Here is a 72,089-nt window from a genome sequence, read left to right on the forward strand (position 1 = left end):
TATATATATATATATATATATATATAATGTTCATGTCCGGCGGTTTGGTGGCCAGCGGAAGTGTTTCAACTCAGAAGAAAGTTCCAGGGGCCACTCTGTAGCATTTCTGGAGGGGTGGGGTGTCTCATTGTCCTGCTGAAACTGCCCAAGTCCGTCGGAATGCACAATGGACATGAATGGATGCACATGATCGTACAGGATGGTTACGTTCTTGTCACCCGTCAGAGTCGTATATAGACGTACCAGGGGTTCCATATCACTCCAATTGCACACGCCCCACACCATTACAGATTTTTAATCTAAATGTTAGTAATGATTCAACTTTGATTTGCTTTCATTCGTTTCCTCACCAAACCAAGTCCTCATACAGTTCTTCCTTCTCTTACTTTCCCTAATATCGAATTATAGTCTACCATCAAAACTCAGCTTCCTGCTCCCTTCACTCAACGTGCTGAATAATTTCTTTTATCTCATCATGCTACATTTCAATCTCTTTATAATGTGCGGTTTTAGCGGCAGATATCTTTGTACCTGCATCGTTGGTCGTGGCACCTTATGTGCCGGCTAAGCTCTTCAGTTTTCAGTGGTCCCTACTGACCACTATGTGTATACCTGTGCACGGTTTTTGTCTGTAATTCTCTGGATTCAACGGGGTATCCGTCGCTTTTACGTTTCTGTGTTTCTCAGTTTGGTCCGTCCATTCCGGTTGACTGTACTAGTAAGTAGCAAGCGTTATAAAATTCCGTCTTTCTCTTCCTGTTATCTGCAACAATCAAGAGCTTCGATTACTTCTTCGCAGAATATAGGTCTTTCTTTTTAAATTAAGTATTTTATTTTAATCACTTTACACTCTTCCTCACTTATCAAATCATTCTTATACTCTGTTGATGTGATGATTGATCGTAATGGTGGCACATTCCTAACACTGGCAAGCGCCTCTCGAAATGAGTGACGTGTAGGGACTGTCAGTCGCTCGAAACAATACAGCACTTAAAGTGATTGCCTGCGGGTGACTCTGGAAATCGTTCGCTTCGTGTCTTGGGAGCTGAAGCACGGATCAAGAAACGAACATTCGCTCTCGCTTGCCGCTGGCGTTGCTGTCCATCCACATCTGTTCTCGTGGAAGCTGTCATCATCTGGAAACAGCGTTCCAGCACAGGAAGGTACGATAATATCTGTGCGATACATGCCTTACATATTTTCAGCATACCTTTCTCTTCCTGTCGTGTAATGTTCTGTCTATGTAACTCTTGGATTTACACATGTACCCTTCACAAAATTCAGGAACGTTGTATTCAATTAGTAAAATATCAGCAAGACAAAACTTGCATCTCTCAACACATACAAATATAAATGACAATTAATTGAAACTCTCAGCTGCCGACAGGTGTTGTTGATTTACCTCGACGGGGTCAGCTGAAAATGTGTGCTCCTACCGGGACTTTTTTCTTCTTCTTTTTCTCTTTTTTTCATTTTCTTCGGTGTTGTTCGTTGTGTTTGGTCTGGGCGGACGTCACAATACATCCGTTCAAGTTGATCCTTGGTTCCTTTTACTCAGTTTTTTATTACAGAGGGCGAGCAGCCCTCTGACCGAACACGCTGAGCTACCATGCGGGCTGTCAATCTGAGCCATCGAGAACACAGATGAATAGCGCGACTGCAGGGACTTATCCCTTGCACGCTTCCCGTGAGACCCACATTCCCAACTGTCCACAATTCTACATATGTAATGTACCTAATAGATATTTGCCCATCCACTCATTACTCGCGCACACTTTGGCGATTCCCGTAAGTGTTTGGGCAGCCTGTGCGCATTCACACAGACGAAGGTCAATGGCTGGGTAGCCTTTAACTATATATACGAAGATAGTAAGTGTTCTCGAAAGAACAGATACCATTGATGACCGTGCAGCTTCTGTAGAATAAATGATAATTAATTGAAACCCTCAGCTGCCGACAGATGTTGTTGATTTACTTTGATGGGGACAGCTGAAAATGTGTCCCCCGACCGGGACTCGAACTCTGGATATTCTGCATACATGGCAGACTCTCTATCCATCTGAGCCACCGAGGATGGTCAGATATCTATTAGGTACATTACATATGTAGAGTTGTGGACAGTTGGGAATGTGGGTCTCACGGGAAGCGTGCAAGGGATAAGTCCCTGCAGTCGCGCTATTCATCTGCGTCCTCGGTGCCTCAGATGGATAGAGCGTCTGGCATTTAAGCAGGAGATCCCCGGTTAGAGTCCCGGTCGGGGCATACATTTTCAGCTGTCCCCCATCGAGGTATATCAACAACACCTGTCGGCAGCTGAGGGTTTCAATTAATTATCATTTATTCAAGAGAAGCTGCACGGTCATCAATGGTATCTGTTCTTTTGAGAACAGTCGCTATCTTCGCATACATACAAATATTTTGATGTAATAATTGGAAAGAATATGAAACAGAATAATGACATAGACTCAGTCGTAGGCAAGTAGGTGCCAGACTTCGGATGATTGGCGGAATACTGGCAAAATGTCGGCATCTCTCAGGAGCAATTCTTGAATCACAATTTCATTTGACCTTTCGTACCGTGTTCTTCAACCCCGCTGTGGAAAGACAATCTCTCCGTATTCCTTTAATGCATCGATACTGGCGAAGAGCAGCAGCGCCACTACTGTTGTTTTGATAAAGCAACTTTACTACTGAAGCCTTGCTCACCTTGTCCAGACCACTGCTTACTATCTGCATCTGTAATGCACGCTGACGTTTGCGTTTCAACTCAACGTCGCCGTACCAGTAGCGGCGCCTAACGGCACGTGTGGACGCTAACAGTACTAGAAACGCAAATCCTGCAGTGGACCGTCTGGACGTGATTCCTATAAAGTTGGTTACCTATATGGTAAATCGTTTTCCGACTATACTGGCTCAAGTAGCAAAACTTTAATTACAACCACCCTGTATTACTCCAGAATGAGATTTTCACTCTGCAGCGGAGTGTGCGCTGATATGAAATTTCCTGGCAGGTTAAAACAGTGTGCCGGACCGAAACTCGAACTCGAGACCTTTGCATTTCGCGGGCAAGTGCTCTACCAACTGAGCTACCCAAGCACGACCCACACCCCGTCCTCACAGCTTTACTTCTGCCAGTACCTCGCCTCCTACCTTCCAAACTTTACAGAAGCTCTCTGCGCACCTGGAGAACTAGCACTCCTGAAAGAAAGGATATGCGGAGACATGGCTTAGCCACAGCCTGGGGGATGTTTCCAGAATGAGATTTTCACTCTGCAGCGGAGTGTGCGCTGATATGAAACTTCCTGGCAGATTAAAACTGTGTACCGGACATTGCAGGTTCGCAGGAGAGCTTCTGTAAAGTTTGGAAGGTAGGAGGCGAGGTACTGGCAGAAGTAAAGCTGTGAGGATGGGGCGTGAGTCGTGCTTGGGTAGCTCGGTTGGTAGAGCACTTGCCCGCGAAAGGAAAAGGTCCCGAGTTCGAGTCTCGGTCCGGCACACAGTTTTAATCTGCCAGGAAGTTTCATATCAGCGCACACTCCGCTGCAGAGTGAAAAGCTCATTCTGGAAACATCCCCCAGGCTGTGGCTAAGCCATGTCTCCGTATATCCTTTCTTTCAGGAGTGCTAGTTCTGCAAGGTTCGCAGGAGAGCTTCTGTAAAGTTTGGAAGGTAGGAGGCGAGGTACTGCCAGAAGCAAAGCTGTGAGGACGGGGCGTGAGTCGTGCTTGGGTAGCTCGGTTGGTAGAGCACTTGCCCGCGAAAGGAAAAGGTCCCGAGTTCGAGTCTCGGTCGGGCACACAGTTTTAATCTGCCAGGAAGTTTCATATCAGCGCACACTCCGCTGCAGAGTGAGAAGCTCATTCTGGAAACATCCCCCAGGCTGTGGCTAAGCCATGTCTCCGTATATCCTTTCTTTCAGGAGTGCTAGTTCTGCAAGGTTCGCAGGAGAGCTTCTGTAAAGTTTGGAAGGTAGGAGGCGAGGTACTGCCAGAAGCAAAGCTGTGAGGACGGGGCGTGAGTCGTGCTTGGGTAGCTTGGTTGGTAGAGCACTTGCCCGCGAAATGAAAAGGTCCCGAGTTCGAGTCTCGGTCCGGCACACAGTTTTAATCTGCCAGGAAATACAAAACGTGCTTCCTTTCTTTGAACTTTTTCGATGTACTCTGTCAGTCCTATCAGGTAAGGATCCCAGATCTCACATCAGTATTCTAAAAGAGGACGGACAAGCGAAGTGTAGGCAGTCTCCTTAGTAGGTCTGTTACATTTTCTTAGTGTCCTGCCAATAAAACGCAGTCTTTGGTTACCTTTCCCCACAACATTTTCTATGTGTTCCTTCCCTCTGACCACTCAAATGTGTTTACCTAGGCACAGATGCTGGCGCCAGATGTTTCCCTAGTGACTCACCCGTGCGGGCACAGCTAAAAGGTTGTCGGTGTTATACTGACGTTCATGTCTATGTAAATAACAGCCAAGTCCCCCTCTGGATGCACAATGGTAATCTTTTGGAATGCTTCCCAGAATAACACAGGATGCATTCTTCCTAGCGATCCTAATGGGAGAGCCCATCCCATGTGAGAGATGCCTCTGCCCACCCATGTGTTTACCTAGCCACTGTGGCTGACGTGGCATTCATAGCTGTGGGTCAAGTGCTCCATATTTTGAAATTTACAGCTGATTTCTTTGGTGACCTCCTTAAATCAGCGCTCAAATTTATGATTGAATGCTGAGATTGGTAGACAGTAAAGCTGCCCACAGAGGTTCATAAACAGTAAGGTGACTGATGTCACTCCCCTAGTGCGATACCGTCAGCACCACTGGCATTGGCTGTTCGGGTGCCAGCTCTGTCAGTGTGCGTAGCATCTCCAGCTCCTCCAGCACCCTGTTGCGCCACCCCAGCCTCAGGCAGCAGCAACGAGACCTGCAGAGACCTACCCCACAACCTTCTGTTCAAATGTGTGTGAATTCCTAAGGGACGTGATATGACGCCTTAAACCACGCGGCCACAACCTTCTGTCCACATGTCCCCAGCCGTCCACTGGAATGATTATCTCTTGTGCGATATGTCGGTTGGTCTCACTACCATCTCCTGCCACTCCACTGAAAGAACTGAATACGGTCGCCATCCCCCCTCCCCCCCAGTTTATGTTGTAGCGAAGCTTTACGGTGAAGTTCACTGTCAGGTGTGGAAAACCAGCTTCCAAGCCCTGCTCTCTGCCTGACAGTGCGAACGAAGTTGGAATGCTGCATTGCTGTTCGAGTTTAGGTGGAATACCAAACGGAATGGCGTGTGAATGGGAATTTGGTTGAAGAGAAAGACATGCTAGCGTGGTCCCTGCAGTCATGCAAAGCTACTGGAGGAGAAGACCTGCGTTAAAATCCCAGCCTCGATACAAATTTTCATTCATCGCTTTAGTCTGCATATATACATCATAGTGGGAAGGTCTAACCTGAAAATCTCTACAGAAGGTCTGGTATCTGCTCTAAGAATAGATTCTCTTGCATTCACCACAGTTGCGGCGTTACACCTTGTCTGCGCGTCACTTCAACTAACAAATGGAAGCCAGTGAAGGTGGGATGCTATACTGTGTGTCCTCTAAGCGTCTGACCCAATCCTACTTGCAAATGTCAATAAATCAGACACTTTGAACATTGATTAATCGAAACGAATCATGGGGATGTAGGCGCACAGGAAGAGCACTACCACAAGCATAACAACTGGAAGATCCCAAATTCGGCTCTTATCTTGGATACATTCTGCATTCAAGACTTACAAAGCAACAGGGAACGAATATTAAGCACTGAAATCTGAAGGAAAGACTGCACTTGTGTTCAATATAAAGTTCTCATACATCAAGCATCAATTAAAATAAGAGTTACAAAAATGTAATCAATGAATCTCTTATAAGGTTAAGGTGAACAAGAGGGAGAAATGCTAGCAATGAGGATCAATAGTGGTGCTAGATGGCGCGTTACCTAGTGGGCATGTAGGCTACAGCATTTCACCGTGTGGTGCCGATGACTAGTGGCACTTGTCCACGAGGTCCTCAGTGATGTGCATGGACGCTACGTGTTGACTGAGGAGGAGCAGATTAATGTTTAACGTCTCGTCGACAACAAGGTCATTAAAGACGAAACGCAAGCTCTCTTTAGGGAAGGATGGAGAAGGAAAGCGGCCGTGCCCTTGCGAAGGAACCATCCCGAGATTTACCTTAAGCGATCTAGGGAAAAAACGTAAATCACGATGGGTGGACGCGGCTTTGAATCGTCGTCTTCACGAATGCGACACCAGTGTGCCAACTACTGCTCTACCCAGCTCGGTCACATGTTGAGTGCTCCAGGAGACCGACAAAAGTGAGGATGCGTGACCCTGCTGGATCCTGCTTAAGCCGGTTCTATGCGCTTCAATCTAGAACCGCGCGACCGCTACGGTCGCACGTTCGAATCCTGCCTCGGGCATGGATGTGTGTGCCGTCCTTAGGTTAGTTAGGTTTAAGTAGTTCTAAGTTCTAGGGGACTGATGACCTCAGAAGCTAAGTTCCATAGTGCTCAGAGCCATTTTTGATCCAGCTTAAAAACTCGGTCGCAGGAAGAAAATAGCAGACTATCGTGATAGGCATTATTTTCTATTGCTACTGTAAAGGGCCCTCCCTGCAGTAATCTGTGTCTGTCTTGCTTACAGTGAGATATGACGGAAATCTCCAAATCTCTTAGGTGCCGTTAGCTGGCTTGTCCGAACCGCCAAACATCTCTGACGAATGTATCCCTGCCTTCGACCATAAACCTATCAAAACACTTCTCCGCGAAGTGCTTCGAGCAAAGGCGCGTATGTGCAGATGGATTAAAGTTTTCCCGTTTCAGGGCCTGTATCCAAAGCTGCCTTCGGTTTTCATCCTTAGGGAACCTATGAGTAGGGACGAGAAACAATTGTACTTACTTCTGTAACCGAATTGTCACAGATACTTTCCAAAATGTAATATGAGTCTGACTTTACAGGCATCACTTTCAACACTTTAATTTACGTGATACTCTATTTCAAGTGTAAAAAACATATAAAAGTCACTTCAGCAGATTTCAATAAACGCATCTGCACTATCATAGAAACACACGTGAAATGTAATGCCATCCCCCCCCCCCTCCCCCCCCCCACCCCCGAAAAAACGTTGAGTACAGCCATAAGCGCAACACGAAACAACCGTGTTTTGCCAACATTCACGTGACTTCAGCCCGGAGATGTTGGAGCCACGAAAATGACGTCAGGGCCAGTCTATTATATTTATGGTCGAAGATCCCTGCGCTTCTGGCATTTGTCTCCAAGCCAAGGAGTTTCTTTAACCATCACCGCCATCTTGGCGACCATCGATAAGTAAGGGTCGAAAGGCGTTGTCTTAAAATTAATGTCTCATAATTTCTCCTGTACAAGCGGAAAAATGTTAAGCAGTTCCCGTCTCGCTCCCCTCTCGGGAACACAGAAAATTGGAAAGCGGGGTGTGTTTATTTTAATCTGTGACATAACTCCATAATGAAAGTGATGTATTATCGCAAGCTTTCAGTTTAAATGCCGACTGCTTCCTTATAGGAGTCGTCTGTGCAGTCCACGTGTGGGTGCTGTTCGTATAATTCGTAGCATCTATGATCATTTCTTAACCACTCAAATAACAATTTTCCTGATACAAATAGGAAACTTTTAATTGAGCATCTCTGCAGAATGACGACTGTACTGCTGCTGTTACCGCCTCTTTCCTCTTAGGCGACTAACCCGGAACTGCTCAGAATCACATAATATAAGGACGATACCAGCAGCGTTGTCGAATGTGCACGGCATTTGTGGGGACTGGTAAAGCTGAACAGGGAAATGGAGTATAGCATCGCCTACTACAAACTGTGTGCTTTCTTAAACAGAAAAACAAAGAAAGTCTCGGAAAAGTTACATGGATACAATATTTGTTAAAAATTTGCTCTATTAGTGAAAATAACTTTTGAAACGTCCCCTTTAAACAATTCTACACGACTGTCCTTAAACTGATACACAATATTTTTTTTAGCGCAACGCAATCTGACTTTCAAAAATCCTACAAAAGAATGGCCCTGACTAACATTAAACTATACCTTTCACAAATCACTTACCTCACAAATATCTTCGCTACTCAAGCTACTGCAACACAGCGAGCGCCACTACTGCCAGCTAAATAAAAGATTCAAACTACTGAAGGCACTAACTACTGATAGGGATAGTTAGCAAATGAAAGATATTAATAGAGAACAAACAATGTATTTACCTTGATATCATCATGTATAAATATAGCAGTTCATGACAAATTACAAATCTCCGCCATCTCTCTCCCCACATCCACCACTGCTGGCGGCTCACCTCCAACTGCGCAATGCTACCCGCTGTTCACAGCCAGCTGCCTAACACTACAATGGCGAGTATTACAACAATGCAAAGCAGCCACAGACTGCACACAGCACAGCCAGTGATTTTCATACAGAGGTGGCGTTACCAATAAAAAAACCTAAACAGCCTACTTACATAGCCCCCATGCTCCCCACAAAAAATTTTACAAATTGGTTTGGGCAGTGCCCAATACAGATTTGAAAAAATTTTTCATAATTACAATAACAAAGATATCAAATGCACACACTTATTGATACAACGTTGGTCAAAAGCTAAAATTTTGTCACAGTCCATAAAGACAGTCCTGATCATTCATTACGGTAAAATATAGTGTTTTTCTCAAAGTCTGAGCAGTAGAAGAAAATGCACACGGAAGTAGTGGATTTCCATGCAGTCTTGAAGAAGTAGTGTTGTCCTTCCAACGGAAAGACAGTGCTGACTCTCGACATGCAGGCAAGTATTGGGTCACAACAGAGCAAACCCACAGCAGAGTCATTCGAAGTTTGGAAGAATATTGGTAGGTAGGTCATCACAGAGCAGACCCACTGTAGTCCTGGTAGAGATTACGGTATTGGTGGGCCACCAGAGGTGCAGACCCACTGCAGTCCTTATAGAAATAATGGTACTGGTGGGTGATCAAAGATGCAGACCCACTGTAGTCCTTGTAGAGATGGCCAGCAGCCATCTGATGTGTCCTTGTAGAGATGGCCAGCAGCCATCTGATGTGTCCTTGTAGAGATGGCCAGCAGCCATCTGATGTGACTGTGCAGGTGCACAATCACCATTGAAGAGTCTTGCGGACAATATAGCAAGTCCATAACCACCACTTGTGCACTCACAAAGTTTTTGGAATTGTCCTTAGAACCAGCAATGCTGTTATCCAGTCCCTTGCTGAATTATTAACACACGTGCAAACACTATCAGTCCCTACTTCTCACATATTGTCCATATACTATGACCAACAGACACGTGTGCAGTGAAATGTAACTTAATTTGAAGAATTGGTGTGTATACAATTATAAATTTACAACATGAAAATACAATTACAAAATACATCATTAAAGAACATAATAGTACAGATAACATTTGTAGTACAGGCTTTACAAAAGAATCGAGCTAACATATACATCAGTGTTACAGGAATTATGACATAAGTAAATACATAAAAGATCAGAATAACTTTTGAAACATCAACTTTACACAGGAGCATAAAAACAAAACAGAATAAATAATGTCTAACATCTTTACAAAGTAAATAACATATTATTAATGCCAATTATATTCGAGGATAACAGTATTCCTCATCATAGTGAATGTAGCTTAATATTAAAAGAAGAAGAAATTCTATGAAACTACACAGAGACAGGAAGAAAACAAATACACAAGGGTACACAAACATATAGTGGGATAACACAAAAGGAAAGGACAGGGTTTATTGTACTGCAGTATTTTGCAAACAAAACTTTCTTTACTTCTTGGAGATCTCCCTTCATTCATCATTATTCCCAAAAAGTCCTATCTATACCTGCTTTCTGTATTCTATTCATATTTCTTTCAATATAATTATTTCTCAGTGTACAATACTCATTTTGGCCCAAATCTTTTTCATATTGTCCATAGTCAGTTTCTTATATAGTCTACCTCCTCTTAAGCTAACTTAAATCTACTGAGCTCAGATGCTAAACTAAGGAACGAGGCAATGCAGCAGCACATAAAACAATTAATATAAACAGCAATAAAAAAATGGAAAATCGCAAAGCAAGCTACAGTAAATCTAAATTACCAAGCAATTCAACATTACAACTAATATGAGGCAATGCGCAGCAAACAAAAAATAAATCTGGCTTAGCAGAGTAACACAAATTAAAGTTCAGTAGCACTATGCCTGGCAAACAGCAGCTTATATCTAAACATGACATAGCTCAAGCAGAAAAAATAGTACACTAAAGATAACAATGCAGATAAGGGAAATGTATAATCACATCTTAAAGTCTAAGTAATTAAAGTGGTGCACCACAACAACTTATTGTAAAAAAAATATTACCATGTACTTGAAAAGAAAATTATGTGTCCAGTTACTGTTACTAGTCCCTTCTTATTGTTCTTTCCTTTCCAAGTGCTTCTTTTTTTAAAGAATGTGGATCACAAAATTATTATTTAATAGATCTGTTGACAGAAAGTGTTCACATTAGCAAATGCATTTTATTTTATAAAAGCAATGCTGCAACACAGCTGGAAACTAGATATCACATGAAATAAGCAATTACGCAAACCAAAGCATAAAAACATCATTCAATAGCTATGTGGCATTTCGTAAGTCAGTAGCTCTCAACTCTCGTAGAAAGACACTTGTCATTATCAGGTTTGCAGATGTAAGAATATTTCCCATCAGTTTATAAGCATTTCAGTAAGTAGCAGAAAGTAGGCGCTCCACAATATAATCATATGTTTCCAAGTAATGAGCGTGTCTTATTTGCGATGCTTTCCACAAAGGAATGTCAATAGCGAGGTTAATGGTCTCTCCTTTTTTTTTCTCCACCTGCGCCTCTGAAAGGCTAATGGCTTTTTTTTTTTTTCGGGCGGCTGTCGCCCAGGTGGGTGCCCGCGACGCATCACGTGCAGGTGGTCACTTAACTTTCTTACGGAAATATTTACGACAGCAGTTTCCGCTACAGTGACAGTCTCACATAAAAATATTTCACAGGTCAAGAATTAGCGTTGCAAATCTGTAGAAAGAAAATCCTATAAATATAAGTGTCCAAATAAAATATTCGTCAGCATTGTGATACAGTCACGAATTTACACACATTTCATAACTCTTAAAGTACGATTCTTGGTTTCCAACATACTTCTTATTCCTCACATACGGTAGCATACGGTAGCATATCTCAACAGCATAGTACACATCGTCGTCGTAATAATAACATCATAACACTTCAGTCAAATCTCAAAAACGTCGTAGCTTTCTGCAATAATTTCAAAACCTAAAAAAAATTCTCTGCTCATTTCAATAGTGTCATCTACCTCAAACGTACTTTAAAATCATGCTCCCTTACCAAATACATCATTCAAAGCTCTCATAGTATCACAATGAGTCCGAAAAAAAAATATGAACAGTTTACAAAGTACAGACAAAATACAGTTTCATAAGTGTGAAGTTACCCAACTGTGTATTGCGTAAACATGTGTCACTGATGTAGTAAAAAAATGTTTATCTCTCAGTTAAATGATCAGATAGCTGTGTAATTTGTGTGTTAGAGAAATATGGTACCGATGTGTAAAGTTGTATAAGCAAATACCATATTAGCTAGGGTTCCTTGTGGTTGCCACACACATGGTACACAAAGTAAGCGTGTACCCCCCTGAGGATTAATGTAATTATACCCTCAGGTGTTATAGATTATTGCAATGGAATTAAACGTATCACGGAAAAACTTCGTATCATTGTACTTCAAATATCTTTAAAAATAAATGTTTTAAGTACAAAATTAATCACTCAAGTGCGTGTCCTGTAGCGCTAAATGTGCGTCTTGCTGTAAGATAATTCTGTTGAAGTGTCGTAGTTATCGTCCTCCGAAAGCTAAGTTCTGCAGAAGTCAATGTACTTACCTCATGATAAATAAAAGTGAAATGCTTTGCGTATAGATATCTTAGTTATTACGCTTATTGCCATGATGAAGAAAGTACTGTGCTGTAACGTATTGTTGTGCTACAGAAAAGGCTGTCTCCTTGTAGCTATACCACAAAAGTTACTACTAAAATATGTTTTACTTTCCAGAAGAATTCAGAAAAACTGTGCAGATATAAAACAGATACACCGCAAAAGCAACAAGGTAAATTGTGTCACACATTAGTAGCGTCGTGATATAGTCGTGTAGCTGTCAAATAAACTAACCACTGTGTCATCTGGTATCTCTCAGAAAGCACCTTGAATCCATAATGTACACTCCTGGAAATGGAAAAAAGAACACATTGACACCGGTGTGTCAGACCCACCATACTTGCTCCGGACACTGCGAGAGGGCTGTACAAGCAATGATCACACGCACGGCACAGCGGACACACCAGGAACCGCGGTGTTGGCCGTCGAATGGCGCTAGCTGCGCAGCATTTGTGCACCACCGCCGTCAGTGTCAGCCAGTTTGCCGTGGCATACGGAGCTCCATCGCAGTCTTTAACACTGGTAGCATGCCGCGACAGCGTGGACGTGAACCGTATGTGCAGTTGACGGACTTTGAGCGAGGGCGTATAGTGGGCATGCAGGAGGCCAGGTGGACGTACCGCCGAATTGCTCAACACGTGGGGCGTGAGGTCTCCACAGTACATCGATGTTGTCGCCAGTGGTCGGCGGAAGGTGCACGTGCCCGTCGACCTGGCACCGGACCGGAGCGACACACGGATGCACGCCAAGACCGTAGGATCCTACGCAGTGCCGTAGGGGACCGCACCGCCACTTCCCAGCAAATTAGGGACACTGTTGCTCCTGGGGTATCGGCGAGGACCATTCGCAACTGTCTCCATGAAGCTGGGCTACGGTCCCGCACACCGTTAGGCCGTCTTCCGCTCACACCCCAACATCGTGCAGTCCGCCTCCAGTGGTGTCGCGACAGGCGTGAATGGAGGGACGAATGGAGACGTGTCGTCTTCAGTGATGAGAGTCGCTTCTGCCTTGGTGCCAATGATGGTCGTATGCGTGTTTGGGGCTGTGCAGGTGAGCGCCACAATCAGGACTGCATACGACCGAGGCACACAGGGCCAACACCCGCCATCATGGTGTGGGGAGCGATCTCCTACACTGGCCATACACCACTGGTGATCGTCGAGGGGACACTGAATAGTGCACGGTACATCCAAACCGTCATCGAACCCATCGTTCTACCATTCCTAGACCGGCAAGGGAACTTGCTGTTCCAACAGGACAATGCACGTCCGCATCTATCCCGTGCCACCCAACGTGCTCTAGAAGGTGTAAGTCAACTACCCTGGCCAGCAAGATCTCCGGATCTGTCCCCCATTGAGCATGTTTGGGACTGGATGGAGCGTCGTCTCACGCGGTCTGCACGTTCAGCACGAACGCTGGTCCAACTGAGGCGCCAGGTGGAAATGGCATGGCAAGTCGTTCCACAGGACTACATCCAGCATCTCTACGATCGTCTCCATGGGAGAATAGCAGCCTGCATTGCTGCGAAAGGTGGATATACACTGTACTAGTGCCGACATTGTGCATGCTCTGTTGCCTGTGTCTTTGTGCCTGTGGTTCTGTCAGTGTGATCATGTGATGTATCTGACCCCAGGAATGTGTCAATAAAGTTTCCCCTTCCTGGGACAATGAATTCACGGTGTTCTTATTTCAATTTCCAGGAGTGTATTTTCAAGTAAACCAAAATGTTGCACTAAAATCTCATTAGCAGTACCAGTACATGTTCTACGTATGTAAGCCTGATAGTCGTTACGTAATCGTGCAACTAACAAACAAGAATGTACAAATAACAACACTGTGTCGTCTGTTCACTATAACAATGCATTCGTAATTTCTGTTTAAATAAGTTCTCTTGGTTCTTGACTGGATATTTAACTTCAAACATTGTTGCATGTTAACAGATTCTAAGTCTGACAAAGCATACTAGAAATGTGAAGAATTTTGTGGCAAAGACTAAGTTAAAAAGCAGATTATCTTTCAATAAACGGTTTTACATGTGAAATGTGGTGTAAACCTTTACTCTTCCTAGTATGCAGAGTTTCAACTTCAACGCAATTATCATGTGGTATACGTCGGTGAGGTATGCTAAATCTTTTCTCAATGTTAGCGTCTGTGTTATTTTTCTCTGAGCCAGCCGGCGCACGCGGCTGCCTGCGGTGCGAGTCATTGTCTGTTCCTTTGTTGGCGTGCGTCGTTATTGGGATTTGGAGGTCTAACTTCTACAAATTCACCTTGCCCAGAGGGCCCAGCCCTGTTTAAATCCCGCCAGTTCTGATGAAATTCAGGTCTGTCGTTATGATTATATCGTCTGTCGTCATGTCGGTAGTTCCTGTAGTTTCTTTCTTGTCGGTCAAGTGGTGGAGAATTTCTCCCTGAATTATCACTGCACGGTGGACCATTGTGTCTGAAGTTATTCTGTCTCCCATGATAATAATTGTTTTGGTTCCCATATTGTCCGTATCTAAGGTAATCTCTGTCATATTTACTACTCCGGAAATGCGATCTTTCTCTGTAACTATTATTACTCTGCCAGTGGTTGTCATATGGGTGGTGTCTGTTTTGGTCACGATTTGCTTTGTAAGAATAGGCTTGTCGTGTCCAGTTATTGTTTCTGTCGTCACGAAATTGTGACGGATGTGACCTGTAGTGATTGTTTTCCTGTTTTCGCATCCCGCGACTGTCTGTGTCAGTTTCTAATTCTTGTAACAGTCCCTGAAAACCTTCAATGTCGTCTTTGCAACGTCCTGCTAAAATAATATGTCGTAAATGTTCAGGCAATTTGAGTAAGCAAATGCGGATGAGTTCTGAGGGGCTGTATGGGTTTGAAAGATACTGATTCTTATGCAACATGTCTTCAAAATATTTGACAAGACTGGAAAATTCAGATTGTTCAAAGTGTTTCATCATCATGATGCTATGTTTTACTCGGTCTTGTGTAGCTTGAGACCAATATGCTGAGAGGAAGGCATGATAAAAATCTCCTTCACTGTGACAATCGTGAATGACTGATCGCATTCTTACAGCTGGTTCATTCTCCAAGTAGCCACACATAAATTCTAACCTGTGCTCCAACGACCAGTTGGGAGGAAAACAATGAGAGAATTGATGGAGCCATGCTTGTGGATGAATGTCGTTGCCAGAATTCTTAAATGTTTTGAATTTACGTGTAGTAATGAACAGCTTATAGTCAAAATCGTCATGTCGGCGAGTCGCATATCGGTCATTGTTAGGTCGTGTCGGCCGTTCCATCTCAAAATTCGGTGCACATTGCCAATTTCTTTCATAACTTCCGAAATGCCCTGTGTTATTATTTTGCGGCTTTTCCGTGTTTCTAAGTCCCTCTTCCCGTGTTGGAGCGCGAGTGTCCTCTGAAATACGTAATTCTTGTATTACCTGTGTCAGCTGATCTTGTACTTCCCAGATTTCTCTTTGGTGTTGTGTATTAATTTGATTCCGATTTTGTTTGAATTTTCTTATTTGTTCATACTCTTCTGTGTCAGTGAAGGCTACGGGTCTTGTGTCATTCAGATCATCATCTACCTTTGTAGATAAGTTAGTGACCTGATCCGAAAGTTCGGCGACTTTCTCCGATAGTGTACTTATTTCTTCAGTGTGTTTTTCTGAACCAAGTTTCAGAGTATCTACTGTGTCCTTAAAGTTTTCCTGAGTTTTTGCAAGTTGCGTAACCGAATCGGTAGATGCAACTGAGTCAAATTTAGCTTGCAAGGTCTCATGATTTTCATGAACAATAATTTGCTGTTCGTTTATGGCTGCTTCGTGATTCTATAATGCATTTTCATGCCGCGACAAAATAGGTTGAAAATGCTCACAAATTTGTGTTTTTACGTCATTACAGACTTTTTGACATTTCGATTCAATGTTATGTAACTCAGTAGTTAAATCTTCACGTGTTTGTTCAAGTGTTTGTTCCAATGAGTCTAACTTTTTAAGATTTTGTTCCACTGTGTCTAACTTTTGAAGCTTTTGCTGTGTTTGTCTCTGATTTTGTTCCATTGTGTCTAACTGTTGCTGTGTTTGTCTCTGATGTTGTTCCATTGTGTCTAACTTTTCAAGCTTTTGTCCCATTTGTTGCATTAATTGTAATAACAATGCACTGGTGTCTGAAACATGTTCCTCAGTGCTTTTCGGCAGTGAAGTTGCACCGGCAACATTCACATTTTGACAAGCGGAAAATGTGTCTTGACTCATTTGAGAAAACGGTGAGGACGCAAAACCTGAATCTACAGTATTTGCAAAACTGTGTCCTGTCATTTCGGATTCCTGAGGCGAGCTGTTGCCGACCGATCGATCGATAATGCTGCCCTCTTCACTAATTGTTTCACTGTCCACGCCATTATTTACCGCCCGCTCCATTTCCCTATGCACAATTACCAAATAACTACTTTGAACATCAGTTAATTCATTACTCGGTGGCGCTAACACACTGCTTTCATTTTCACTGTCATTTCTCAGTTTACTTTGGAGCCTAGTATTACGTTTTTCGCACGCCATTATTGTCACAGTATTTCACACGACAACACAGAAAAGCACAATTTTAAGAGCAAAAATAAGAGAACACATTAACATAGAACTGAAAATAATATCTAGTTAATTGCAGCTGCGAAATACTTGGTGCAAATCTACATGCATGCCACAACTGTTTTACTGTGCAACAATGAAAAACCACAACTACCAAGGAGATTCTCTCTACAATTACGCAGTAGCAATAAACAAAATCTACACTAATTACACAAACTACAACAAAAAATCAGAAGATTCCAGTGAGGTATCCTAGGCTAAGGGTCGACATATGAAACGTCCCCTTTGAACAATTCTACACGACTGTCCTTAAACTGATACACAATATTTCTTTTAGCGCAACGCAATCTGACTTTCAAAAATCCTACAAAAGAATGGCCCTGACTAACATTAAACTATACCTTTCACAAATCACTTACCTCACAAATATCTTCGCTACTCAAGCTACTGCAATACAGCGAGCGCCACTACTGCCAGCTAAATAAAAGATTCAAACTACTGAAGGCACTAACTACTGATAGGGATAGTTAGCAAATGAAAGATATTAATAGAGAACAAACAATGCATTTACCTTGATATCATCATGTATACTACAATGGCGAGTATTACAACAATGCAAAGCAGCCACAGACTGCACACAGCACAGCCAGTGATTTTCATACAGAGGTGGCGTTACCAATAAAAAAACCTAAACCGCCTACTTACACTTTTTACAGTATTAACAAGTCCTCATTTGGTCATTAATCAACACCGAAATCCAAAACAAGTACGAAAACAGGTCACTCTAAGAAAAAGATTTCTAAGTAACAGTTTCTAAGACTCAGACTGACTTGCTACAGATAAAGAGGGAGCATTTAACTGTAGTAAAGGCATGGTTGTCGATGGAATGTGTGGATGCTGAAGATCATATACACACAGAACTCAAACCCGTTCACAAAATCGAAGATCCAGTTACAAGCAGAATGCAAGAGAATAACAAAAGGATTCAGTGTATGTACCTGGGAAATCAGGAATAATAAGCTCATATCAAGTGTTTGAAGCTGAGTATTACTGCAATCCATTCTTTAAACAAAAAGTATGTTGCGATCACATTAGCAATACCCGCAACCTGAGTGCAGACATTGTGGCACCCAACAAAACATTTTCTCAGTCTGCCAAAACCATCGACGGACCAAATGCAGAAATTTAATTGCTGTCAATCGAACTTCCGCGTGTAAAATGTTCGGATTGATGAAAATAACCAACGAGCCCACGTGAGATGTGTCATTCATCAGGCTACCTGCTAGTCCAGAGATTTACGCTAGGTATTTGTGTCACTCCAGTTTGTGTTCATCTAACGATGCTGGTTACATAGTGTGATTTTGGAGTTGACAGCGTAGTGTTCTCTTAATGTGTTAATGAAACGTAGCGTTATTTTGCTTCGAAGTGTACTGTGTGGTCCTTAATTTTGTAAGCTTGTCGTCAGTTTTATTTCTGCTGCTCGTAAAAACTTCCATCTTCCTTTGGTTTACCTTCAGTTCTCTTTAGTGCTCATTACCTTTTCATTCGATTTAACAGGCCCTGCGTTTCTTATTTATTTTCACAAAGGACTCCAATGCCATCAGTTAACCATTGATGTTCTTCCACGCAGAATTTTATTCCTACTTCTGAACGTTTGTTGTATTTTCTTCATTGTTTGTCCGACCTACAAATTGCACGGAACAAAAGAAAGACTGCACCTCTGTTTTATGCCCTTTATAATTCCAGCACTTCTCTCTTAGTCTTTTATTCTTCGCACTTGTACATACCACATACTAGCTTTTGTAGGCTATGGAGTATATCTATTTTTCTGAATATTTGAAACATCTTGTACCACTTTGCATTGTCGGTCACTTTTATAGGTCAATGAAGCCCGTGAAAGTATTCAGATTTTTATTCATAGTGGTATCCTTTATTACGTGTAACGTCACAACTGCATCTCTGGTCCATTTACCGTTTTTAAAGTGAAATTGTTACGTAAGAGAAATCTCAATTTCCTTTTTCATTCTTTTGCATATTGTTCCAGTCAGCGAGTTGTGCATATGAATAGCTAAGAATAGGCATTTTTCTGCCCATTCTTACTTCAGAATTGCATTGTCGATATTCTTCCGAATTCTAATGGCATGTCCCCGCTCTCATAGATCCTATACACTAACTGTAATAATCCATTGGTTGTCACTTTCCACAATGATTATATATCTCTTCTGTCTTTTTTTATCTTTCGAACATGTCCGAAAGAACAGACCCTAGACATTCATGTAACTGATTTGCCTCAATGGGCAAGCTTCGGTGCGGATGCACATTTACGTCAGACCTCAAGTAGGAATCTAATATCAGCGAGCATGGAGGACATGGACGGCCATTGCTGATAGATGGCGCCAGACGAGAATTGGTTTGCCTTTCCTTTCTCCCCCTCTCCCACTGAAAGTTTCCATCAGATTCTTGTAACAGGATGGTTACAAGTACTGATTTGGAGCTATTGATCTAGAGAGTGAATTTATACCGAGCGAGGTGGCGCAGTGGCTAGCACACTGGACTCGCATTCGAGAGCACGACGGTTCAATCCCTCTTCCGTGATTTCTCTATATCGCTCCAGGCGAATGCCGGGATGGTTCCTTTGAAAAGGCACGGCCGACTTCCTTCCCCGTCCTTCCCTAATCCGATGAAACCGATGACTTCGCTGTCTGGTCTCCTCCCCCAGGCAACCCAACCCAATCAATTGTTGCTGAAAATTTGATGTAGCTAACATGGGAGCATTACTGAGTGTCTACTTCAACACATCAAAAGCTGAGAGCTGGTTCTGACCACTGAAGCACCTCTCCCTTAAACGAACTTGATGTAAGGGAGCCGCTATCTAGCTGAAGATTGTAATGAACTCCCTGAAAGTGTTAAGAATTCCAGTTAACTGTGAAACTCCCTTCTTGTTCTTGGAAGTGGGAGGACTGATAATTATAAATGGCTTTGTTGCACTCGTTATCAATTTTAGGCCCATTGGCTGAAACTACATGCTGTTAAAAGAAACGTTACCACTCGCTAAATTAAGCTTAGAAGGATTCACTGTTAATTCCATCTGCCTAAAACAGGACAACGCTTAACTAAGATGTTGAAGGTGCTCTACAAACTTCTTTCTGTATACAATCTCGTCATTAAGGTAACTGCACACGCAACGAAACTTCAATTTGCCCAAGATGAAATGCAGCAGATTTGGAGGGAATACTGCACCAGCTCACAACCTGAGGATTGTTGAACTCAGACAAGTTCCAGTCTGTGCAGAAAGCGATCAATGGCTTGGATTATTCGGTTGGAGTTACCTGGTGGCAGGCGTTTTTGTCTTTCAGATCCAAAATGATGAAGTAGGGCGCTTGTAAAGCATATGTGAAGATCGGGCAAGGATCGGTAAGGAGTGTGACACTCCACAACCTGGTCGGTGAGTTGGAACTAATACTTGATTTTGTTGGTTACGTCCATGTGTCAGTCAAAAGATTCAGAAATTCACAAAAAGAGTTTAATAACTGTTGGGCTTCACCTTCCCCTAAATGTCAGACACCAAACTGAAAATCACTGGAATCAACACTAAAACTGAAGAAAGATGACTTTGGTTACGCAATTGATAATCCTTACCCAGATGAAATTTAAAGGAAAACACGTTTCCACAGTAGTCTAAAACACAAATTATTTTTGTATGAAATCATACTCCAAAAATAAGTCAGTATACCAAAAATATTTGGCAACAAAGACTTTAAAGGCTCCCTCCATTTTTTAATTAACTTGTATCTCCACCAGAAATGATAGTGACTGACAATTAGCAGTTCGAACCCGTTTATCCACTCAATTTGACCCTAGCAAAATCAACTCATTTTCCACAACAGTTCATTCTGGGGAGTGGCATACTTTATGCCCAACCTAAAAAAAGTTTAAAATAGAATTTCATTAAATGTTGCTGATTTATATTAATAACATATTTATAAGTAGGTACTCTTGTGTAAGTAGGAACCAGAACCTGAAATGTTCCGTTAGCACACTCTTAGCAACGTCAATGCATTTTCAACAACAGAAAAATTAAAAATGTAAATCTCATTAATTGTTATTGCCTTTTATTCACGACATACAATTTAAAGAAATATTTATGAGTAAGCAAGACCCTGAACAAGAAAATATTGAATATGATATTTATTGCGGAAAGTGACATGTGTTATTAAGTCTTAAATTTAAAAGTTTAACCGAAAACAAACAATAAATTTTTTGAAAATTTTAAAAATAGAGTAATTGAGTAGATTACAATATTTTGAAATGTGGGGAAAAAAGTACCCCTCCCCCCTCGGTACTGCAAGCATTAAAGAGGAAAATTTACAAATCTTACTGTTCTTGAGATACCACGCATAATTAAGCAAGGAAATATTGCTGCCAGAATTCTAAAGTGACTCCATTTCGGTAGCACAGATAAAGGGTAGCAAGTCCTTGGTAATTCCATTGAATTGGTTACACCCCTTGGGTGACCATCCTGTTCATTTACCCCATCCAATTTCCGAGAAATGTCATATGTAATTACCTTTCTCTCGTCTGACTAGACACTCCTGAGCAAAAGACCACAATTTTTAGCACGTAAGTCAATTTCTACTATCTAGTCCACGTTGGTCACTCCTGTGATATCGAGGGGAAGAGATTCCAGAATAGTTGCTCTGATGCTCAGCAAACCCTCTTTCTCTGATCAGCAAAACTAATGCCCATTCTATTTCACACAACTTGATTAAAGTCAAAGAAACTATCAGGTTTACTAGCAGAAACCACCCGCAAATTGTCTTCCAGCCACATCCCTTCTGTCAATAACAACCTGATTTTTACTGCCCTAAACACATAATAATAATTGAGCCCATCTAAGATTCTCAATATAATTTACGAAGATTTCTCGTTGACCTTGTATTCAAAAATAATGTTTGTTAATTAATTCATTTCTGACAAGCCTTGGTTAACATTGTACCACGCAAACCACTCAACGCACATTTTTTCTCGAATGATCTTGTTAACAATACTAGCGAAGAGCCCATTAGTTTACGGGTAAATAATTTGAAGAATTACAACGTCAGGAATTTGAAGGACATTGGCCTGCTGTTGTAATTTAACGAAAAAATCGTACCATTTAGTCACTAGCATCCATTGACAATTTAGTAATTCCTTGTCCAATAGCCATAACTTGGTTCGATAAACGATTAATATATCTTCATACCAGCATCATTCCCCAAAACACACACTCACAATTATCCTCTGTCGCTATCTGATCGTCAGAAATTAGTTTCCTTTGAAATAGAGCAGCTTGATGCTGTATTTCACAACCTTTTCTTGCAACTCTTGAATTTCTGCACCCTGCTTTACATCAGCGTTAATTTTACGTCAATCCTTTACCGGATTACTTGATCCAAAATAACTGTGATCGTGATGGGTATTATACTGAAACATGTCAGTACTATGTTGCACGCTGGCGAGACACTTGAGACAATCAACAACAGCTTGACTCACGTTGTTGAGGGTAGGGAGCTCAGCTCTAGCAGGCAGTCCAACACGTGATGAAGATGCTGCGCCAACTCACTAACATTGCTTCGACCACCTTGTTCCAGATTTGTAAATCATATACTAAGTGGTCTTTCTTAAACGGCCCAATCCCAACCACATCTTTTAGAGCTATGATTGAGAACAGAGTCACGTAAAAATAAAGACACCTGAACAGTATCCAGTATACAAGGAAAAAACTACGAAATAAATTTTGTATTTTCATGGATTCTCTGGTCTGATAACTCATTCAGACCCACAACCACACTCTTCTGCCATTATAATACTTTCGCAACTGAAGATCTGGTAGAGGTAAGGAACAAGCAACAGAAATCATAACACTTCACCCACAAAGGGAAATATTTATTTAAGAAGTTGTAAAATTTAGCAAACTCTAATAAATGTAATAAAATGAACAATTAATATTTAATAACTGAAATTCGATGAATTTTGTGTTGAGGTTTGACACATCCTGTGTCAAAATAATTTCAACGGATCACAGTATAAATTCAGGTACTCGTAAAACAAACAGAAAAGATTTCAGTTAACAGATGTAATAAAAAATATACCAACTGTCACTAAATATCTAGTTAACACATGAATAAGCACAGCAGATAGATAAAAAACAATTTAAAATATAACCTTTATAAAAATCAGGGAAGTGTTATTTGAACTCTTCAAATACGATGAAAGTAAGACAGGCTAGTTCTATAAAATATTGTATGAATAAAACTTGAACAAGAACACCCACGTGGCTTCAGCTAAAACAAAAAAGAAGCTCGTCTTGCTAGCCTGGAAGGCCTGAGGGATGTCGACCAGCCGCTGTGTCATCTCCTGCCACGTGGCAGCATACTGATGCAGTGTGGAAAGGCATGTGGTGAGCACACCGCTCTCCCGACCGTTTAATCGACTTTCAAGACCTTGGAGCCGCTATTTCTCAGACAGTTAGCTCCTCATTTGGCATCATGAGGCAGTGTGCATCCCGTATCACCCTCGCACCACGTCAACATCCTTAGAAGTACCAGGAATCGAACCAGCTCCTCCCCATGGCAGCCATCTACACAGGCCATTCAGCTGTGGAGGCCGAATCAACTCGAACAGCAGGTAGTATAACTGAACTTACATTAGCCCTGAAAACAAAATAAATTAAAGAAAACCAGCACAAATAATGCTGCTAAATTACCAACGGGGTACAAACACTCTAAAAAATTTCGGTAGTGTCAGTTAACTAAATGGAAACCGGTAACCCCTTGAAATGAAATGGAGGTTAGCTCAAACCTAAGTATACAGGTTAAAGGACCCTGCAGTACTGCGGATAGCTCCAAGTAACTATTCACATAGTCTACACACAAAGGTGCTCATCAAACAAGTCCAACAAGCATAGTTGACCACGGCTCAATAATACACTTTTCCCATGAACTCTGTAGATATCAAATAGCAGACCAACTTCCCAGGCTGTGTTCTTCTAAATCCGAGCAACGTGCGTTACTGGCGTGTAAATTTGTAGAATCAAGAGTCACACACACACCCTCAAGGTGATGTTCAACTGATAGCGTTCATGTCTCATTTAACTGGAAGCACTTGTCCTTGGATGGCCAACCTGCTTTTACTGGTGGTAAACGACAGGGTGAGCTCACACACATCGTCATTAAGAGGCTGCGCTTGCTCCGTCATGGGATGTAAAGTATGTGATCGCTAAGCTACACAGGCAAAGAGATTATATAACACTTTCGATTTGATACCAGAGCGTATATGGGTCATTCACCCCCTTCCTGAAAAAAGTCAAGCATGAGGGGAGAGGAGGATGACCTGAGCTCCTTCCCCTCCCTTTTTACTGAGCTCTGCTGACCTCATAATCATTAAAAACACTAGAAGGAACGCTCACCTTGACACAACTACAATGAGCTCTATGGATTTACCAGTAGGAAAATTTTTAACTAGAGACTAAGCAGGGTAGACGTCTTCAGAATCTCACAGTCCAACAAAACGCAGCAATAGCTTGGCAGTAATTTTGTCTGACCCCTTGCTGTGGCCCCAAAAATTCTTTACGATAGCGAGATCCCAATCCTTAATGATGTGGGCTTCCTAGGCCGTTACGTCTGATGTGGTTGACAGTAACTGACTGCCTCGCCAATCTGTGACTGGCTTTAAGGCACACACTCTGCTTCTTACTCTTCTAGCGCCGCCACCGAGCCAACATAACAAGACGCCAGCCCAGTCAGATGGTGGAGTTGACTCAGTGCATTCGAAGCCTATTAGTTAGCATTATCTCTCTGTGTTGTTACCTACGACGAACTTTTTTGTGTCAATATATTACTTGTGTTAATATATTACTTGTGTTTGTCATTATTTTGCTCTCTGTCTCAGCACCTATCTAGTCCTCAGCATCCACCTCTGGACCGACCCAATACCTAGAGACCAAGTGTGAGGAAATAACTTCTGAGTGAGGGAGGGAGGGAAAGGGGGGCTGCCAGATGATATGTTGGTTGTATTAACAAGTGGAGGGGGAGGGCGCCAAATGATACGTAACTTGTGTGGAAAAATGTTCTCGAACAGGCCCTATAGACAGGTATGCCAGTCCATTGTGCTTCAGCTCTATTCCAGAGTCCATCTGTCGTAATGGCGGTGAATGGTGGAATCCTTGTCTCTTGGCAACCCATGAAGGGAAGTTTACAATGAGCGAGAGGTCTGGAGAACCCGCCGGTCTGACAGCACTGGCAACATACAGTCTTTTGTTATCTTGTTGAAGCGTAACGTCACTGTGACCTCAAAGATAGGCCACAGTCATTGGCTTTAACATCTCAGAAATGTGACAGTTGTTTCTCAGATTACCAACTATAGGAACCAAACATGTGATAGGCCCTTGTGACAATGACGTTCATTATTCTCGGACCATTCACATAGAGCAGTGGTTCCCAACCTTTCTGTGATCATTACCCCTGGGTAAAATAAGATATTAGTTAGTATCAAGGCCCCCCCCCCCCCCCCCCCGTTGCAACTGCGACTCCCACCATCAACATAAGCGCATAAATAAACTTTAAAATAAAAAAGTAATTCTCTCTGAACACTTTTATATTTAAAATGGCAAAGATAAATTATACTAGTTTTTGTATGTACCTTATTACATCATGAAGTAATGACTCAATGAGACAATTGGTACTGCTTACTCCTAACAATTCTTTTTATATGTAATGATGAAACAGTTCTCATTGGATTGCGAGTGCTGCCTACTAATGCTCGTCAGACAAGAAAGCTACGCATCCACATTGGAGGCAGACAGTTGTTAAAAAACATGCTTCCTCTGCACTACTCTCGTCCCTAGCGACACTCGATCACCCACACCCCTGAGCCTCCCCTTAAGAGCAACCAAATTGAAAAGTATGTACTTTTACTTACGTTTAGAAAATCACTTTTCTGCTGGACACTTTATTTCTGAACAGGCAGGAATTGGAAGAGTTCAGGCTGCTAATACTTTGTGTATGTCCATTGTCACTAATAACAATTAGTTTGTTCATCTGTTCGAAAGTAAATAATGATGCAGCTTCTGGCCAATGGTAGGAACTACCTAAAAATCAGAGAAAGCATTTTCAGGAAATATTCAAATATACGTGGTGCAAGTGCCTCAATTTTACAGTCATAGCACAAGGTACAATGTATATGTGCAGGGGTGAATTTTGTGAGGAAGAAGTTGTTCATATATTCATTAACAAGTGGAGGGGGAAGAATAAGAAACTAGTTTTATAAGCTTTCCATCTATACGGAATGTAGGTCTGTAACTCCTACTTACATTTCCCAAGCTGTAACTGCCACCACACTGTGTCATGATTTAATGCTAGTATTTAAAAAATGAAATTATTGATAACTCATTAAATGAATACGATGCTCTAACAAAATATTGGTAATAGTAATGACCTTTTAATAATAACTTCATTTCGTGACTTTAAATTCAATCAAACTTTTTTCTTTTTACCCCTCAGAAAATTTCGTTTTACCCTCAGGAGGTAATTACCCACAGGTTGGGAGCCACTGACATAGGTGTGCATCCATTGTCATGCTGTACACAGCACCGGAAATCACCTGAAAAGAAGATGTAGTGCCACACTCTAAGCTGGGTGCACTGCTGTTGACCGGCCTCTCTCTGCTGTCATGTCAAGGAAAGCCGCCGCAATGCTCACTGTTGTGACAATCTGTTGGGCTCCAGATGTTGTTCACTGACTGTGGCAGTACTTACCTTAGTCAGACAGCACCATTCTCTGACTCAACATACGTTACGTCACCATATGCTCCTGCACGGCCAACTGTAGAAACTCGCGAGCGCTAGTCGTGTGCAGCTGTCAACATACTGTATAGTACTAAGTCGGTCGCTACCGTAAGGGTCTTCATCGCCTGTTTGGACAGAGCCTAGTTTCGTTATTTTGTAGTACTGAGTACGATCCACTTGAACCAATCGATTCGGATGACAGTTGTGGAATCCTGAACAGCTCATAAAACGATATTGTGTAACGGTAAACCACGCTCTCTATAGGCCAATATCCCACCATTGTCGAATTCCAACACCTCCTTGTATATGTTTCTGCTTCTTGCAGGAAGCGTAGCACAGTCTTATCATTAACAACCAACACTCAGATGCGATGTCTGAATAAGAAACCAGTTTTATAAGCTTTCCATCTATACGGAATGTAGGTCTGTAACTCCTACTTACATTTTGCGGTTCCGCTGAAATTCTAATCATTTGCACAGCCTACCTTGCTCATAGTACCCTTCATTCCAGTTTGCCACCTTTATACTGTTGCATTTTCAATAGCCACAGTAAATTATATATTGCTACTGAAGTGCGCACCATCGGAACTAAGTATCAAACCAAAATTTAAACCATCTTAAATTATCAACACAGTTTATGTTTTACATAAATGACGTTTTTTCAACAAATGTGCTTCATTTGTGTTATTCTAATACACCTATACGGAGTGTAATGAGTATAAGGGGAGATATTTCTGTTGATGATGAGGACAGTGTACTGAACAACATTATATCACTATTTACATCATTTACAGACTAGTAATCATAGCTATTAAAGTTGTATATTTTTAGTTTGGGTAGTACCTCCAAGCAGATGTGGCAATAGCAACCCATCAATGCTTGTTTTCCCCTGGGCAGCAGGTCAGTTGCTGCAGTGTGAATGTGTGGAACCAAAATAGTTAAAACTATACTGACAGGTGTAGTCCACTTGGTGGTGCAGTTATAACTGTGCAGTAAACATTAGATTGTAGAGTTTGTGATGTGTTTGTGGGAAGACTGCTGGATGAGTAAAAGAACCAGCCAACACACTTATGTGTGTATATATTAATGTACCACATATAAAAATATCAGCACTTACATCCGTTGCACACTGTGTATGAGTAATTTTGCGGTGTTTTTCCATCCACAGTGTATAAAATTTTGGCCTCCTTAACTATGGGAAATTTTCTCTCATGCGTTGATTCTGTCTTAACATTTTCACTGATAATTTACTGATAAACCCAAGATATTTATTTCATCATCAGGAACCATTTCTGTCATGAGGTTATATTTGAGCTTTTAGCAGATTTCTATGACTAGCTTTACCTCTGCCAGGTAATTATAACAGTGCTCCAGATGTCTTGGACTATTGTTCCTGCCCTAGACCTTCATTTATCCTGGCAGACATGGTCTTGTGAAATCGGATTAATCGTTCTGAAATACTCTGTGTATGATTCAGGTAATGGATATAAGTAAGATATTCAAAAAAGGCTCGAATTCGTCGATCTGTGATTTCATCGTGGCTATGAATACACTAACAGAAAAAAAATCCAACATCAATAAAAGCAGTTTCGGGAATACAGATGGAACTGAATGGCCGCATGGTTTGAGGTGCCATGTCACGGACTGTGCGGCCTCTGCCGCTGGAGGTTCGTGTCCTCTCTCGGGCATGGGTGTCTGTGTTGCTCTTAGCATAAGTTATTTTAAGTAGTGTGTAAGTCTAGGGAGCGTGATCTCATCAGTTTGGTCACTTCGGAATTCACACACACAATATTGCAAAATCACAGATTAATGTAAGCGCAAGGGAAACGATTGCAAATGTGAAATGCAGGTACGTTAATAATCATTTTAACCGCCAGAATGTTGAATGCAAGTATGCAAACATGCATATATTGTATCGTGCAGGTGCCGGACGTCAGTTGGTGGATGGAGCTCCATGGCTGTTGCACTTGGTCGGCCAATACATGGATGGTAACACTTTTTGTGGATGACAGTGGAGTTCTTGTTTAATGGTGTCCCATACATCCTCGATTAGAGACACATCTGGTGATCAAAGAGGCCAAGGCGACATTTCGACGCTCTGTAGAGCATGTTGGGTTACTACAGCGGTCAGTGGACGAGCGTTATCCCGTTGGAAAACATCCCTTTGAATGCTGTTAATGAACGGCAGCACAACACACTGAAGTACACTGGCATCACTGTCACTGAGGCAGAACCAGCTGTCATCAGATAACACAACAGGCCTCCCCTTCTCCCTCTAATGAGTTTTCACTTGACACCATTGAAGTCGCAAAGAGCTGTGGCTTAGGGTCAGTGGAATGTACGCTACAGGATGTCTCATTCATAGCTAACCATTACATAACCAATTTTTAACAGGTCGTTGTGTCATTTTAGTGCCAACTGCTGCTCGAATTCGTCCTGCAGATGCAGTACAGGCATAGACTGAACACGATGATCTTCCCCCTCTCGGAAATGCCATGTGGTCATCTGGAGCCCGGTCTTCTTGTGACAGTGCATCCTCGTGACCAGCGAATTATTGATCATGCGTCTTTGACGTCTTAAATTCATACTTGACTAACATCCACTATGTACAATGTCAAAGGTAACTAACGCTCATGACCGTTACAGCGCGTATTTAAAGGAAACATGAAGTGCATTTTTACTGTGGTGCTACTAGTGGCATCATTATGCAACTGGTGCGAAATATGAATAGAAATTATCTTTAAGATGCAGAAACAGGCCTGCCATCTTTCGTTTATCTCGCAGAACTGCTTGTTGATGCTGGGACCTTTTTTTTTCAGTGTAATTACTGAAACTGTTAGGTAGATCTTAAGCTTCATTACTATTAAGAGGAGATTACTTCAGAGCTATAATGTTATTCATGTCCTTGATCCGTTACTTATGTTTCAGCATAGCAGTAACGGGGAACAATGAACCAGATTGAGGAGCTCCAAGAAAGCCGAGACTTGTTAACAAATGCAAGGTTACTTTTCGTGGCCTGTAAGATCATCGGGCTGACTGCGTTCAGGATAGATGTGGCAACTATGACAGTGCAGAGGAGCAAGTGCTGCACGGCTCACGTGGCGGCTGTGGTCGCCTTGCAACTGATCGGCATGGTGGCAATGCCACTCAGCTTGCTGTCGGTCAACGTGAGTGCTGTTCAGGTGGCCATAAACTTGCACATTGCTGCTTCGGTGGCTTCTTTTGGCATCAACACAGTAACGGTACTAGCAGAATTCTTCTGTAACTTCAGCAAGTACAGCAGAATGCTGCGTATGCTACAGGAGTACGGATGCCAGCAGAATGATCTGGGACTGAGTGTTAAATCGAGCATTGGCTTTGGCTGGAAGATAGCACCTTTTGTAAGCACCACAGTTGTGCTCTTAATATTTATAAATATACTGTCCTTTCAGGACAAAGTATACTCGTTTGTTATTATGGCAGCTCAGTTAGTCAATGCTTGTGTGACCACGACGAATATGTACAAGTTTTATTTTCTGCTCCTGTTCGTAAGAAGCAAAATGTGTGATCTGAAGCGGTGTGTGTCTGAGATGGAAGTAGCACATCCGTCCAGAATCTTCCCCACTGACCGAGCAGTGTCGCACTTTGGTACTAATTACGAGAACGGCCAGCTGGACTCTTGTTGCCAGCGAGTGAGGTGCGCCCGACTGGCGTTCGAGACGCTTTGCGAGCTCGCAAAGGAGGTGTGGCGCGCGCACCAGCTGTTCCTGGCGCTGCAGGTGCCACTGATGCTGCTGCGATCGACGGCGTACATGTACATCGCTGTGGCGTCGCTGGCGGCTGGCTGGGCTCAGTTTCTGGACGCGTGCCACCTGCAGCTGTGGCTGGCCTTGCTGCACGAGCTGGCAACGCTGCTCACGGTTCTGGTGCCGGCGCACGTGGCCGCCCGCGAGGCGCTCGGCACAGCCGACGTGGCATCACGGCTGCTGCTGCAGGCGCCACCTGGCAGCTGCCTCGAGCGCGAACTTCTCCTCTTCCTGCGACAGGTCGAGCGCCGCACTCCCAAGTTCAGTGTCTACGGCATCGTGCAGCTCGACCTAAAGTTCCTCGCCGCCTTCGTCTCAATTCTCACCACGTACACTGTCATCCTCCGTTCGGTCAAGTGACTGTTCAGCAATACTGTCGTTCCTGAGCAGCGGAACGGCTGAATTTACCATCAAGTCACTATCTGAGAAGGCTCGAATCTAGTGATGAGGCGTGAGGTACAGGGTGGCGCACGTAATGTGTTACCAATTGTTTCTTTCACAATTTACGACGCACATTAGATATCCCGCAGAGATCTCTACAGCAGTACCAGCAGAGCTTGGAAAAACCAATGAGTTACTAAATGACGCGAAATACACGATACTGCCGCTACGAGACTAGTAAGCAGCAATGGCTGACAATGGAAGACTGATGACACAGCAACGATCGGCAATTGTGTTACTTTTTCATGAAACGAAAAGCCTTGTTGTGTCTTAGAGGCGTTTTCGACAACAGTTTAACACACAATGGGTCCGTTGTAAGAAGACCATCCACAGGTTGTTCGATAAATGTGTACAGCAAGGAACAGTATTGGAAGCGAAGCGACCTTGGCCTAAGCCTGTTTGTTCGCCAGAGAATATTGAAGCGGTACGAGTTGCTGTACAGAGAAGTGCCGGGAAATCGTGTAAAAGGCAGCAGTGCAACTGGGAATATCCAGACGCTCCATTCAACGCATTCTTAAAAGTGAACTCCATATGTACCCATACAAAATGACCTGTCCACAGAAGCTCACTGAAGAACACAAGCAGCAGAGATTACTGTTTGCTCATTGGGTGGAGGATAGGGAAGAAACTCTCAACAACATTTGGTTTTCAGATGAGGCGCATTTTCATTTAGACGCTGTGGTTTGGGGGTACCAAAAGGAAAAAAATTTCCTGAAACGTCCACGTGATTTAATGGAGCTCAGAAGACTTATTCTTCAAGTTTGCAGTGAAATTACGGAAAACATGTGCCATAGGGTAGTCACTAACTTCAGTGTTCGTTTGAAGGAAGTTAGGAAACGAAATGGTGGACATATTAAGCATGTGCTGAGTTAGAACAAATCTCCATGGACGGCTCTTCATTATTGTATATGTTCCTTTCAGATTGTATTGACAATAAAGTTTATATTCAAAAACAAAATGGTAACACATTTCGTGCGCCACCCTGTATTTGTAACTGTAATTGCTTTTAAAAGACTGTTAACAGTAACAGTATTGTTGTTGTAACTGAAGGGTGGCTGAAAAACAACGATGGTTTTGAAACAGTTGGTGACATTCAAAACAAATTTTATACCAAGGAATATTCTGATTGTTGACTCAGTTTGAATTTCTCGCATTCGGTACCCCACCATGAAGCAGTTCACTTGTGCACAGCATGTGCTAATCGTGAAAACGTTTTATCAGAATGGCGAAAGCTGTGCAGCTACTGTCAGGAGACTTCACGCGATTCTAGTGCGTAATAAGGCACCGACAGAATCAACAGTTCACAGATGTATGAAAAAGTTCTTTGAGATCCGTTCAATACTAAAGCTTAAAAGTCCTTGGCATTGTCGTTCTGGCCGAAATGAGTAAAATATTGCGGTGGTTCGTGAAAGTATGGCTCTTAGCACAATGAAATCAGTTCGTCATCGTTCCCAACAATTAGGCTTCAGCTGTTCTTCTAGGGTATAATCTCCATTACCACACCAATAAAATTCAGTTGACGCAGCAGCTAAAAGTGACGGATCACCAGAAGAGATGACAGTCTGTTGACTGGTTCTGTGAGGATGACAAGAGGACGACAACTTCGCAAAATAAGCTCATCTTCAATGATGAAGCACTTTTCCAGTTAAATGGTTTTCGGAATAAGCAGAAGTCAGAAAAATCCTTGTATGAGCCAAGAAAGGGAAACACATCCACAACGAGTGACAGTGCGGCTTTTGGTCGAGTGGTACCATCAGCCCTTACTTTTTTGAAGATGAGGCAGGATAAGCTGTGATACTCAGTGGAGATAGAAAGTTTATGTGGCCTCATTTGGATAGAATGGACATTGAAGAATTCTGATTTAAGTAGGATGGTGCCAGTTGCCATACTTCTCACGCAACTATATAGTTGTTTCATGAGCAGTTCCCAGATCGTCTCATTTCGTGCAGTGCTGATCATCAGTGGCCACCAAGGTCATGTGACTTAACTCCTTGTGACTTATTTCTTTGCAGTCATTTTAAGTTAAAAGTGTATGTCAATAAACCCGAAAACATCCATGACTTGATGGAAGATATTACATGAGTTGTCAACGAAACGGGTGTTGGAACTTGCGTGCAGTCATAGTGAATTTCATGGACAGAGGTCTTGTATGCCAGCGCAGTAGAGGTCATACATCACACATTTTTCGTACATGAAATGGGAAGGTTAGATGAACATGTTGCTTGTGTTTTTTTAATAAAATTCTTACTTTGATATATCAAAACTGACGCTTTTTTAAATCATCCTGTATTACTGTTACTGTCATTGTTTGTGATTATCTAAGTAACAATACTTTTGTTGCAATTATTATTATTACTGTCATTGTTATTATTATTATGTTGTGGTTTACGATTACCCAGTATTGTGTCGCATCATGCCCTAGCATTACACTGAATAATGTCGTGTGCCATCTATCATAGTACAAGACCAAACCTCGTAAAGATTACACCTACTGAGCGATACCGGATACACGCAAAATACCCGTTATTGTGTCTACATTAAGAAGGATGACATCAAAAGTTCCGATACTCGCCGTTTTTTTTTGTGTTTGAAGACAATGCTGCGATCCTTCATCTCAAAAACTTTAATTGCGTAGTCGTAGAATGACTCTTGTTGCTTCACAGATTTGAGCAATTGTTCTTCAGTGTACAACAAAGCAAAGTGAGAAAGTCTGATATGCGACTGTGTGTTTTGAACATAAATTTTGATTCTATTCAACGTTTAAAATGAAAGCACTGGTGCAGGAATTGTTAAAGTTAATTTCATTAGTTTTGATGTTTCAGGTACTGCTTCACAGAACCATATGAGGTGAGATGTTGACAGTGTTTAAACGCAAAACACATAGCCAACAATACTGTTTTCGTGTCTCTCTACAGCCAAGTAACTATTTGTAAGAAGAGTACCAAGATTGGTGAAAATGTCAGATATAATTTTTAGTTACTTTATTTAAATAAGGAAGATTTGATGTACACCGTTCTTGTTTGATCAAGTCATTTTTCCCCTCTAAACTAAGTCTTGCAGTGGAAGTTTCTACAGACTTTCCAAATACATTTACAATCTGATATGTCTGTATATTTTGAGGAGCCCGTTACTTCGTACATACTGCTTCAGCAAGGCGAAAACTAATTTAAAAACATTAAAAAATATACCTGTTCACTAAAAATATAGCCGGCCGAAGTGGCCGTGCGGTTAAAGGCGCTGCAGTCTGGAACCGCAAGACCGCTACGGTCGCAGGTTCGAATCCTGCCTCGGGCATGGATGTTTGTGATGTCCTTAGGTTAGTTAGGTTTAACTAGTTCTAAGTTCTAGGGGACTAATGACCTCAGCAGTTGAGTCCCATAGTGCTCAGAGCCATTTGAACCATTTGAACTAAAACTATAATGAATACACAATGATATCAACTAAAACACTATGAAGCGCTAAAATATACGTATGTACCCTGATTTATATCTGAGCACTGTAGCGCACGAAAGAATAACGCAGGTGTCTGTAGAAGAGCTCGAGAGTCGTACGCGCTACACGAGTATCATGCCGTTAACAGCTGTCAGCCCTCCTTTTCTTTGTCTAGCGGAAACGAGAGAGAAGATGGACCTGGCAATGGGATGCGTGCGCACCGTTATCACTGTTGCTGGGAAGTTACGGAAGTATAGCATGTATAGCAGGCACTGTATAAGGTGGCCGATGTGCAGTGACGCATTTACACCCAAAGCGCTGGCCGTGTTCATTCACTTGTTCTTAATGGGAGGCCACATCAGTCCACTGCCGTCAACCCAGCGCACATCTAGTGATTGTACCACTATACACAGCATGGCATCACAGTCTCCAAGTGCCGTAAGTGCAGCAAGAGTTCTGCAGAGCCAGACACGAGAGACTGTGTATAATGTAACTAAATTCATGTTGGGAGAGGCAAGAGGGGGGATCAAAATCCCATTAAAAAGTATTCTAGAAAGAGTTTCTCTTCAAACGATAAGAAGAGTAAAGAAAATGGGAGAAAAAGTAGTTGCTGGTAATTCTGAGGGTTTCTCTACTCCAGGAAAAAAAAAGGAATAAAGAGACAAAAATTTTACATGTAGAAGATTTTGATGAACAAGTTATGGGGAGACTAGTACACTATTTTCATGTTATAAACAGACAGCGTCACATGGAAAGTCGCTTTTTCCCAGATTAAGAGAAAATATCTCTTTAAGGGTAGTATTTCTTCATTAAGATTCCTACTTCACAAGTTAGGCTTCAACTGTGTCAGTATTTTATGTCCTTGTATTGCTTACATATTTTTTGTGTAATAGACATGTCTACTATTTTCCAGGTGACGCAAAACAAACGACAAAAATGGTGCAAATGGCTCTGAGCACTATGGGACTTAACTGCTGTGGTCATCAGTCCCCTAGAACTTAGAACTACTTAAACCTAACTAACCTAAGGACATCACACACATCCATGCCCGAGGCAGGATTCGAACCTGTGACCGTAGCGGTCACGCGGCTCCAGACTGTTGCGCCTAGAACCGCACGGCGACTCCGGCCGGCAAACAAACGACAACTGGTAGTTGCTTGTGGAACGCTTAGAAATACGCTGTAAATGTATTGAATATTTAAATAAAATAAAAAAGCACCGTGAAGAGTGTATATGTCGATGAAACATACATTCATAGTTCACATACTATAATATTGTGAAACAGAAGAAAGTGAGAATTTCCTTTAAATTTAAACATGTTCTACCAAGCAGCGGCTGGAAATTCCAAACTTTAACGCGTTTATGAAATGTAACAGATCGTAGGAGGAAAGTTTGATTTGTGCCAAATTCACTTTTAATTTTCAAATCCAGAACTAAAACAGGAGATTACCACGAATAAATGAATACTGCAAATTTTTCAAGTTAATTGATTTACCTTTTACTATGTGAGTGAAGTACATGCCTAAAACAGGGTCATACTTGACTGAACGAATATATTTTTATCAGGTGGCTGGAACATAAGATGATGCCGAAAAATTCGGTTATTGTCCTTGACAATGCTAGCTATCCTAATGTTCTGCATTAAAAACCACCTTCAACGCATAGCAAGAAAGCTGAGATGGCATATTGGCTATATTCTCGTAACATTCTATTTGACCAGGAAAGCACAAAGATTGAGTTGCTTGCCTTAATAGAAAGCAACAAACCTGCAAAGGTTTTCACTCCATTTACCACCTTACTATCCTAAGCTAAACGCTGTAGAAATGGTATAGGCACAGATAACGAACTGGGTGGCTGCTAAGAACGTAACTTTCAAGCTGGAGGACATGTGGAAGCTAGCTGAGGATAAAGTTCCCTCCATTACTGAACAAGAATGGGCAGTAATTTGCAGACATGTGGAAGGTGTTGTGAAAACTTATGCAGACCAGGAAAAATTGACAGGCGAAGTGGAAGAAATGGTTATTGTGTTGTGTGCCAACGATATTGAGGACACTAGTGATGACGTTGGTGAATTCCGATCTTTCAATTCTACAGACACCAGATAAATGAACGGTCAGTGGACAAAAGAATCGACGTTCTACATGCTCTTTATTTTACATTTTGACCATTGTAGTATGTAATATCGTCCGCTGCATTTTTTATTGTTTTAACAGTGAAGGATGTATTTTGTGATATCTCCTTCACACTGCTTCCAACTGACTCCTTGTTTAAACCCATAATGAAGATTGTCTAGTTGCAGGTTCACCAGAAACATCATACTTACTGTATGCACATTAACGGTACTAACAAATCAGTCCTTATCCTGAAACCCAAAACCGTCACCACAGCCACGAAATTTCTGCTAGCTGCCCTATTTCTCAGTGAATACTGTTGCGGAGGTTTTTTTTCCCCCACGACTCTTCAAGCTGTGGTACTTTTTTCCCCTCTGCCCTACTCTTCTGTAGGATCGGTTCTTTTCGACTATCTCCCTTTATGGGACCATGTAAATAGGTGATTGGGCCAAGATGTAAGGATCACATCACAGCTACTCACCTGCAACGAATATTTTTAGATACTAAACAAAGCAGAGGTCACACTAGTGTAGGCTTCAGCTTAGAACGGCACTTCACCTCCAGTGCTGGGCATTTCCCCTACAGAGCTCTGAGCGACCCCCACCACTTTCCCAGCCGACTGCACTTCTAGCGGCCATGGCATTTTGCGTGGACTGTGGCCTCCAAACTGGCGCCTATCTCACTGACAGCCGTTAATATCTTAAATGCGCCGGGTCAACAGTGCGTTCTACAAGTATGAAGTATGCATGCAACTGCAATGGTAGAAAAATATATACCAAGAGTGTGTAAATGTAAAAAAAATGCGTTTAATTTGTAACTGTACTTGGCGATTACAGATGTTATTAGCACCCATCACCCCTTCTCAACTCTATACAGAGTGGTCAGAGACAGTCTGAAAAGCTTGTATGTGTGTTCCATGGTACAATGTGCTGAGAAATAAGTGTTAAGAAAAAAATTTGATACATTGGGATGTCTGAGAGTTAATTAACATTGATGTTAGCCAATCAGGCCGTTACATGCACAAATTCAAGCATCTCTTTAGACAAAATTAGTCTCAGTCGTTCTAATGGCATATATGATAGCGCACACAACACTGCTCAACCTTTGGTTTGGGCTTGGTAATGTGTAATTCTTGTATCACTTTCTTGTTTGGTTTTTGGAAACCAAACGAAGAACGTGTTTGGCGACACAGTCTCTGGTGAGACGGTTGAATTTGCACATGAAATGACCTGACTGGCCAACTTCAGTGCCATTTAACCCAAAAGCGGCGCAAAGTTTCGATTTTTTCCTTAAAAATTATTTCTCAGGACAACCTATCCTACAAAACCCTTGCAAACGTTTCAGACTGTTTCTGACCACCCTGTAAAGAGATAGCTATACCACCTAAGGCGAAAACCATGACAGTCGTGAAACGAAATTCTTTCATAGTATTTCTCAGCTTGGAGTCACATAAACAGCATCATGACATGCTACAATTTATTAGCAAGTGATCATCAGATCTTTTCAATCATTTTCATAATATGTCACCAACTTGTAGCGGTTCCTACCCCTCCCTATCCAATTAACTTGTTAGGTTGATATATGGAATGTACATGCTGTGGCACATTACACTGTCGTACATGCTAACAGTGCAAGTTGTTCTTTGCAAATTGTTGCCTGTGGAGGGCTGTGTTGTCTATTTCGCAAGGAAACACTCCAACATACAAGATGCGACAATAAGGTAATGACACTGATGTGAAAGAAAAATGTTGCTTACCGTTTTAGCCTAGTTTAGTGTTATCTCCTTCAAAGTAGTTCCCTTCTGATTGCACACAGTTTTTCCAGCGCTTCTGCCATTGATGGAAACATTTCTGGAACTCATCTTCTGCAATATCCTCCAAGACCCTCGTCACAGCTTTTTGGGCATCTTTTGTTGTTTGAAAATGGAGTCCCTTGACCGCCGTTTTGACTCTCGGAAAAAGAAACAGTTCGCACGGAGTGATATCTGCTGAATAAGGTGGCTGTGGTAGTACTGAAATTTGTTTCGAGGTTAAAATTTGCTGTACTGACAGAGCAGTATGGGATGGCGCATTATCGTGATGCAGAAACCAGTTATCAACAATGTTGGCATGGGCACAAAGAACTCTTTTACGAAGTCTTTCTAAAATTTCTTTGTAGTAATATTTGTTAACTGTTTGTCCAGGCGCTACAGTCTGGAACCGAGCGACCGCTACGGTCGCAGGTTCGAATCCTGCCTCGGGCATGGATGTGTGTTATGTCATTAGGTTAGTTAGGTTTAATTAGTTCTATGTTCTAGGGGACCGATGACCTTAGAAGTTAAGTCCATAGTGCTCAGAGCCATTTTTTTTTTGTTTGTCCAGGAGGCACCCACTCTTTATGAACAATTACCTTGGAATCAAAGAAGCACACAAGAATACATTTCACTTTTGACTCTGACATGCGAGCTTTTTTTGGTCCGGGTGATCCCTTTGAGCACCATTGCGAACTTTAGTGTTTTGTCACTGGATCGTACTGAAAAAAAAAACAATATTCATCACCATTGATAACACAGCTGAACAATTCTGGATTGATTTCTGTTTGCTCTAACACATCGGCTGCCACATTTTTCCGTGTTTCTCGCTGTGGTGGTGTGAGATTTTTGGGGACCATTTTTGCACAAATCTTTCTCATACCAAGATCCTGTAGTCATTATTAGACAAACCATTTCTCGATTGATGTTCAGGTCTTCTGCAATCATTTTCATGGATAATCTTCGATCAGATCATATAAGTTCGCACACCCTGGCCAGGTTGGCAGCCATCTGTGAGGTTGATGGTCGTCCACTACAGTCTTCAACATTCGTTCTGCCTTCACTAAACATTTTATGCCAATGAAAAACTTGAGCTCTTGACATAACCTCCTCTCCTAAAGCCTTCTGAAGCTTATCGTAAATTGTCGTTGCGTTTTCACCCAATTTAATGCAAAAAGAAATGGCATACTGTTGCGCAATATTATGCGGTTCCTTTTCTGTGACAAGAGACACAACTCACGACTGAGCAGTTGCATCGATGTGCTGCTTGGACTAGAAGCAGCTTACAGACGGAGGTCAAAGATATTGTGCCTATGCAAGTCTGCAGGGTTGCCACATATTGCAAAGAAAACCAGCCTCATTACTTTATTGTTGCACCTTGTATTCCCCACATCATCTCATTGCATATCTTGCATTGTCTATAGCTGTCTTGTGTCACCATTACATTTCTTCTCTGTCAGTTGCGGATCCTATAAGGGGTGACAAAGTTTGCGTTTGAGGCATAGCTGCACAATGTATGCACCATATCACAACTCTGATGTGGGTATACAGGGTGGTTCATCTGTCCCTGCCGATAGGTTTTATGTAACCTGCAATGCCTTTAGAAACCGTGTGTGAGATTTTCATACTTCTTTGCTTGCTACCTGCAAACTGTTAGACCTACAGAAGAAATGAACAGGACTTTTGGTAGGAAATTTAATGTAGTTGAATATTGAACTGGGAACATTTTCACTGGAAGCTACAGTTTTCTAGTTACTCAAGAAAAATACGTTTTATGGTCACTTTTCTGCGATTTTCTTGAACAATTCGAAAACTACAACCTCTAGTGGAAACATATCCCAGTAAGAAATTTCAGTACATTAAGTTTGCTGCAAAGATGTCCTGTTCATAATTTATTTGGGACTAACAATTTCCACACAGCCAGCGACAGAATATGAAGATCTTGCAGATGGTATTTGAAGGTGTTGTGGGTTGTATGAAATCCATATGTAGGGGCACCTGTATTACCCTGTATAAGCATCGACATGCAGGCAAGTTATTAGTGTGGCATTCGTGTCTTCCTGAAGTGTGTGCGGTAAACGTGAAAACATGAATTATGGCGACATTGTTAACAAACACGTTCAAAGAGGATCAACATGATGTAATTCTTTTCTTGGCTGCAAAAGGAAAAACACTTGTACACATCCACTGGACCATGAAGAATGTGTATGGGGCAGTACATCTGTTGAAAACCACCATTATGGAATGCTGCGATGATGGATGCTGCTACCTTGTGACAATGCACGTCCACATATTGCAAATGTCGTAACACAGAAGTTAACGCCAACTCTAGTGGGAGCCGCTCGAGCACTTGCCAAATTGTCCTAATCCCTTCCTACGTGATTATCACGCTTTCAGTTCTTCAAAAAGGGCCTGTAAAGGCCACGATTGCTGTCGGATGAGGATGTGCAGCAGGTATTTACGGACTTCTTCACCCAAAAGGTCACCATATTTTACCAAAGGGTATCTCCAACCTGGTATATCGGTCGGATGATTGCCTCAATGCTCAAGACGATTTTGCCTGATTGGCATATCGATTCTGGACATGGGTCCATCAAACACTGAATGTTTGTAGTAATGTGTGGGAATATTTCACACCACAACAATGAAAATGCAAATTATTTGAATACCACCTCTTTTTTTGTTACTTCAGTCTCAAAATCATGAAACGATGTCTAATAATGAAAACTTTCGAGAAGCCAGTCTAGTATAATGGCTTGCATTGAAGATCGCGGGAATCCATCACTCATTGAGCACTATAATAATGTGTAAAACTTGTCTTCACGCTAGTTCGTTGACAAATAGAAACCCCACATAAATATTCCCAAGGTAATTTTAAATAACAATTCACTTTTACAATAAATAACGTAATATCGACTGTACTAACGTGTTGCTTCTCAGAAAACTAGTCACAGACTATGTTTAAAACTTTTTCCTGAGGCTTCAATCTAATTTGAATGAGACAAAATATCCACTAGCATCACAAAAGGTTGCTGGAGTAAAAGATCTAGACTGCATAAGTAAACTTTTCGAAAGTTTCTTCTAAATCTCGCGATGAGCTAGTCCGGCAGTTTTGCGCCTGTCCACTCAGCACAGGTTCGTGACTGGTCTGTTCAGGCCGTCAGTGATATACGAGGTGCAACAATAAAGTAATGAGACTGATTTTATTTGCAAGATGTGGCAACCCTGCAGACTTGCATAGGCGCAACGTCTTTGATCTTGGACTATAAGCTGCTTCTAGTCCAAGCAGCACATCGATGCAACTGTTCATTCATGAGTTGTGTTTGTGCGCCCTAAAACACTAATCATCATAAGCATCATGAGTTGTGCTGTAATAAGTTAACACGTGTTTGTGTCTCTCATCACGGAAATGGAACCGCATAATATTGTGCAACAGTATGCCATTTCTTTTTGCGTTAAATTGGGTGAAAACGCGACGACAACTTACAATAAGCTTCAGAAGGCTTTTGGAGAGGAGGTTATGTCAAGAGCTGAAGTTTTTCGTTGGCATAAAATGTTTTGTGAAGGCAGAACAAACCATCAACCTCACGGCAATTGTTCTTAAAGAGTGGGTGCCTCCTGGACAAACAGTTAACCAATATTACTACAAACAAATTTTAGAAAGACTTCGTAAATTAGTTCTTTGTGTCCGTGCCAACATTGCTGATAATTGGATTCTGCATCACAATAATGCACCATCCCATACTGCTCTGTCAGTACAGCAATTTTTAACCTCAAAACAAATGTCAGTACTACCACAGCCACCTTATTCAGCAGATATCACTCCGTGCGACTTTTTTCTATTTCCGAGAGTCAAAACGGCGGTCAAGGGACACCATTTTCAAACAACTCAAGATGTCCAAAAAGCTGTGACGAGGGTCTTGGAGAATATTACAGGATATTATGTAGAGTTCCAGAAATGTTACCATTAATGGCAGAAGTGCTGGAAAAAATATGTGCAATCAGAAGGGAACTGATTTGAAGGAGACAACACTAAACTTGACTAAAACGGTAAGCAACATTTTTTTCACATCAGTCTTGTTACTTTATTATCGCACCTCGTATACTCTATAATGAAAGCTTTAACTAAGATTGAAGTGTGAAAGTGGAGTTACTGAAATCATAATTAGGAAGCTGTCATGTGAATATCACCATTAGCTCAGTTGGAACTCTACACAAACATTTAAACAATAAATATAAATAATCAAAGTTATGTGCTTGGCGCCAATACTAACCTGTGAAAACACAGCTTAATACGCTCGCTTCAGCTACGACATGGCTTCATCCTCACGCTCTCCAGCCATCTTGCGTTCGCAATGTGGTGTATTATATTGATCTTGCCTGCTCACTAACTTGCTGCAGTGTGAGTCTTCATACACTGTATGATAAAAGATGAGCTGAAATGAGGCATTGCTGACATAAACTGAGCAGGACAAGAGAGGTGTCTTTCTCGACCTGTTGGGTTTGTAAGCTGCTCCCTATCTTCTTGCGAAATACCGCTTGCATATACATACAAGATTAGAATAATTATTAGTGGCCTGGAGGACATACCCAAATAAAAACAACTTAAGAAGATAATCCTATCTGATTAGCATAGTGATAGGGGAACAAGCTTGCGCAATAACGCAACAAAGAAGGGACAACATGATTTAACAATGAATTTCTAAATGTTAAACGTCACTTGTGAATTATGAGCTCCTAGTTTCATTATTTCAAAGCGTAGCAGAAACACCTAATCTGATTATGTAAAATCCGAAAAATACTTTAAAAGTAGTTTTTCAGTACTGTTTAATGACCCACAGGTCTGTGTAAGATGTTCGTCTCCCTCGTCAGAAGATCTCGAAGAAAAACTGCATTTGCGTCAAACTTGTTACGATCTGAAAAATCGTTTGCGGTAGGTAACTTCCATGTAAGAACTATAGTGCAACACGTCCCCTGGAATATCACATTATACGAATCATCTGAACTCGCTGAACGCTATTATTCAAAATTCTAACGTGGTTGCCATACCACATGTAAAATGTGTTTATTATTCATTGCTTGTAGGTAAATTAAATTGCCTGAAGCTGGAATTTAAAAAAATAATATCAAGTTTGCAGTTCAGCCCTGTGGCTGTACTGACACATATGAATGGACTAACATTATGTATTCTATGGACAATATCTTAAAGCACATCAAGAAAATTATGTGCCACAAGGTATAAGGCAAGATAAACTGCATGACAATCACTTGTAGTATACGACACCTCTTATTTTAATAGCTTACTGATCAACATGCTAGATGTTAGTGCCGAGTCGAACAAAGACCCACATTAAGCACATGAAATGACTACCCGATAATCCAACAAACATAAGCTCCTTTGAAATGAAAATAAAACGCAAGGCGCGCTGCAGTATGGATTCCCACCAAAGTATATCAGAGTTGGAACACTTGTATTGGTGGAGGACAATGGTTCAAACCCACGTCCGGCCATGGCTCAGGCAACTGCTGGGATGGTTCCTTCGAAACGTCAAGGCCGATTTCTTTCCCTATCTTTCACACAATCTTTCCTATGAAAGGCCAAGGCCGATTTCTTTCCCCATCCTTCACACAATGCGAGCTTGTGCTCTGTCTCTAATTACCTTGATGTCGACGGGACGCTAAACCCAAACTTCTTTGCTTCCTTCAGAGTAGGCACCTCAAAAGCTCCCATCTTGTGCACCATACAGATAGTCTGAATAACTGCTTAGATGTGGCATGCTACAAGTCAGGGCGTTTACCCTACCCGACGACCAGCATGTTGCAGGTGGAATGAAAGAGGTGCGTGTCGTTAAGTAGCCATCTCTCAAATTGACGACTTACTACGGCACATAAAGCCTTCAGAACATCTCTTCTATGCATCTCTTTCCATGATCTGAGTCAGTCCTCTTCTTCTATTTCTCTCTCTCTCTCTCTCTCTCCCTCTCTCTCTCACACACACACACACACACACACACACACACACACACACACACACAACAATGTACTTCCATTGTTGTTCATTATTACCAGTGGAAGGGTTAATAGTAAGCCAGGAACACATTAATGTCTCTATATGACACAGTTAATTAATAATAGGTGCGAAGCACTTGATCGTCCGTATTGTAATGAAAAAAAATCGTTGACTACGGATTTGGAGAGACAGCAGTCGCTCAATCACGAAACACAGACAGTACGAATTAGTTTATCGCCACTATGGTTACCATTTACTACTAATTGTACGTGGTTGTGATAGTAGATATTCTTAGAATAGTGATTCCAAATTGATTCATATCTTAGCACTGTTCCCAGAAACTGTAAAACAGCATCAGATTTTGCCGTGTCAATCAGATAATAAGCAATGCAGAAGATGCACAGAAATCCAGTTAACTAAAAAATGTAGGAGGCTGGTGTATTTTTCGAAAACAATGGTATTTAGCAGAAGACACTTTTTAATTCTGAGCAATATCTACGTTAAGGTACAGCTAAAATTGTAATTGTATTATGTGTATTATTATGCATAGAAATCAAACTACATACATACTGTGGGTAGTCATAAACCCAAACAGTCAGGTTACGAGCATGAAACTTGTTTATGTTGTTGATCATGCTCCACTGCTGATGATTTGGTGATTAGCGGCTAAAGAAGTCATCTGGACTGTCCAGACACAACAGAAACGTCTGCTCCACCTGAACACCGTTTATAAGATGGCACATATTTCCAAACCGTATCACTGCACTGCACTCCACTACACCAATATGCTTTGTCATTTTGTTTTACGTCCTCTAGCGACATGTTATGATGCTATGGCGGAAAGTGTATCAGGAATTCAGACATATATTTGAAAACTCATAAAATATCTTATGTAAATTTATATTTCCAAAGTGATAACTAAAGCGTTGCAGTTGTCCCTCATATTCCTGTGTTATGTGCATCTTTTATTTAAGAACTGTTATAGTCATCAGATCAGATGAACACAAAAAACGAATTCTGGTAATCAATTTCCAGGCCTGAATAAAGGTGATATAATTGCAAAATAAATTTATAGCCTCACTAATAATCAATTTTAAGTCATACGTATGACACTCATTCCTCAGATTGATAACATTGACATCCACAAAATAGACCAATGTTACCTCATTACCAACACATCAAAGTTATAAGTGAGTACTTTACTGAGGTAAAGACATGCAGCCAAATACATGCTCACTTTTTCAAATGTGCTGGCAATACTTTGCTACTTTTATCACTTTAAGATTAACAGTTTCTATTCAGACAAATGCCATGTGTATTTTGATAATATATAATAGGTCATTTTATAGGAAATGAACAAATCTGATATGTTAATGTCTTTACATCAATTCGTATTACAACAGCTACTCTCCTATCTAACAGTTCTTCTTCTGACTTTTATTTACTTTTGTAAATACAGATAACAAAATAATAATTATATTTGCAACAAATTTCACATAACAAAGAATCATATGGTAATATGAAAACTAGTACAGAAAAAAGACAGTACAATTTATATCAGAATATTTCATCTAATTTGTTATCAATCTGTAATTAATCCTGTAACAATCACTCCACTTTTGTACGGATAAGATCAAGTCAAGGGCACCATAGTACTATTTTATAATTGATACTCATCACCACTTTGCAAGGTAATTATGACACTATGTATTGTAAATATTAGGTGCACTATATAGAGCTATAAAAAGAGATGGTGCACAAAACTGTAGTGTATCAAACTTTTAAAAAAGCATGTAAAATATTTACTTGTTCATAATGATTTTTGTAACAAAGAACAATAAATAATTCTTCAGTTCTAATTGAAATTTACTTATCCAATTTCTACACTTCTTGATGTTTTACGTAATATGTGATGTATCCCCCAGTTTTATCTCAGACATAAGGTTTGACAATCTTTATTATTGTTATGCCTGCCTTGGCAGTGATAACTTTTGTTCTAGCCTAACAACTGATTATAATAGCTATTCTTCACAGGTGTTTACTTGCACAATATTGTTTGTGCTGACATTAGTCAGTTGTTCTTCTCTGGTGATTCCCCACTAAGCCAAAAAGACTTTGAGAATGGAAATAAATACAACAGAAGATTCACAATTTGTGATACTAATTTCTAAGTAATCATTAGCCATTAACTGCAATTCCATGAATTTTTATGCAGTCGCTAACAATAAATACACTCCTGGAAATTGAAATAAGAACACCGTGAATTCATTGTCCCAGGAGGGGGAAACTTTATTGACACATTCCTGGGGTCAGATACATCACATGATCACACTGACAGAACCACAGGCACATGGACACAGGCAACAGAGCATGCACAATGTCGGCACTAGTACAGTGTATATCCACCTTTCGCAGCAATGCAGGCTGCTATTCTCCCATGGAGACGATCGTAGAGATGCTGGATGTAGTCCTGTGGAACGGTTTGCCATGCCATTTCCAACTGGCGCCTCAGTTGGACCACCGTTCGTGCTGGACGTGCAGACCGCATGAGACGACGCTTCATCCAGTCCCAAACATGCTCAATGGGGGACAGATCCGGAGATCTTGCTGGCCAGGGTAGTTGACTTACACCTTCTAGAGCACGTTGGGTGGCACGGGATACATGCGGACGTGCATTGTCCTGTTGGAACAGCAAGTTCCCTTGCCGGTCTAGGAATGGTAGAACGATGGGTTCGATGACGGTTTGGATGTACCGTGCACTATTCAGTGTCCCCTCGACGATCACCAGTGGTGTACGGCCAGTGTAGGAGATCGCTCCCCACACCATGATGCCGGGTGTTGGCCCTGTGTGCCTCGGTCGTATGCAGTCCTGATTGTGGCGCTCACCTGCACGGCGCCAAACACGCATACGACCATCATTGGCACCAAGGCAGAAGCGACTCTCACCGCTGAAGACGACACGTCTCCATTCGTCCCTCCATTCACGCCTGTCGCGACACCACTGGAGGCGGGCTGCACGATGTTGGGGCGTGAGCGGAAGACGGCCTAACGGTGTGCGGGACCGTAGCCCAGCTTCATGGAGACGGTTGCGAATGGTCCTCGCCGATACCCCAGGAGCAACAGTGTCCCTAATTTGCTGGGAAGTGGCGGTGCGGTCCCCTACGGCACTGCGTAGGATCCTACGGTCTTGGCGTGCATCCGTGCGTCGCTGCGGTCCGGTCCCAGGTCGACGGGCACGTGGACCTTCCGCCGACCACTGGCGACAACATCGATGTACTGTGGAGACCTCACGCCCCACGTGTTGAGCAATTCGGCGGTACGTCCACCCGGCCTCCCGCATGTCCACTATACGCCCTCGCTCAAAGTCCGTCAACTGCACATAAGGTTCACGTCCACGCTGTCGCGGCATGCTACCAGTGTTAAAGACTGCGATGGAGCTCCGTATGCCACGGCAAACTGGCTGACACTGACGGCGGCGGTGCACAAATGCTGCGCAGCTAGCGCCATTCGACGGCCAACACCGCGGTTCCTGGTGTGTCCGCTGTGCCGTGCTTGTGATCATTGCTTGTACAGCCCTCTCGCAGTGTCCGGAGCAAGTATGGTGGGTCTGACACACCGGTGTCAATGTGTTCTTTTTTCCATTTCCAGGAGTGTAGTATTGTTAAGAGAAATCAGATTCCATTTATAAGAGTCAACGGATATTAAAGGGGAAAAGTAGCTGAGGGGGATAAGACAGATTTGTAGCCTATCACCAATGTCATTCAATCTACACATTAAGTAAACAGTAAAGAAAACCAGGGAGAAATCTGGAAAGGTATTTAAAATTCAGGGAGAACAAATAAACACTTTAAATGGTACACATTAACTTTCAGACGCAAATGAACACCCAGGCTAACAAATATACTGAAGCAACAATGATAACAAGTTGTGTACAGAACCCAAAGCACACTCTGGTCATGGACTCACGTTCGGGAGGATGATGGTTCAATCCCGCGTCCGGCCATCCTGATTTAGGTTTTCCATTATTTCCCTAAATCGCTCCAGGCAAATGCCAGGATGGTTCCTTTGAAAGGGCATGGCCGACTTCCTTCCCCATCCTTAGCTAATCCAATGAGACCGATGACCTCACTGTTTTGTCTCTTCCTCCAAATAACCCAACGCAACCCCAACACTCTGGTCATATTTCCACAATCAATAAAAACCAGTCAAATATGAAGAAGAAGGAATGTCAAGATTGCATATCGGAATATCTGTGGTTGACACACAGAAATTTCAAACATAGGTACATCGAACGCATAAGAAGCTGGAAATGTAAAAATCGCCATTTTGCCTTTGCTGCACCCCTGATAACGCTTGGGAATGAACTATTCAAAGTTGAATAGGATATTATAATTATTAGAATGATCTAAACAGAAAGCTTCTAATATTATATGAAAATTTTCACTTACAAAGAGAAAGTAATAAATGACCATGTTATTGTAAGTGACAATGTTATTCACTAAAACAATGACAAACCAACATGTAAAACATAACCAGATTAAATGAGAATTTACTCAGTCTTCTCTCTTGAGACATTTGTATAAAAATGAGAACCCCTCCACTCAAATTCCACCCTTTGCATATAAAACGCCACTGCAAACAGTGGGGTGCACAAGTAGCGTTACATAACGAATATCAAACGTCAAATAGACATAATACCACAAACAAAAGACAACTGAAAAACACACAGCGACAGTTTGCAACACTACAAACGCTAAATACACGAAATCAGCACACATTTTTAAAAAAACACATAGTGACAGTGAAGTGTTTAATGGAGATATGCTCAGAAACGCGAAATACAGGATGTCTTGGTGCATGCAGGACAACATCAAGTCCTATGCTGATGAAAGGATCCCACACCATGTAATAAAAAATAATTAACCTAACAAACTATACACTCCAAAAAGTTTCTTATTCCATAACAATAAAAGTAACAAAAAAGTGTAATGTAGAAATATATCTGGCGACATAATACAACACATCTTTATATACATGTAACAAACATGCACTACAGGCCAATAAGGACACTCCAAAAATAAAAGGAAACAAAAACCATGTGACATAAAACCAAACCATCTTTTATTTTGTTGCACAGATGGACCAAATCTCATCAAAGATTGTAATAGTAATAATAATAATAATAACAATAATAATAATCATTTCCTCTCCTTTCCATAAACAGCAACTAAGTAATACTGATCATAGTAAACTAATCATTTTAATAGCCCAAATACGAAATGTGAACATAGAACATGGTAAAAGAAAATGATAGCAAAGGCTGCACACAGAGAAGAAAATTCGTTCCATTTCAAAACTGACTTTAGTATGTATTAAAATATGTAAAAGGTGTTCGCATTTCGATTGTAGTCCTATTTGAGGCCTATATTTGTCATGTTACAAAGATCTAACTATGATCAGCTGATGTTTTTACAAGTTGGTCGGTAAGGTATCATGTCACCAAGAATCATTTTTCTGTGGAAGAAGATTGTGCATCATGATCTACATTAGAAAAATATGATCGATGATACTGACAACTTAATATCGCTTTTTATTACATTTGCTATAGGCCTACCTGAGGTTGTGTATAAAAATGAACTTTCAAGGAAGGCTGCAACAGTTATTAATTGTACCTATGGTACCAAGGCTCTCTAAATCGTTTACTAACTGTCTTTCCTTTCCTTTCCATTATCAACTACTAAATAATACCAAAACTCGTTGTAATGCTCAAATACAAGACATGAACATAAATAATGTCCAAAGACAAATAGACTGACCTAGCACCAATTTAGGGGAAAGAAAGTGTTTTGATGAAATCTTTAACTCGTTGCATCACTAAAAATTGCGTATTTTCGTAATACACAAATATAGCTTCATAATGTTCTGAATACGAGATGTAAGCACACAACACTGCCAAAGAAAAAAGGTGGACAAGGTTTTATACACAGAAGGAAAATTCGATATCCCTAAAATACGATCCTTGTATCAAAATAAAACTATTCCACAAATAAGTAGATATTTCGATGTTCAAAACAAATGCAGCTTACGTTTCATAATATGAAAGCATAATTACAGATCTCTGAACGAAAATTCGATCCTACACCAAAATAAAATTATTTCTCAAAATACTTGGCTTTCAAATTCAAAACACTTGTGCCGCTACTGTAGTAATTTAATTGTTCTACAACAGTTTTAAAATTGCGTATGGTTCACATAATGACGACTGAAAACTTACAGCTTTAGAAGGACTTGTCGAGGAGTGAAGTTTCATGTCTGTACCATACTCTGAAAGTTACAACGGACCTTCAAATTACATTTCCCTACATATAAAATGTCAGTATTCCACATCAAAGTATACGTCACTCCATTATTAGCACTATTTATTTGTCCTACAGATTAGTCGATGAGCTTAGTTCTTCTCTGTACCAAACATTAAAAAGCAAAAATAAATAAATATTTCTTCAATAAAACTTCCTGGTAGATATAAACTGTGTGCTGGGCCGAGACTCGAACTTAGGACCTTTACCTTTCGCAGGCATGTGCTCTACCGACTGAGCTGCAAGCACAACTCAGCACCTGTCCCTACAGCTTTACTTGCGCCATTATCTCGCCTCCTACCTTCCGAATTTCACAGCAGGTCTTCTGTGAAACTTGCAAGACGCACTCCTGAATAAAGGGTATTGTGGAGACATGGCTTGGCCACAGCCTGGGGGATGTTTCCAGAACGACCAAGGTTCTAAGTTCGAGGCTCAGTCTGACACCCAGTTTTAATCTTCCAGGAAGTTTCATATCGACGCACACTCGACTGCAGAGTGACAATCTCATTCTGTAATGTTATTCCTATGTCTAAATTTGGCGACAATTAGCGTTAGTTAGTGAACAACCAATATTAAATCCAGCCAGACATTATAGTGATCCCTATGTTAGGGTATTAACCGTATCTGTATTTAAAGTAGATATACATGATTTGCGTAATAGCACTGAAAACTTACAAGTTATAGTCAGTTGTTGAAAACTGAAGTTTGACATCTTTACTACACTTTGAAAGGCACAATAGACCCTCAGATTAAATATACTGACATCTACATTGCCAGCATTACTTACCGAAATACATATGAATTGCTTATTGGCTCTACTGATATAACTCACGAGTTAGTCAATGATCATCGTTCTATCTCTCTACCATTCGTTAAAGAAACCGAAATGTGTGAAGATTTGTTCTATAACATCACAACAGACACTTGACACTACTGCTGGTGTACCTTAGAGTTTGAAGTCTTCTTCTTGAAGAGAATATTTCGAGCAGTGTACCAAAGTAAACAATGTTACTCTCAGGTCCAAATCAGTCAAAAACGCTTCTTAGTTTGATTAAAACCAATATCAAGACCAGACAGCTATAGTGATTCGCGCTAGAGTATTTACTTTATCTTGCAGTACAAACCATTTGTAACCTGCTTTTGTACAATGGAGACCACATGACACTGTGCCTCCCACATGTCATTTTACAAGAAAATTTTAACAAATCTTCCCATACATGGTGATGTTATAGTAATATTGTGCAAATTGCTTCTTATATCTTATTGTTACAGAAAAACTGTAACAAATTACTCCATACATCAATGTGTAACCATAAATTGGAACTAATGTCCATATATCATGTTATACCAAAATTGTAACATGTTGCGCTATACATCGCCAAGTTACTGGAAATTGCAACAAATTGCCCCACACATCATACATTACAGCTAAATTGTAACAAATTGTCCTCTGTTATAGTGAAATTGTAACAAATTGCTCTATACATCACAAAACTGTCGTGGCTACTATCAAGGCAATAATGGTCAGTTGGTATGACGATTGCCATTACCCAAACGAAATTCTGGCAATGATGGTTCAGATGTGTGTGAATTCCTAAGGGGCCAAACTGTTGAGGTCATCGGTCCATAGACTTACACACTACTTAATCTAACTTATGTTAAGAACAACACATATACCTATGCCCGAAGGAGGACTTGAACCTCCGGTGGGATGGGCCGCACATTCCGTGACATGGTGCCTTAAACTACGAGGCCACTCCGCGTGGCGCAATGATGGTCATTTGACATATGGTGGCTACCATTACTCTGAATGCGAATGTAGCAGTGATATAAGCAGTTGACTTATAGTGAATACCATTACTCTGAATGCAGCTGGGCCAATGATGGTCAGCTGACAAGGTGACTGTGGTAGTTACGGGCAGTTGAGATATACTGACTACCATTACCTTGAACACAATTGGAGCAGTTGACATGTGGTGACTATCATTATCTTGAACACAAATGGGGCAATGATAGTCAGTTGACTAGATGAGTACCATTACCTTAAATTCAATTGGGACAATGATGATCAGTTTAACAGGTGGGGCAGTGATGATCAGTTCACAGGATGACTGCCATTAGCCTTGGATACTATGGAGTGGAGCTGTCACGGTCAGTTTACTGGGTGACTACAATTACCACCAGGTAATGATGATCAGTTTACGACTACTATTGCCCTAGGTAATAGGGTTGGGAAACGAGCTCACTCTACAGGGTGACTACCATTACTCCAGGTACTATTGTGGCAATGATTGTCAGTTAACTTGTTGATTCTCATTACACTGCCTGTACGGTTTTATTCAACAATTAAGAAATATGTGGTGTTTACAGTGGATGTCAGGTACTAAACCTCTAGTAGTTTTCTAGCACTAGAAGCTGGTAGTCCATGCGCTATAACCTGACAGTGGCTGTCAGGTACTGGATCTAAAATAGTATCCCAAGCATCAAACAAAATTGTAATAAATTGACCCATACATCAGCATTATTGCGCAAAATTGTAACGAATAGCCCCACATATCACCAGTGTTATACAAAATTCTAGCAATTTTCCATATATGTTACCGACTAAGCAAGCTGAGACTTATTTTGATAAGTTGCGACTTGTTCCAATACACAAAAGTGATTAGTCAGCAAGGAGAGACTTATCGATGCTAGGAAGTCAAGACTTGTTCCAAAACGCAAAACATTTAGTCAGATTCATAATGTTACAATCACAGGTCAGTGTGCTACCTAAAACATCACTACTTCCCTTTTCGAATGATGACATCATGTACATGTCACTGAGTTGACCACATGCCATTACAATATGAGATGCCACTATGATGTCGTGGTGGTGTTATAGTGGTCATGAAAATGAAGCAACTGGTCACAGCACAGCATATTTCGGATCCTTAAAACGAACACCATCATGACATTATGGATTTCACTATCTAGGTTTCTGACATCATGCAGTCAAACTGATAAGAGGTGGAAATACTGTATTACATATTTTAGAACGTGATGTAAAGAAATTCGAATGAATCATATACTTATGAACAAGGTAGTTACATTGTGAGTGGCTGTTTTATTTTAATGGCTGGTAAATATTGGGCTGTGTTTAAGGTATGTAAATACGTATGTATCTTCTTAAAAGCTCTCTGCTTGGCCAAGAGGAGTGATATAATACCTTTTAAGAATGCGTAAAATATCTCTAATTAGACTATTTCCCAGAAAGAGTTGTGTCTTGACGACATCATAGAAAGGGCGCGTGGCTTATAACGTCATGATGATGACGTTATATGTAAGACAGTGTGGCTTTTGGCATCATGAATTTGACCCATGGTGCTGCATTACTTTCAGCCAACAACTGAAGATCAAAGTTTACTGGAAATAACATCATTATACTACTGATCAGTTTTGATATTTGGGCAGCAAAATGACTGCAGAAGGCAGTAGGGTATCCATGAGAGAACAGGTGCAAATAACATTCTTACCTCAGGGTCACTGATAAGGACTTCTGGTGTCAGATTACACACTTGGGCGACTTTTAATGATGGTCACCCCCAATCCCCCCCTCCCCCAGGGAATCTATGGCAACTAATCAAAGTCACCAAGGGGAAGCACCACGCCCTTTTAGTCTATTCCCTTCTTCCCTCCTCGACCAAAAGGAAGGCTGAACCAATTGGAAGCGAGATCCCCTCATTCATGGTCTGATTATCACAGTGAGAGGATGATGAAATGTAGCGAGATCCCCTCATTCTTGGCCTGAGTATCGTAGTGAGGGGATGGTGAAATGTCAGCAGCAGGTACCAGCCAGTGTCCTCAGGCACAAGAGGAATAATAATGTTAGATTTGAAAGCAAGTATCTAATAATAATGTTATTATTATTATCAATACTGTTATTAACAAATATATATTTTATTAAACTTAGGGCTTGTTATCGTTTCAGCAGCACAGTGTGCCCCTAATCTGCTGGTAGCGGAACTGCTGGACAAGAACACCCTCATACTATCGGCTGCACTTTTGGTACAGATGGTCTTCCTGATTTATTGGACCAGGTGACGTTCAACTTCACTGTACCAGCACCACATCTGCAGCAGATGTAGCAACCACCACTGGAACTGTCACACCTCACAGAACCGCATACACGTCTCCCCATCAAGATTACCACTGTTCGCCAGCATGTATGACGTGACTGTATATATATATATATATATATATATATATATATATATATATATGTATGTATATATATATGTATATATGAGTAAATGTGGATCTATCACCGTATACTGACTTTGCTGTTGTGAGAGAATTTGAAAACGCGCAACATGTTCACTGCAAAGTTCAGTATTCATGGCATGTGTTATATGGACAGTACGATGGGTTATATAACGAATAAGGTGATGCAGAAGTATGAGCCATTTCCATACTCCAATAGACGTTCAAATGTTAGGATGTAAAGTCGCCATATTCGATATGTACAGTGAGGCCACGTTAGAATTAACTTCATCGGGCACTAATATATACTTAAAACATTCAAGTGTTGTGAGATGAGATGAAATGTACTGTGCAGTATCGACCACGAGAGAAAGGTTGTGCTGTTGGCAGACGTCGCCAAGAGCAGGGCACTATCAGTTGGTATACAATTTAGGGAAAAATCATGTTACAGTGAACCAAATGGAGCAGTGTATCAGTTCCTGTATACTTCCTGTACCAAAGTATGTAACAAAAGAACCAATAAAGTACCTAGAGCCTGAGTTCACTGAGGGAATTCTTATGTGAGTAAATTACTCCTATTCGCCTGAGTGCTATACAGGTCAAACGAAAATACTACAAGCTGCAGCGATTTTCAGAATTCTGTCTTGCCACTACACAATGAAACTTTTAGAAAAATACTCAATGAAGCACAGTGTGTTTCAAAGATAGTTATTTACTTCATGCACAGCCCCAAGTTCTATCCAGCTACCTATAAAATATATATAGCTTCATAGAAATGGTCAGTGTGCTCCTGTACAACAGCCACCACCGACGCAGCCACTTGTGCTGCCCCTGCTACCTCTGGCTCTGCCTCAGACGCCACTGCCACCATCATGTCGAACAGTACCGAATGACTGTCTGATATGCTAAGAGAGAGCCAAAGGCCTGTGACTATTGGGGCAACATAAACGGCCACCACTAACGCATAGAGGCTTATTAAGGAACTAAGTTGGATTCCAGTGTCATGTTAAAGTATGAAATAATACAAGTAGAACGTGGGGTAATGCATGGCATCTTACATACTTGCTAAACCACTGTGTCTAAATACACACATACACACACACACACACATTATTACTTAAAAAATTGAGTAGAAAAAAAATCATTTACACAAGACAAAAAAAATGCACTGCGAAGTACTTATCCACATGTGAGGGAAATTGGTAGATTTCATATACGAGGGTCACTCCAAAATAAATGCACACTATGTTTTTTAAAATCAATCTTTTATTCTACATGTTTGAAAGTTTTACAGTGTGTAGATACATCTTTTAGGAACAATATTTTCATTACTCAACGTAATTTCCATCCCTCTCAACTGCCTTACGCCATCTTGGAACCAGCGCCTGTATACCCGCACGGTAAAATTCTGGACCAACCTGTTGGAGCCATTGATTGGCAGCGTCCACAAGGGAGTCATCATCTTCAAACCTTGTTCCACGAAGAGAGTCTTTCAGTCTCCCAAAGAGATGATAGTCACATGGAGCCAGGTCAGGATTGTAAGGCAGGTGTTTCGGTGTTGTCCATCCGAGTTTTGTGATCGCTTCCATGGTTTTTTGACTGACATGTGGCCGTGCATTGTCGTGCCACAGCAAAACATCCTGATATTGCCGGTTTTGTCGATCACGACTCAGTCGAACTTGAAGTTTCTTCAGTGTCGTCACATATGCATCAGAATTTATGGTGGTTCCAATTGACATGATGTCCACAAGCAAGAGTCCTTTGGAATCGAAAAACACCGTACCCATAAATTTTCCAGCAGAAGGTCTGGTTTTGAATTTTTTTTTCTTGGGTGAATTTGCATTATGCCACTCCATTGATTGCCTCTTCGTCTCTGCTGAAAAATAATGTAGCCATGTTTCATCACCTGTCACAATTCTTCCAAGAAATTCATCTCCACCATTCTCGTACTGTTCCAAAAGTTAGCTGCATACCGTTTTTCTTGTTTCTTTGTGAGCCACTGTCAACATCCTGGGAACCCACATGGCTCAAGCCTTTTTTAACGCCAACACTTTCATTATTCTGCAAACACTTCCTTCCCCTACCCCAGCGTAGCGTGACAATTCGTTCACTGTGATGCGTCTGTCAGCAGTCACCAATTCGTTAACTCTCTGCACATTGTCTGGAGTGTGTGCAGTACGAGGCCTGCCGCTGCGAGGGCAATCCTCAATATTGCCGTGCCCGCTTTCATCACGTAACCAGCTTGCCCACCGACTGCCGGCCGAAGTGGTCGTGCGGTTCTAGGCGCTACAGTCTGGAACCGAGCGACCGCTCCGGTCGCAGGTTCGAATCCTGCCTCGGGCATGGATGTGTGTGATGTCCTTAGGTTAGTTAGGTTTAATTAGTTCTAAGTTCTAGGCGACTGATGACCTCAGAAGTTAAGTCGCATAGTGCTCAGAGCCATTTGAACCATTTTTTGCCCACCGACTAACTGTACTGCACAGCATCTCCATACACCTTTTTCAACCTCTTGTGGATGTTTCCCACTGTCTCGTTTACACAGCACGGGAATTCTACGACAGCACGTTGCTTCTGACAAACGTGAAATGTAGCAGCCATCTTGAAGACAAGCTGTGACGACGCCACTCACGGGAACAGGTTGAACTAAGTTTGAAAACAAGCGGGAAGGATGTATCTACGCACTGTAAAACTTTCACATATGCAGAATGAAATCTGTATTTTTACAAAAATAGTGTGCAATTCTTTTGCAGTGACCCTCGTATTTAATTTGAGCCAGACATATTCAAGTACCCTGAAGCAGTTGGTGTGGGATAATGCCAATTTTACAATAGCTTTAAAACATGTCACTCCAAATTAAAGATCTAACAAGCTCATGTAGAAGCTAACTTGTCATTCAATGACTTCATCACTATATGTGGGGATTGCTGGAATAACTCACAGAATGGCCTTCTGGTTATGATAAAACTAGGAAACTGAATGAAAGCTGATATAGACGAAACTACAATGGGATTCTGTGTAAAAGGCAGTGTACCAAAACGTAACTGCAGCAGTATATTCAAGACTACGGATAAAATCACGCGTATGCAATGTGCTCATTCCAACGGGCTGAAGCACAAGCCAAGCTTACGTTTATCCATCGACAGAAAAATCGAGACAATCACCGCAAGATCAGCGGAATTGGATGGCAATATCAAGGTAGCAGCTGTGGAAGATAAATCTCAGCTGAGTGATAGAACCCACCGAAGCGAGCAAGCAATCAACACGAGGTTAATCGAATTGGATAGCTTTAGCAAGGCAGCAACTTCGAAATGTGGATCGAAGTTGTGGCAGTTGAATGACGTGAAGGTGACAAAGATAAAGATCAATGAAGCTCTTATGGCGAATCTAAAGGTCCAAAAAACATTAGAAGAGATAAAAAAAGTTATCCGATCCTGTAAAAATCTAGGAAAGAAAAGCTTGGGAAGAAGGCATTGAAACCCTCCTGAGGTACTCAGTGTAATAAATAGAGAGGTTGATGAGCTTCAGAAATCTGTTTATAAGACTACATAAGATGTAGTCTGTCTCGAAGCGCGATCAGTATGAGACAGAAAGGCAACATGACGTAAAGGCACAGAGCATGGAAAGCTACTCATCGTAAGCTAAGACTCTTAAAAGTGGGACAGCTGGAGCGCGAACAGTCTCTCCGAAATGTTTAGACCCATAACAGAAAGTGCTGAACGAATCGCACATACCATAATGTGAAATGGCGGTAGAAAAAGAGGAGGAGGAGAAGAAGAGAAGGAAGAAAAAGGATATACTATAAATGACTTCATCAACTGTCACAGTTCTAGCGAATTAGATGGTACATATTGGTCAGTCAAGATCAGCCATGTATGCTGGGAAAACTACCAATATGCTTAAGGATGGACACCATGCACCTTGGAGATAATGTGATGGAAAGGACAGTTTGTTTAGTGGAACTAATATTCCTACTGCTTGGAACCCCAAAAGCATTTGCCGAAATGGAAGAGGCCATGTGCTGAAATATTACGAGTTACTAACGTACGTAAGAGAACAGCACTTCAAAAGGATAATTAAAAGCCGGCCGCTGTGGCCGAGCGGTTCTAGGCGCTTCAGGCAGGAACCCCGCAGCTGCTACGGTCGCAGGTTCGAATCCTGCCTCGGGCATGGATGTGTGTGATGTCCTTAGGTTAGTTAGGTTTAAGTAGTTCTAAGTCTAGGGGACATGACCTCAGTTTTTAAGTCACATAGTGCTTCGAGCCATTTGAACCATTTGAATTTGACATTTAAGAATCTCAGACATCAGGAAATACATTAACAAAATTGTTCAAATGGCTCTGAGCACTATGGGACTTAACATCTGAGGTCATCAGTCCCCTAGAACTTAGAAGTACTTAAGCCTAACTAATCTCAGGACATCACACACATCCACGCCTGAGGCAGGATTCAAACCTGTGACCGTAGAAATACATTAACATTATTAGACCAGTCTTAAGTGGTGAATGTAGCGTAGGGCAAGGCGTTGACATTCAGCATGAAAAGGTGAACACATTATCAATGGAGTATGTGTATTACAATGATCCTAATGAAATCATAGACCGACTACAACTACTGACAGCCTCAGCCACTGCAGGGAATACAGCGCACACAAACGAAATAATATCAATCATTTGGAGTTTCGAGAGAGATTTGTTATTGCACAATAATGGAGACAGAGGTCTGTGGACTCCAAAAACCCCTTCACAAAACGTTCGTGCACGGACAAGTCATAACACATGGTTTGAATTACTTATGACAGCAATCTTGTGGATATGAGAGAACATTCAGAATCGAATAAAGGCTTAAAATATATTTTAATGATCACAAGTACATGTTCAAAATTTGCCTGGGCCTTTCTCGTGAAGGCAAAGACTTGGGGGGGGGGGGGGGGGAGGGGGCGTTGTGCAAGTGCTTGAACAATTGCTGCAGACTGGAAGAAATCAGTTTCCTGAGAAACTGTAAACTAACCACAATAAATATTGTAAGTCGATAATGGAGCGATATGTAGTAGACTACTGCTCAGTACTCTCCCATATGAAAGCATATATTGTGGAGCATCTGAACAGAATCATTTAAAGTAGTACGTGGATGCAATTTAATCTTCATGGCTCAGACACATGGACAGACATTCGCCCACAGATAATGGCGGAGTGTAATATAGCTGGACATCATACGATTAAAATGTGAGCTACTGATGTACATGACAATGAGCTTCTAAATACAGCAAACAGTCGCATTAAGATGGTAGACCCACGCGAGCGGAAGTTCAATGTAAGTCACTTGGTGCGTATTTCGAAACACGAAACTGAGTCTGAGAAGTTTTACTTTCCTAGCTGATCAACAGAGATATTTACTGTGTCCAAAGTACAAAGGACAAATATGAGGAGTTACATCTTAAAGGTCAGTGAAGGAGATGAAATTGTAGGGAATTTTTACATAGAAGAAATATAGACAAGCCCTGAACCAGATGTTACAAAATGTTGCAGGAAAAGGGCTTTAATGAAACGGCTTTCCAGCATCCGGAAACGGTTGGGCTAATGCTTGCGATTTTGTACATAACAGAGTGCGCAGACAGTGCAGTAGCACTCATGAGTGCTAGGAACCACATCAGCGGTTGTGTCAGTATTCTCGATAAACAGCCAGGAGAGCTGCATAGCCCTGAATACGTTTCTGTGTACCTCGAGCAAAACTAAAAAAGGGCATAGCTCGTGGTAATAAGGGGATTAATCTACTTGACAAGGATTAGGATTGCAAGAAGGATAATTTAGTGTATTCGCAAAATCAAGGTTTGACAGAATATCATGCTGCAGATCGAATTTTAGCCGATAAAGCTGAGCAAGTACGACACAGGCATGGGCCAATGTATTGTTGCATTTTCAGCTGATAAAGCAATGTGTATCAAATTTGAATTGGGTGCTGAAGTAAATTTCAAACAAAATATGAACTCAGCTCATATTACACTAAAGAAGAAGAAACATACTAGGTATTGAAAAAATTGCATCCAGTCAGCGATGTTCGTGGCAAAAAGCGTCTTGAAGAAGAAGAAGAAGAAGGCAATAAGAATATGCTATGTCAAAATGCCTAGCGTTCTGCCAATACCTAAGACTTCTGGTAGAATTATCCTATTCCCAACTCCTGCGTTAGGGTGTCTATAGGCGGCTAGGTCATTGGTGGAAGGTGCTGATGCCACAGCCGAAACAGTGAAGACTGCACAAAATGCTCAGAAGCGACTACAAAAATCTACAATGCAAAGCTGGATGATGGAGGCCATCGCAATTAGTAAAGGACTACCCTTAAACCCACACGAGAAAGCTCTCGGACTGCTTATTAAAAATAAGTGCTACTGCTTACCAATACTTATCTGTTTAAATTCGTCAAGTAACTCAAAATCCCAAGATTTTGAGGTGTATTTATTTGGAATACCGTGACGAAGACGATTTGCTGACTCTAGGAGTATGGGATGGTAAATTTAGACATTGCAGGATTATGTGGAACACACCAGGTTGCATATATTAAAAGAAAAAAAAACAAAAAAACAAAAAAAAAACAGAACAGTACGCTGTGCTTTGACTCGTATGGAGATTTATACCTGCTGGAAGACTTGAGCCGCTATTTCACCAGTAGCCATGTGTTCTATAGTTTTCGACGCTACTACGACCTCATTCATACCTCTGCGATCATTTCTATCTGATGTTTCTCCTAACGAATGCATAAAAAGAGAGCAGCAAGCACATCGCCTCGTCATTTGAGACTCAGACGTCAAGTCGCACCACCTGATTTTAAAAGACCTCTCACCTGTATTAAGTGCAAATTACTTCGTACCGATAGATATAAGCAAGGGTGAGTGGAGTATTGCATTTATTGGCCTGGAAAGCTATAACAGCATTCCAAACATCACCATGGCGAACTGTAAATTCATCAGGGACGCGACAAAGTTGTGGAGATTCCTCCTGGCTCATACGATTTAAAATTAATTATAAAATGATCTGTATAAGTATTTTACTTACATGATAACGTTAATATGTTTAAAACAGAGATAAAAACGACAGACCATGCAATAGACTTGAGCCAGGAAGGCTCAATAGCATCAATATTCGGTTTCTAGAAATGCAAGTTGTAGCTAATAACATCGAGAAACTTTATAAATCAGCTCAATCAGTGGATATTCTACCTGTCGCATGAGTTACGTTGAGTGTAATAGCACAACAGATTCATACATTAACAGTCGATTAATACACACCATCTACAGGTGCTTACCTACAATGCGACGAGGATACAAACTTCTTGAGGTGCTTGGCAGTCCAATACATCTCTCAGTAATTGTTCGGACATTATACCATTTCGAGTTGAATATCGTTGACCAGGATGGAAATGTGGTTGATTTTCGATGGGTGGAAATCGTGGTACCTCTTCATTTGAAGTCGCATCAGCACTATGAGCATAAATCATAAAACCAGTCCACATTACGAGTCGGTACTCCACTCTGCAGTGGAAGGACAGGGTGATAACACAGCAGAAGTACGAGTTCCTCTAGTTGATAGGATTGAAACTTCACACTGACGCCACTTGCAATGACAACTCCAGCTCAATGTGACAAGCGCATCATTATCAGGAACATATCTTCCACAACCCATCTGCTTTGGCGAGGTTCAATAATAATGATGAGATAAGAAGTCTAATTCAGCACTAAGATTATTTAACAATTCTGAACAGCAATTTTCTGTACTTGGAAGACACGTTTATGGAGAATGTTGGAGGTTTTCCAGCAGAAACGTAGCGACTTATGCGTAACGTTTCAGTCTTCCTGTTTCAAAAGATAAGTTGCTAACTTAACGATGTCGTAGTCGACCACACAAGAAACATTGTAATCACATAAACACTCAAAATTTATGTATCCACATCAAATTTGAGCACGAACACAGGATGGTTGATTGACGGATCCACAAGTAATCACTTTACTATGTGCATCCCTCTCAAAATGCTTAAGGGGGTTAGGACGACAAACGGGCCGTCTTGGAGCAGGAGAGGCACCAGAGGACATTTTAATTTCCACTGTCTATACTTGTACAAGTAAATTCATAAAACTTTGTCAGCATGACTAGGAAGGATTCTGGATACACACTCGTAGCAGTGGAAGTTCAAAAACATAACAAAATAGTTTTTTTACTTGTGAAATTTCATCATTTTTTTCACTTATTATTGGCTGCATTTGTTGCTGTAGGTACACTTTTCTTCATAAGTAAGAGAGACTGTTCGATGAATTTTGCACAGCATACAAACCATACTTACAGGTTTCTGAAACTCTAGAATCTATTTAATTTATGAAAAAATGAATGAGCTGTTACGTTTTAAACTTTATGTTTAGAAAAAAAATCGAATTTTGTAGTTAATTATCTCAATTTTTACCACAGTTTTTTATAATTTGGAAAATTCTTGAGTTTTATATACCTGTAAGTATGGTTTGTATGCTGTGCAAAATTCATCAAAGAATCTCTCTTACTTGTGAAGAAAAATGTACCTATAGCAACAAATGCAGCCAACAGTAAGTGAAAAAATGATGAAATTTCATATCTAAAAAAATTTATTTTGTTATGTTTTTGCACTTCGACTGCTATGAGTGTGAATCCTGAATCCTTCCTGGTGATGCTGACAGAGTTTTATGAATTTATTTGTAAAAGTATAGACAATAGAAAATAAAATGTCCCGTGGTGCCTCTCCTGCTCCAAGTCGGGCCCGTTTGACGTCCTACCCCGCTTAAGGGGTTCTTTGAAGTTAATAAGTGAGTCATATGAATGCAAGCAGCAACTGCTTCTCGTTAAAAGTACTACAAATAATAATTCGTACATTCAAGAAGTGAAAGCAGCGTAAAATAAAAATCTTTTGGATAAATTGGTGTGGAAAGGACCGCACATATCTGCATCCCAGGAGGACCATCTCAAACTTAAATTGGAAAGAACACACAGAAAATGTTGTGGGGAAGGCAAACCAAAGGGTGCTTTTTATTGACTGAACACTCAGAAAATGTGAAAGGTCTATTAAAGAGACTGCCACAATAGGCTTGTCCGTCCTCTTTTTGAGCACTGCTGCGTGGTCTGGGATCCTTATCAGGTAGGATTAACGGTGTACATCGAGAAAGTTCAAAGAAGAGCAGCACGTTTCGTATTATCGAAAAATGTGGGAGAGAGTGTCACGGACACGACACAGGATTTGGGATTGACATCATGAAATCAAAGGCTTTTTTCGTTGCTGCGGAATCTTCTCGCGAAATTTCAATCACCAACATTCTCCTCCGAATGTGAAAACATTTAGTTGAAGCCGACCTACATAGGGAGAGACAGACGATCATCATCCGCGCGTTTCTCGAGATTGCGATAATAGAGAATTGTTGTGATGGTAGTACGACAAGCCCTCTTCCAGGCACTTGAGTGTGATTTGCAGAGTATCCATGTAGATGCAGACCTTTTACATGTGCTAAATTATGGAGTTCAACTGCATTTAAGTTTCCATTCACGGGAACTACATGAGTTCAAGACATACCTAGTCAGTTAAGATATCTCTTCAACTACAAATGCTTCGATTCATTATTTTGGGTTTGCAGGCAGACAGGAGAGGAACGTATCTAAGTATTCCATCATATTCAACAACTGCAACCTTACCAAAGCAACCCTGAATTCAGTATATTACCCACACAATAATTTACGATATCACTGGGCCAGTGACAGTTTGAGTCTACTGTACGATATACACTAAAGAGCCAAAGAAACTGATACACCTGCTTAATATCGTATAGGGCCCCCGCGAGCACGCAGAAGTGCCAAAACACGACGTGGAATGTCTGAAGCAGTGCTGGAGGGAACTAAGACCATGAATCCTGTGGTGCTACCCATAAAACCGTAAGAGTCGGGGGTGCAACGATCTCGTCTGAACAGCACGTTGCAAAGCACCCCAGATATGCTCAATAATGTTCATGTCTGGGGAGTTTGGTGGCCAGTGGAAATGTTTAAACTCAGATGAGTGTTCCTGGAGCCACTTTGTAGCAATTATTGACGTGTGGGGTGCCGCATTGTCGTGCTGGAATTGCCAAAGTCTGTCGGAATGCACAATGGACGTAAATGGATGCAGGCGTTCAGACAGGATGCTTGCGTACGCGTCACTGTGAGAGTCGTATCCAGACTCATCATGAGTCCCATATCACTCCAACTGCACACGCCCCACGCCATTACAGAGCTTCCACCAGCTTGAACAGTCCCCTGCTGACATGCAGGATCCATGGATTCATGAGCTTGTCTCCATACCTGTACACGTCCATCCGCTCGATACAATTTGAAACGAGACTCTTCCGACCAGGCAACATGTTTCCAGTCGTCAACAGTCCAATGTCAGTACTCACAGGTCCAGGTGAGGCATAAAGCTCTGAGTCGTGTAGTCATCACAGGTGCACGAGTGGCCCTTCGGCTCCGAAAGCCCATATCGATTATGTTTCGTTGAATGGTTCGCACGCTGACTTTGTTCATGAACCAGCATTGAAATCTGCAACAATATGGGCAAGGGTTGCACTTCAGTCATGATGGTGATGATGATGATGCCGACCGCGGTGGTCTAGCCGTTCTAGGCGCGCAGTCCGGAACCGCGCGATTGCTACGGTCGCAGGTTCGAATCCTGCCTCGGGCATGGATGTGTGTGATGTCCTTAGGTTAGTTAGGTTTAAGTAGTTCTAAGTTCTAGGGGACTGATGACCACAGATGTTAAGTCCCATAGTGCTCAGAGCCATTTGAACCATTTTTGATGATGATGTTTGGTTTGTGTGGCGCTCAACTGCGCGGTCATCAGCGCCCGTACAAAGTCCCAGTTTTTATGCAGTCTAATTTTTTTCACACTCCAGTCTAGAGACTGTCGGAATGATAATGATGATGAAATGATAACAACATAAACACCCAGTCTCCAGACAGAGAAAATCCCCAACCTGGCCGGAAATCGAACCCGAGACCCCATGATCGAGAGGCAGCAACGCTAGCCACTAGACCACGAACTGCGGACACACTTCTGTCATGTTGAACGGTTGTCTTCAGTCGTCGTTGGTCCCATTCTTGCAGGATCTTTTTCCGGCCACAACGATGTCGGAGATTTGATGTTTTACCGGATTCCTGATATTCACGGCACACTCGTGAAATGGTCGTACGGGAAAATCCCCACTTCAAAGCTACCTCGGAGATGGTGTGTCCAATCGCTCGTGAGACGACTATAGCCCCATATTCAAGCTCACTTAAATCTTGATATCCTGCCATTGAAGCAGCAACAACCGAACAAACAACAGCGCCAGTCACTTCTTGTCTTGTACAGTACAGACGTTGCCGACCACACCGCCATGTACTGCCTGTTTACATATCTCTGTATTTGACCATTCATGTCCATACCAATTTCTTTGGCGCTTCAGTGTATATTCAAGGTTTGAGTCTTTGTACGATGGGGATCATGAATTTTCATTTATGCTCAGCCCACAGTAGTTTAAAGAATTCGCACTAGTTTTCGTGATTGATTGCTCAAGGGAAAACGAAAGTATCACGACAGGCCCTATAGACATTCAGTTTGAATTTTTATCATCAGGTAGTTTCCTTCCAAACACAGTGACATAGGCATTATTACTGCATGATTCTATAATTAATTTCTCTCCTCCAGAATGAGATTTTCACTCTGCAGCGGAGTGTGCGCTGATATGAAACTTCCTCGCAGATTAAAACTGTGTGCCCGACCGAGACTCGAACTCGGGACCTTTGCCTTTCGCGGGCAAGTGCTCTACCACCTGAGCTACCGAAGCACGACTCACGCCCGGTACTCACAGCTCTACTTCTGCCAGTACCTCGTCTCCTACCTTCCAAACTTTACAGAAGCTCTCCTGCGAACCAGCAGCCAGCGGTCGCCAGCATGTGAGTGAGTAGGTAGCACTTCCACCATTAATGGGGAAGTCATGCAAACTGTTGGACGAATATTTGCCAGATGAGGTGCTGCACAAATACTAACTCAAATATGATATGGCACATACTTGCACTGAAATATAAGAACACCACTGTGATAGTGCTGCCATAAAGCAGTGGAAGCAAATACTTTTCTTTCGATAACAGAATGCTGCTGAATTCCAATGACATGATAGCGGGTAGGCACCAACTCATTTCTACTGGCTAAAATATGCAGCTCTCACACATATAATGGGTTGTTTCAATGTGGACAGCCATTCTAATCTGACTGCTGACAGGAGTTACGTCCCTTCCTTCCAGTAGTGAGAAGACAGGCTTAAGCGATACTTCGGTGCTTGTTAGTAGCTATCCTAGCATTCATTCCATATTGGACAGACTGGCTGTAGCTAGTCAATAGATAGCACTTCCCTTATTTCCTAGACCCCGTCAGCGTTATTTTTGCTATAAAGTGACGTATTACTGGGGATGATGATGGTGCCGCTAATTAGCACCCCAATTGGTGTCTGATGATGACTTTGCAGATATGTGTAGATGATTTCTGTTCATGTCATTTTTGTCTTTTGTGTGTGCATATTTCTTTTAGCAGCAATCTTATGACTAATTTTTCTTCCTCTGTCGCAGATGGGAGCATAGCATCACCCTTGATGAGCGACAGTGCTCTTGAGGTTCTCGTGAGGCAACTTCGTGTTCCAGATGATGGCAGCTGGATAAACCAATTTTTCTTTATCTGTCTCCCTCTCCATGTGCGAATAATGCAGTTATCTAATGTTATACATGTTTAGTTCTCTCTTGTAGAATTCTTCAGTGAGATTGCAGTCATTGGAGTGGATCCAGTGCTACAGTTGAGTCCTTCAACTATTGACTCAACGCCCCTGCAGTCGCCAATTATGCATGCATGCTTGCGTTACTGACATGATGTGTTCTTGTCTGGTTGTAGGTGTACTTGATGATGATGACGATAACGTTCATTCTTGAGCCAATGTTTCAATACAGCACCAACCTATTAGCCCATTCTCCAATATTAGTTCATAGAGGATGACACCCATTATCGAGGAGTGTAAGTATGAGAAACAGCATTTGACATTCTTCTACTTATAGAAATCTAACACACAACACAAAAGCATGCATGCATTACTAATATGCAGTGTTCTTATTTTTTTAGAGGTACACTCGCTGACATGAACCAAGGGACTGCTAATCCACAGGCAGAGGTCGACAAACGATGCTGAAGATAGTGGCAATTAATGTCCCATGGACTGATTTGTATGTTGCAAATTTTGAATGCAAGTAGAACCACTATAAGGATTTACATATATCTTTATTTTAATTCAGCATGAGATTTAAATTTTTTCTTTCTTTGCAGGTGATATGAAGAAACTAAAGGCAGGCAGGCTTGCACGTGCTGCATCTGACCCAACAATGATTGTGCATCTACAGCTGGATGTGCAGCAGACTGGTGCACCATGGCTGGATGTACAGGAGTCCAGTACGCCATCAGTGATGATGTTTGCACAGCCTGGCCTGTCATCAATTATGTACCCACAGCTAGGTGTGCCACAGGCCTATATGTCATCTGTGATGTACCCATAATTCGGCGTGAATCTGCTATGTGCTCATGGCCCAACGTACAGCAGTCCATTCTGTCATCTGTGAAGCAGCCCAGGTCGTCAACACCCCAGACTAGTCCATCATCATGGCTCAGAATCACGACTCAGGCCTGTTTGCCATAGTGTGGACCATGCTCGTCATGCCCTGGCCTGTCTAGCGAACATCACCACCACCATCGGAGACCACTGTGTTATGTCTAACAACAGCAGCAGCACCTGTGCTGCTGTTACACATCACGAAGTAAGTCCTGCAGCCACATTAGACTACTCTGTGGTTGCTGGCCCATTTGGGACAGGATCTAACTTGCCACCATTGATAACTAGAATGCAGGCTGCCTATATCCTGACACTTTCCTTAATGCATGTCAAGCAGTTCTGCGAAGGGATCTCTCCAGATACAGAAGCGGTATCCCGCCATTATGTGCAAAGCAGTTCTGTACTGTGAACTCATGCTCCACCAAAAGACGGCAGTGATGCTGGTGTTTAGGACAAAAGCATAGTCCAAATCTGGGGGGCTAACAGTGTGATATCGTGGGGCAGGTCAATAGTGCAGTAGTCTAGAGCTTTCACCAAGCGTGTCATACTGGGTCAGGTAAGGCATTCAGACACGAAGTTCACCTCGATATTTACTCGCATGTTTTAATCCACTTACTGGGGGGATCTAGTTATATCGCTCTTCCAAAATTTATTTATGATGACAGGCATGGAGTAATCTCCAGAATCTTGATGAGAGGGATGTATATTGCTTCGCATGGTCGCTTCTTGCTATTTCTAGAAATTACCCAAAAGATGCACCGCATACAAGTAAATACGAAACATTTTATGAGCGTGGGCAATACAATTTACAAAGCACCACATTCCATGTAAAACTCCAGCATCTATCAAAATTAGAGAGGCAGAACCTGGACTATTCAGTTCACATACACATCCTAGATGCTGATGACAGCAAGCCAGAAAAAGATGACAATGATCACACTGCAGAGAACAAAGAAGTCAGCATAAAGTAGTTAGATCCCTCCACTTTTACAAATTAGCCAGTCAGTGCCCAAACATTTAGACTTGTTGCTCTTCTCTGAAACTACGTGTGGTTCAAAAACGTGTTCCATCTACTTTCGTCCCAGTTGTCCAAACATAACGGTGAAAGGTATTTTTGCCACACATGTCTCAACTCGTTTACCACGTTGAAAGGCACCTCATTCGCTGCTCGAACCGGGAACCGGTATGTATTGAAATCCTCACCGAGGATAAAAAGTTCTTAAAGTTTAAGAATGTCCATGACCAGGAGCGATGCCCCTTCACTGTTTACACTGAGTTTGAGAGCCTCATAGATCATGTAGTGCTTTGTAAAGGTGACCCCTCTGTCTCCCATACTAGCTTCAGAGAACAGCATGTACTGTATGTGGCAGCGAATCAAGTTATATGCTTGAATAACGCCAGTAGCAACAAATCCCAACCATACGTCAGGGAGAATACTGCGAGATGGTCGCTCGCTGAGCTCCAAAAACTTGAGTGGGAAGTTGATGAGATTTATTGCAACAACATGCCTTGTTCAAGCAGGCAGTTGAGTGTCACATTTGTGGGCTGCTGTTGAATAGAGTTGCGAAAATTGAAAGCAGAGACCATTGTCATCTCAACTGCAATTTGAAGAAACAGCTGTGACGGCACATACCCATCTTTTTTCACAGTTTGAGTGAGTATGGTATCCACTTTCATGTTCAACACGTGAGTGATTTTGGGTTGAAGCGTGATGAGGTCAATATAATACTAGATATGGTTGAGAGGTAGATTTCATTTGCCAAGAGAATCATACAAAGAATTGTGCTCCATTTCCTGGATTCCCTTCGCTTCAAGCACGCATCTCTTGAGAAACTTGCTGAGATAATGCGGTAGAAGGACATGCCTACCACCAAAGCTGCAGATCTCAATGATGAAAAATTTCAGCTTGTGACGAAGAATTGGGTTTTTCCATACGAATACCTGGATTCGATGGAGAGATTCCATGAAAACACATTTTCTAGCATAACCACATTCTCCAGTAATCTAACAGGCACTGCCAGAACGGAGGCAGAATATGAACATGCAGTGAATTTTTGGCGACATCCTTGATTTAGGACAAGATGGAAGATTATTCATGAACACCGATGTACACCTGTTAATGGTCATCTCTGAGAAGTTTTGGAGTGTATGCCTGGGCATATACTATCTGCATACTACGTTCTGTTTCAGCATGTCAGGGATTTCGTGGTATGCAGTGATAAGAAGATGCATGTCAGCCTCGAACTGTTGACCAGTGTTGACATGCTGCTCTTCTTCAAATGTGGGATTCATGGGGGACTTTGCCAGTGTGTGCACAGGTACACCAAGGCAACTAACCCGCAAATGAGTGGGGAGGAATACAGGCCATCTGACGATTTAAGTTGCATTCATCACTTGGATGTAAACAATCTCTACTGGTATGCCTTACATCAAAGTCCACCGTTTGGAGGGTTCCGATGGCTGCCTGAGGAGGAAATCGCCAGATTAAAACAAAAGGCCCATGATGTGGCTGAGGATGCTGGGAGGGATATTTCCTGGAGGTATAACTGGAATATTCCAGTCATTTGTATAACATAGACAGCAACTTGCCGCTGGGTCCAGAGCACCTAGTCCCATGAAATGGTTCCATCCTGAAGTTGTTTTCAACACTGGTGAACGAGCAGCGATGTATTCAGCACTACAGAAACCTCCAGCAATATCTCAGGTTGGGGATAGAACTCGGTAGTATCACTCGTAGTATCTCCTTCAATCAGCATTCAGAATGAGTGACCTCGACAAATACTTGTACAATGTAACGAATAATTAATTTCTCAGAATAACTATGAAAAATGTTAGAGAATACCGCAAAATTCATATAGTTTACTGGTGGAATGGGCGTTATTGTGCAAAAGATTTCATTATGAGGCCAAATTTCAAGTGGGCCAGAATCTTCAATGAAGGACTAGGCACCGTGGAGATGATCAAGATTTCAGTGCAGTTTATGAAGCCTGTGTATAACGGCATCCGTACATCACAGCGGTACGTCGACGATATTCCATACCCCGTTTTGTGGGCCTTCATGGCAAACCATCCTGGGCTTGCATTTCTGCAAAATGATGCCAGCATACACGTGGCGAGAGTCTCTACTGCCTGTGATCATGCTTGAGAAACCCTACCTAGGCCATGCTCTCCATGCAAATCAGAATTTCGACGATCTAATGCGGCAATTGGATTTGCACGATATCTCTCAGGAGAATATCCAACAACTCTATTAATTAATGACAAGCTGAATAACTGCTTGCATACGGGCCAGAGGTGCACAAACGCGATATTGACTTGATCAGTTTTGTGAAGCTCTTCCTATTGAATAAAAGTCCACCTGCTTAGCTGGGTGGTAACGTGCTCACTTCCCATTCAAATGGGTCCGGGTTCGATTCCCGGCTGGGCTGGAGATTTTCTCCGCTCGGGGACTGGGTGTTGTGTTGTCATCATCATTTCATCCTCAATGCCGGCGAGCAAGTCGCTTAATGTGGCATCGAATGAAATAAGACTCGCACTTGGCGGCCGAACTTTCCCGATAGGGGTCTCCCGGCCAACGATGCCATACGCTCATTTCATTTCATTTTTATTGAATAAAATATACAGTTTTTCTAAAATTATAATCGTTTGTCTGTGTGCACATGTACAACACATCTATAAATTTCTGTCACATTCACATAATTCCTTTGTAGTGGGTGGCTTTCTTCTTAGAATGTAAATAAGAAAATAGAAAAAACTCTGTGTAAATAAGAAATATACTTGTAGAATAAAAAGTTCCTTATACACAACAAACGATTTACAA

The 72,089-nt window shown here is 41.6% G+C and overlaps 1 protein-coding gene across 1 annotated transcript; it reads left to right on the forward strand.

The window, feature by feature from the left end:
- Positions 1-29,400: 29,400 nt before the first annotated feature.
- On the forward strand, positions 29,401-30,597 carry LOC124619043. The gene has a single exon (XM_047145400.1). The coding sequence runs from the start codon at positions 29,401-29,403 to the stop codon at positions 30,595-30,597; it is 1,197 nt and encodes a 398-aa protein (XP_047001356.1).
- The last annotated feature ends 41,492 nt before the right edge of the window (positions 30,598-72,089 follow it).

Source organism: Schistocerca americana, chromosome 1 (assembly GCF_021461395.2).
Source record: "Schistocerca americana isolate TAMUIC-IGC-003095 chromosome 1, iqSchAmer2.1, whole genome shotgun sequence".
NCBI lineage: Eukaryota > Metazoa > Arthropoda > Insecta > Orthoptera > Acrididae > Schistocerca > Schistocerca americana.

Bases quoted from the DNA above. Each gene is read 5' to 3' on its own strand.
- LOC124619043 (XM_047145400.1), top strand. From the start codon at position 29,401: ATGAACCAGATTGAGGAGCTCCAAGAAAGCCGAGACTTGTTAACAAAT.